The following is a 72,089-nucleotide window of genomic DNA, read 5'->3' on the forward strand; positions in this document are numbered from 1 at the left end:
ACTTGTCGTTTTCACGACAAAGCAGCTCGACGCGCGGCTGCATCCGGGCCAGGAGAACCCGAAGCTCATTGGTTAGCCTACCCTCCTGGTAGCTAGCCATGGCTTCCCCCAACGCACCACTGGGAGCTGCGTGACGAGCCCACTCCACGCACTCCACAGGTGTGCGAAGGGTTGTTCCTCGGCGGATGTTCCAGCGCGGAACATACACTTCATTGGAATCCGACACTGCAAAAAACAAAAAGCAGTTAGGAAAAGATGATATATAAAAAAAAAAAAATAGGCCAAAAGAACCCTACGCACCTGTAGGGTCAATAGCAGGCCGATAGCCGCCAAACCCATCACCTGAACCCAAGGGAAATCCGTCCAAGAGGTCAGGTAGATGGGAAGGAGGCAGAGGTTGGCGAGAAGCCCCATGCATACCTGAAGGATCGGCCGTCGTTGCCGATGACGGAGGAGGCATGGTGAAGGCCGCCGCGGCCGCCGCGGTCGCCGCTGCGGAATCCGCAACAAAAGTAACCGCCGGCTCAGTGAATGATGCGGTAAAAATGGCACTGATAGCCGGCGGTGATGTCATCACAGCTGGAACAGTTGGCTCAATGGATTGAGCAACTGATCCAGCGGAAGCAGGCGCAGCCGCCTGGGTCGTCGCCTCAGGTAGGCTGACCAAGCCTACCGTCATGGGCGGGGGGGTACTCTTCCCTGCTCCACCCTGTAATGCGTCAACATCCACGCCTGCACAAAGAAGATAAGTATTAATGATGGAAAACTATGAAGTTAAAAATAAAAAAGTTTGTACTTTCGGGTTTTCTTGAGCCTGAAAGTGCGGACAGGCGGGGATGAACCCGATGGAGCCGGCCTCTTTGCGCCGCTCACCGTTGTCATCCTGGGTTCTCCGGAGGTGACAGTCGTCACAGCCTCCGGAGCAGTGGTCTTCTCACCACCGGGGTTCCCCGCCACCTCCTCGCTCTCGGCCTCTGAGTCAGACCGAGGCACCGGATCGGCAGTGGAGGCCACCTTCTCCTTCCCCTTCCCGCCGGCGGCCTTCTTCTTCCGCACCAACGGAGGACCATCTGCGGATTCCTCATCAGAACATAAGATTAGAGGAATTCCGGCAGAGGTTTCAACATTGAGGGGTCGAGGGTTGAATAACGCCTTACCTGGCCGCCTGGCGCTCAGGATCTCGTGGCCTAGCGGGTAGACCTCCACGAACCGATCCGCCGTCTGTTCAAGGATGGGCAACTCGTTCTCGTCTAGAGCGCGAGTACCCATCCGAGCGGGACTGTCAGCCTCCCGCGGATACAGGAGCGACTGCAAGTCGTTCCCCTCTGAAATAAACAGGAAAGAAGTTAGAAGAGATTCTAAATCAACAAAAAGAAAAAGAGCATACCGTAAGGAACAGAGTTCAAACCGTGTTCGAGGACGATCGGGATCTTTTGCGCATCCGCATCCTTCCACACCCGGCTCATCCCGAGCATCACCATCCCGGACTCCGCAAACCGGTAAACCGGAGATTGGACTTGGGAGATCTTTGAAAACCATTCCGCCTCCTGGTAGTTGGAGGCGTGAAGGCTGGGAGAGCTTGCCCATTCTTAAACTTCATGGCAAGGGGGTTGGCACGGGCGGAGATGAAGAAGAACTCCCGCTTCCACGAGCGAAGACTGCGCTCGGTTGCGCAAATCTTCAAACCCTTTATACGGGTTATCAGAGTATACCACCCCTGGATGCACCTCAAAGTGTAGAAGGTCATCAGGCGGTCGACAAAGGGCTCAATGCCCAGAATCCGGCACACCCACTCGAAGTGGCGAATCTTCGCGATCGCCATTGGGTGCACCTCGGTCAGGTGTACACCGTGCCTCTCTAGGACACGGTACACAAACTTTGTCAACGGGAACCTAAGATTCCCGTAGACAAAGAATGCAGCATATACCCCGATCTTGCCTCTGGGGGCATCATACACCGTCTGATGAGGTTCAGGAAACTCAGGCTCGAGAGACTCGAGCATGAACTTCCTGACGATGTACTGATATAGATCGACAGGCAGAGCACACTGGCACTCGCCAGCAGTACTCTTGTCATCGGCGTGCACCCCAGCCTTCTGGGCTGTACCCTCAAGATCGTAAGCAGAAGACATCTTGCAGATGAAAGAAGAAAACGATTTCAATAGAATGCTCGACTGAAAAAGATGAGTATTCGCCGGAAATCGTTTTGAAGATGAAGAGAAAAGTGAAAGTGTGGATTACAAAGAACCCTCTCCCCCTTTATATACTAATCGCAATTAATGCGATGAATTTAATGCGGAAGAGAGAGAAATCGAAGATGCAATGAAACTATGACACGTGGCAAAAAGCAAGCTGGCAACAGCTGTTGAAAGGACGCGTACCATTAATTTCGCGGCCACGCGCCCGAAAAATCGCGCCGACGCGCCTGAAAAAGCGACTGGAATGACCAGGTACTGTCACGTCACCATAACTTCCTGCACGTCCTGACACAGTCAGAAGAAACCGTCGCACGACGTTTCAGAGGTTTGGACTGTTCTTATCCTTTCACCAACTCTTCGAATTTCAAAAAAAAATTCAAAAAGATTCAAAAGTATGCGGGAAAATACCCCTTACATTGGCAACCAAGTAACCATAAGACGGGTGCGGGTACAGTGTTAAGGCAAAACCCTTCACATACTTAGCACCTGCAGGGAATTGAAGCCAAGAATACCTCGGCAACCAAGTAACTATAAGACGGGTGCGGGTACAGTGTTAAGGCAAAACCCTTCACACACTTAGCACCTGCAGGGAATTGACGCCAGGAATACCTTGGCAACCAAGTAACCATAAGACGGGTGCGGGTACAGTGTTAAGGCAAAACCCTTCACATACCTAGCATCCGTAGGGAAATGACGCCAGGAATACCTTGGAAGTAAAGTAACCGTAAGACGAGCGCGGGTACAGTGTCAAGGCAAAACCCTTCACATACCTAGCGCTCCGCAGGGAATTGAAACCAAGAAGGATCTTCTGGGCAATGCTTACGGAAACGGAAATAACATCCCCGCATAGCGGGAACGTCGAGAACTACATTGTTTGAAGCTCCAGGATGGAATTGGTGGTTTTAACATAATTGATCACTATGTTCAAAACTACCAAAACCTCATGGAGAATCCACACAAGTAGGACTCAACGCTCCTGACTTGCGAGGAGGTTAAAGACCTACCCGCATCATACCCAAAGATCAAGCAGGAAAGTCGGGAATTTCAGCAAGTGACATAAGGACTTCCGCGGGAAGAATCCCCATGGAAAACCTTAAAACTATACCCTTTTCAAAACCCTTTGCTTAAGTCCAAAAGTTCACCTCACTTTATTAAACATTCATGAGAAGACCATTGGACTGGGGGGACTTGAAGAGGTAGGTCCCAGCAGAGCCCAGTTGGACCCGCAAGACTCACCTTGAAGAGAGACGTCTGCGCAGAAACCAACTGGACCCGCAGGACCCACCATGCTCAGAGACGTGACGTCCTTACGCGCAGTACGCAAGCTGTTCCCACAGGAAATGCCTCCCAATGGTGAAGTACTCTGCCTGTTCCCGCAGTTGCGGATACAAGCCATCAGGGAAGGCCACCCGCGCAGCAAGGCTACACGCACAAGGCACTTAGCTCTCAATAACTCAGCAGTCACCTGAGGGGATGAGCAAAGCCGGGAACAATCCCGCACAAAGGCGGGAGGGGGAATACTCCCGCCCAAATAAGCCAGTCCGTACGGTTGGGAAGATCTTCTGTACTGTACCTGACGAGGTATGGGCAAAAGATCTGACCAAAGATACGACAGCTCATTGACAACAGTATGGCGAGCAGCATGCTCTTGTACTGTATGTCACTATTAGCCGTTGCCTACTCACCAACTCCTGTCATACCACGTGCATAGCCGGCAGTTGGTGGAAAAGGAATAGTACACAGCAGGCCTGGTCACTGTCAGCCGCTGCCTACCCACCAACTACCAGCATGGCACGTGTGTAGGCCTCAGTTGGTAGAACAGGAATACTATTCAGCCGGCCACACCTCCTTGGAAACCTACCTTCGGCTATAAATACCCCAAATGGTATGATCTTATCATCATATACTATCTCGTATTACATATTATACCTGATATCTGCTCTAGCAATCTCTTAATATACATTTATATTTAAAGAGCAATCTAGTCTGATTCTCACGCCGGAGGGTGGTCACAAGGAGGAACCCCCCCTTCTCAGTGACGAGCTCACGGTGTCTGTTTTGCAGGTCATCAGAAGAACCATCTTTGCCGGGTCTAACCCCTCGTGGGAAACATCTATCTAACCCCCAGGTTATCCGTAATCTGCCCGGGGTCTGGTTAGTGTTTCTTCAAAGTCTTACAACTTTCAAATGATTTAACATTGACAATAGACGTCACTTTTCTTTTAAAATGTGATTACTGCAAAACAATTCCTATTTTTTAAACAGTAAGCTCTTAATGAAATGGGCAAACTAACAAGTCACCAAAGACGCAAAAGAAACATACAAATATCTAAAAGTAGAAAGTACACGAATATTTCTAAAGAAATGCTTTTAAAGTAGACATGCTTTTTTATTAAAAAAAACACAAAACAATGATTTAATATCATTTGTTACCTTTGGTATTGTAGTTCCTTTTTTTTTTGGGGAGGGGGGTAGTTTATTTTTTGCCTTTCGAATTTACAAATGTGTCGTCATAATAATGCCTTGTAAGTTGTAACACCTCTTTCTTATTGTTACAAATCAAGACTGGTTTTTTAACAGATCAGATATTTCAAATTGAGAAAACCAAAAGAAAAGAGGCTTAGCATAAAATATCTTTGTTTTTATAATGTAACTAGAAAATAAAGTAGATGATTTCTTTACTTTTATTAAGTTGTAACGGAGTTAAAGCTGCGCAATGCAGCGAGCGACAATTTCATCCAAGTTTCGCTGTTGATGGTCGCAGAGTGCTAAAAAGGTATTCACCCGTGTTTGGTTCGTTTTTTTATTTTTATTTTCAAGTTTGTAACTAAAAAGAATTTTGATGTTTTCTTTCTTTCATCTCGTAACTAAAATTCTATTATTATTAAATATCAGAGACCCGAAATATTACTCGATTCATATTTATATTTCTAACAACTTACTAAATATATTTTGAAATATTGTTTACATGGAGACAACATATAAGTGCCAAATTGATGTTTCTTTTAAGGGACGCAAATAATGAGAGACCACAAAAAAAGGGTAAAAGTCTAAAAGACTAAAGAGGGTCGCTTTTACAAAGGTTGCATCATGGCATTTTTTTCCTTCCATTAACTTTCCTTGATAAATACATTTAAATCTATAAATTTGAAATATAAACGTGTATGTTTTTACCCAAAAAATATTATACATTTATTTTAAAGTGTTGCGGATTCTTTATAACGAACATATCTTGTGTTAAAGTCGTGGTGATTTTATTTTTTCTATCTATCATACATTCAAAGTATTCGGTAAAAACTTGCGTATTTTGGGGCGATATATATGTGCATGTTGAATAAATGTCATATTTAACACACCTTTGTAATAGTGTAAAAATGTATTGTCATGTGATGTAATTGTTAGATAGACGTTATAATTATTTAGACGCAACTTGCAATCCTTTAAATACATTGTTGTACTTTTAACAAATTATTTACACCATTATAACTAGTTTATGTGTGCCACTATAATCCACAATGAACCAAAATTTATGAAGAAAAAATGCATTTTTTTAATATAACAATAGTAATCAAAATACATATGATAGCATATTTAATTTTATATCGTTGTAAGTTCACATATTTATAAATTACATTTTTTGATGTCTTCATTGATTTTATTAGTGGACACCCTTTTGTTATCAAATAGTACTTTATTCCTAATTTTTTAAATATACCAACATGTCATGATGATCAATGGTTGCATTGCTTTACTTTTGATCTTATGATATCCATCATTGAGATGGAGTTTCAAAAGATCACAAATTAAAAACACAAACACAAGAGGATACCATACCAACTACTAACATATTGTCGTATTACGAGGTAACATAACAAGATATTAGAATGTGATCTGCCAATTATTATCACTTTCACACAAGGGATTCTAAGATTAAATATATAATTATATATATATATTTGTATATGGCAATTATAATCATTTATATTATAATAGATCAAAATATTAACTATACCTTATTATATATTAGTTTGGTAATTGTTGATGGACCATATTACCTATAACTAACTAATAAAGGGTTCCCCCTTGAATGTATATAAAGAGAGATAAATATTAACATCATAACCTAATCACACACACATAACAATATTGTGTGTCTCCTCTGTCATAAACCGGGTTCCTATCAAGAACCCTAACACCATCCTTAACTATACCTTCTAAAAGGGAACTCGATCAAGCTGACAAACATGTCATCTACATCCTTCTCTATTGCGATTACTACTCTCCATGCTCTAACAGGTTCATAGATTTATTTTTTATTCATGTTATTTATTACTTACATGAAGAACTGATCTACAGAAACACCAACTTATTTCCTTTACAACCTTTCTTTTTATACAATGCATCCGATGTAACAATTCTTCTTATTTTCGCCTTCTAATCGAAAACGTTAATTGGATTAGACCGAAAATGTTAATTGAATTAAGCTTGTTATGAAAACTTGTAAGAAAGTTTATTGATATAAAACGTTACCTAGCAATAAAAAAGATTTTTAATGCTATTAATTGTTACTTTTATGGAACCACTAACTAAAATGAGAGAGAATTGAACACAAAATCATAAGGAGTTGATTCATACAAAATATATGCAATAAAGTCAAAGTTTTAATACTTTTCCTGATTAATAAATTTTAGCTCAACTATCATTAGAGGAAAGTAATGATTTAGAATGAAAGCTACAAGATTTCAAGTTCGAATTTATTTCTATTCGTAGCAGGCTTTCAAGATGTTGGTTTTCCTTATAACAAGAAATGGAGAGCTTGAGCTACCCAATGCTATCTACAATTACGGCCGTAGTATGGTGATCGTCTTTTGCCGTTGGGTTAGCCCAGAGCAGTCGGTCTTTATATGTTGGTCGTTCAAAAAAAAACTCACTTTGATTTTACTTTTCGGTAGTGTTTGGTATGCAGCATTAACACATGGAATTGAAGTGACCATTGTGAGAGAATGAAAAAAAATGATGTATCATTGTTTAGTGGAATTGAATCACCTATTCCATAAGAAATCTCATTCCCTTTAAACATCCTAAATCATTCCTCCACTCCCCCTTGATTTTTTTCATTACATTCCGTCTTTCACCACAACCATAGTCACCACCTCAACTGGCCACCACCTATGGTCAATGTCGTCGTCGTCAATACCACCATTGCCCAACACCAAGCCCACCAGCCACACCACCATCGACCACTACCCTGACCGACACCATCACCTTCGGCTGCCACCGCCACAACCACTAGTCGTCACCATACCATCGGTACCACCACCGACGGTCGCCACCACCACCACAACTTTTGTAGTCCAGTATTTCGTCTTATCCCCACTTCCAAACAACTCAAAATAATGGTTTATTCTAATCTCACATGGTAAACAATCTATGTAATTGAAATGATAACTATTCATTCCATTCCTTGTCCATACCATTATATTCAAACAAAAATCACATTTAAAAAGATTGATTGTACTAAAAAACAATCTATCATCCTTTATCCACGTGTGTTAGGACAAACGACAATGAAAATAACAAAAGATTAATCTCTACCTCTCAATACGTTGTTCATCACCATACGTCCCAACCATTACTATCACCATATCACGCCACCTTATTATGAACTCATTTAGTAACACTGCTGATTTCTATTTCAAAAATCATGTAACATCTTGCCCTCTCTTTCATCGTCTTCTCTGTAAAGAATGTTAATAGTCTGGTTTGACCTATTTTAACAAAAAATTTTTGATAGTCCGCTAGCTACGATGTTGAGAAAAGACAACGGTTAAATTAGTTAACTTTTTTTAATTAAGAGTTTGTATTAGTTTATTTTAGCTTACAATACATATAAAATGGTGTATTATAAAAAAGTTATATAAACAATAACAGTTAAATAATCGGGTTTAGCTTAAACGACCGATTTTTTTAACTACCAAGCTGTCAAAACCAAACAAACAATAATATATAGTCTTGTTAGTTATCTACTATTCTTAGATGTGGACAAACTCAATCCTCTTGAAAAGAAAGTAATAGCAACATCAATATACCTAAATACCGTGATATCCTGACCAAGGGCATATATAAGTATATAACACTAAACAACATGCTTTACCAAATGACCTCTTAAAATATCATAATAATTTGGTAACATTGTTTGTCAATTGACATAAATGGTTAATAAATGCATTTAAACTATAGGTACAGGACCAACAATACCATAAATACAATAACAATAACATATCAATAGTTATAATCCACTAATCGAGTAATAGTCGTCCATTGAATGAATACAGTCAGGGCCGTCCTTAAGAATTCATATGCCCTAACCAAGACTGAAAAAATATGCCCCTTAAGCCTTAATATAAAGAATAGTGTAATCGTATTTTTATATGCCGATAAAAGTTATGACAATAAACATAACAATTAGCAAAATCATGGTATTAAAATGAATATATGACATACTGAATATACTAATATCTAACCGAAAATTTGTAAAGCTCTCCTAATATTCTTGATAGCAAATTGGTGAATTAACTCTTCACATTTTATGTTCTTTAATATTCTGTTCTAGAAAGTTATCATCGCCAACCCACTAAGTCTTTATTGGGGCATTGTGGATCGTAAATAAGATATCAATAACTATAATTTCGAAAAGTTGCTTTTTTGCACATAATATGACTGCTGGTGTTCGAAGTCGACTTTGTTGTTATATCAAACTATTATATTTATGGTTGATAAATGGATTGTATATTATTATTATTATTATTATTATTATTATTATTATATCAAACTATTATGTTTATAGATATAATGTTAAAATGCATTTATCTACACTATATATAAAGCATGAGTTAGGGACCTCTTAAATTTTAAAAGGTACAAAACCCATTGCTTTATATACAACATATAATGCATCAAAAATTTAGAAATTAGGGGTAGTAAGGTCTTTACACACAAATATGTTACGTAACTTTCATTCTTTCAAAATATATTTAAAACTTTAGTTCCTCAACTTCACTACCTTTTTGTAAAGTTTAACAATAGTTACACATATGACCCCTAATTCAAAACTAACTACCTCACGACTTTTTTAACGGTCATAATTTTTTCACACGTTAATACTCTTTAAAAAAATACATCATAAAAACGAGCATTTTATTCTATTTAATTTGATTATGATACTGCTATAGTTTTTTTAGTTTTAAAAAGTTAGCATTTTACGCGCTTACCATTTAGAACCAGATAATAGGTCGAGTCAGGCGAGCTTGGGTCATTTGTAAAAGTACATTAGGGTTGGAATGAGTCGATACAAAAAAATGGTTAATTTGGTTCGGGTTCGAGTAGAAAGGGGCCATGTCAGAACGTTGTCGGATCGGAATGGGTTTGGGGCTAAAACGGGCTGGTTTAAAAAATGATTTATTCCAAATTACTGGATATTTCAGGTTTTCCTTGTTATTTTCGTTACAAGTTACACAGATACCGTTGTTTACATGTACTGGGGCAATGAAGTCCAGCACCTCGTAACGCACATAACCCAATCTTGGTAAACGATCAACCCAACACCCTTCACCGTTAATCGCCATGAGTTACACGTGCGGTGCTGGTTAAGCATGTTTTAATGTCGATAACGTGCATTCCCGTCTAGTTACGCGTGTTCAATCTTCGATTACACGCAACTGGCTTTGCACGAGTTACGCGCTCAATTTCAGGCTACGTGCGCACTGTCATCATGTGACGTATGTGCCGACATGGACTATTCGTTCAGTGTAAAGTTGCGCGGGCACCCAACTAGTCAACTATAACATAAAGGATATTTAATCGTTATTGTAATATTTTTTATTGCCAAACTGCTTTAAACTATAACAAAACCATAGGTTGTTTACAAAAAAAATATGAGGAAAAGAAAAACATTAATTCTCCTTTTTCAGTCTTTTAGACATGATGCTTCTTACAATATACTTTTCTATCATTTTTTCAAAATAATATAAAAAATATAACTCCTAAAGATTTTATGGCCGCCGTATCAACCAGAACCGTGTGTTATGCTTTAGTGGTAATAAACAAAAAGGGATATTGATAAAATTCTTTTGGATTTATAGGATTTTCTTTTTTTAACTTTAGGGTTTGAATAAACGACCAATTATTCCAATTTGAACAATAAATTAGTTGCCACAAACATGCTTGAGAGTATACGTGAATATAAAAAAAAGGGTGATATTATGTAGACGTCACATACATGAGAATGGTTTCATCCACTACATTTATACTGAGTGTTATGAGCGTCACACATGGAGTCATAAACGCCTAAACTAAAGGTTGATGGGACAAACCCATGTTCAATCCCTTGGGACGCTAGTGAGGCTCAAGGTGGTGGAAACCGTTAGCAAATCAATGAGAATAATTCTACACTAAACATGATTTGTGAGTTAGTTAGAGATACATGACAATGACTTAGTGTCATTGTTTGATTAACTAATCTCGTTCCATAAAACTCGTTATTACAAAAGTACGTTATGATCATATGAATGTGAGTAATTAAAATATTATTAGTTAATCATTGCCATTAATTATTTTTATACACATATTTAAAAAAAGCTATTTTAAAACTCATGCTTATCTATAAGAATAAACACAACATTAATTTCCCACAATTTAATTAAAAAATAATAATTAACCCACCAAACAATTTCATAATATTATTACATCTCATATTTGGCTGTTTGCCTTTAATTTCTTGTTTCACTTCTTGATGTCTTCACGATCTCGCATTCGAGTTCATTTGCTTTTCTCTCTTCAACTCGATGAAGTCCAACATACTCTTTGATATGAATAATATAAGGTGCACTTTTTATTTTCTTAAATAACATAGTATGAAAAAGTTATCTATGATCAAAAAATAAAAAAATTTAAGAAAAGTTAACTATTATGTTATTTTTTTATTTGCTCACACTTTTATGATCCTCCTTAGCTTTATCATGGGTGTGGTGATAACATCTATATTTGAGAATTTCTTGAAACTAACGGTTAAATTTAGAATTAAGGTGGTCAAAATAGTTATTCTAGTCATTTTCTCTGATAACTAATTTACCCTTGGTTGCTTGTCATACCCCCCTTAGAAAAACCAGCTTTCATATTAACCCTTGAAATCATATAATTACCAAATTAGCACAAAAGTAAGGATTTAATATTATTTTTTTTACAAGTGGCGTTTTCTTTTTATGATTTCGAGTTTAGGGTTTTGGGTTTCGGTTTTAGGGTTTAGGGTTCGGGTTTAGGGTTTAGGGTTTGGGTTTAGGGTTTAGTGTTCGGTTTCGGGTTTCGGTTTTAGAGTTTCGGTTTCGGGTTTAGGGTTTCGGGTTTAGCGTTTCGGGTTTAGTGTTTTGGGTTTTTTGTTTATTTTATAAAAGATAAAGTGGTAAAATAAGAATATTATAAATATATATACTATTAAAATTAAAAAAAGACATTATAAATATTTATACTATTAATATTAAAAATGTTAATATTAAAAAAATAAATTAATAGTAGTAATACTTGATAGTTTTTAATTTGATATATGTAGTGGAGGTTATCAAATGAATAAAATGTTGTAGGAACTAATATGTATATAAATAATGTTAAGAGCTAATTATAATTTATATAATAAGTTAAGGGGAGTACATTTAGTAAAAATGAAATAATTAGTTATGACCCCTTAAAAACCTCCAAACACTAAAAACCACCCCATTGTAGACCCCACAAAAGTAAATATTCCTCTTTATTTTCTTCTAATTTCCTTCATTCCTTCCTCCCTCCCTCCCTCTCTACATAAAATCACCTCCTCCCTTCTTCCACATCTCTTTCTTTCCTCCTTTCTTGATATTATTATTTGGTACACACGTACTCCCTCTACAAACCTTCTTTCTTCCATTCCATTCAATTCCACACTTTTATATATCACAACAAGAGAGATGGGTTAGCCTTAGTTGACTCTTTTCTCTCTATTTCCAAACAATTTTAATTTCTAGGGTTTGTTTATTCTTTTTTCTTTATATATAAATATATATTTTTTCACTTTAACTTTTTTTTATAGTTTTTGAGATGGGATTTGATTATATATATTATTATAGTTTGAAATATAAAGGTTGTTACTTGAATAAAAACAAAAACTTAAAACAACTTTGTAATTGTAATGTTATTTTGTTAAAGAGAAATTAAGCTGGAAGAAGAAGAGAATCACAAGGGTCTGATTCTGGATCCCCAGAGAGATCATCATCTTCATCTCTACAAACAACTCTTGGATTCAACCAAACAACAACAATTAGCTGCTGCTGGTGGTTTTCATGGACTCCATCAACATCATGACCAGCTTCAACAACCCCACGCCGGAGTAGCTGCTGCTGGTGCTGGTGCTAGTAGTACGGCACCACCTCACCCACCTCCGCCGCAGAATAATAATAACAAACGATCTTATTCATCTTCATTCGAATATCACCGGAAAAAATGGGTGAAAGTTATCAGTTTCATAATCAACAGCTACAACAGAACCAGCAACCAACTGGGTCGTCAAGATTAAGGAACACCGGCGGCGAGATTGTCGAGGTTCAAGGTGGTCACATTGTACGGTCCACCGGCCGGAAAGACAGACACAGTAAAGTCTGTACGGCGAAAGGTCCAAGGGACCGGCGTGTACGGTTGTCTGCGCATACTGCGATACAGTTTTACGATGTGCAAGACCGGCTTGGGTATGACCGCCCAAGTAAAGCTGTGGACTGGCTTATTAAGAAAGCTAAATCCGCCATTGATGAACTTGCTGAGCTTCCGGCGTGGAAACCCACTGCAACTCCGGTTCCAAGAAACGCAAACCCTAATTCTTCAATTGTGAATTTTGAGCAGAACCCGGAACAATTGGGTCAATTTGAGCAACACCCGGATGATAATATTGTTGATAATCAAATGGGTCGGTCTCAGAATTCAAGCTTTTTGCCTCCTTCACTTGATTCAGACTCGATTGCTGATACTATTAAGTCGTTTTTTCCGATGGGTGCTTCTTCAAATCCGGCGAATAATAATAATAATAACAATAGTTCTTCCGGTATGCAGTTTCATCAAAGTTTTCCACCCTCGGATTTGCTTTCTAGAGGTAGTAATTGTAATAGTAATAGTAATCGGAGTCAAGATTTACGGCTTTCACTTCAATCGTTTCAAGATCCAATTCTTCAAAACCATCAACAACACCAGCAAGCTGATAATAATCATAGTAATAATAATATGTATTTTGACGGGTCGGGTTGGCCCGATAACCCGTCTGGTGGGTTTCAAAGAATGGTGACATGGGGTGGAGACGCGGTGTCGTCAACTGGATTCGTGTTCAGTTCGCAGCCGACGACGCAGTTTCTACAACCGTTGTTTGCTCAAAATCAAACACAAACCAACAATCAATTGTTTAACAACAATTCTCAGAGGGGACCCCTTCAGTCCAGTACCGCGCCTTCGTTTCGTGCTTGGATCGACCCGCCGCCACCGTTCACAGGCGTTGCCATCGATCAACACCCGACCCTAGCGTTCCATCACCCGTCTTCCATGCCCGTGTTCGCCTCCGGGCTGGGCGGGTTCTCCGGGTTTCGGGTTCCTGCGCGAATTCAAGGTCAAGAGGAGGAACATGATGGCATATCCGATAGGCCGTCGTCTGCCTCCTCCGATTCTCACCATTGAGTCAGTGGGATACCACCTCAAACAGGTCAAAGTTGTTCCAAAGTTATTCATGTTTTGCATATTTTGTTCATGTTCATATTAATCTAATTGTTGTACTTTAATTTTCAGGAAAATTTGAAGCAATTTGGTAACTTTTATAAAGTGAAGAGGGGATAATTCAATGGTGGAAAAGCTGAGTTCATTCAGGTTTTCAAGATTTAGTTTTCATGTTTAATTTGAGCTCTTTGTTAAGCTCTAAACCAATGTTTTAAATTATCTGGATTTCATGTTTTTAGGCCATGTATGTGAGACTAAGTTAATTGCCTTTGTTTGAGAATTAAAATACTCTGCTTGCTAAAACAAGTGAAGTAACATGTTTGTGCTAAGTTCCATTTTCTTTACTTAACCTGGTAAGAAAAGAATATTTGATGATGATATAGAATTAGTTGAATCGAATCGGATATAGGATCGGATATAGGATCGAATATAGGCCAAACCGACACATTATTTGTTTCAATTTCGATTTTGGTTTCCAAATTGAAGCCATGAGAGGGGCAAATGGGATGTTTCATCATGTTTCCCTTTGTTTAGAAGTTTTTTATTTGGTGGTGATGTGGGGTTTAAAAGTTGTCTCTTTTTTCCCAAATCTTGCAATCTTGCTTTTCATTAGTGTGCCCTAATGGAACATGATGGGTGGTTTCGTTTTCTAACATCTCCATCGTTGGCGTTGGCTGGATGCTCGTATTTCTGGGAGCCACATCGTTGATACGTCGTTTTCAAACAATTTTTGGGTGGTGATTTACATTTCATATTGAAATATATATGTGTTTTTTGATCTTGAAAGTACCATGTGCCATTAATTTTTATGTTAAAGCTTTGTTTTATATTTTGGCAAGTTGAAATCTTGAAAAGGTTCTTCTAGTTGATGTTTGTTTTTAGAATTTGATTGTGCTTTTTGCCAAAATCCCATGTTGCTAGAAAAAAGGTTAGAATCCAATTCTTTTTTTGATAAAGCTAAATACCCTTATGTGGCTTTTTTCAGTCAAGTGTCTCTAGATTGTCATTTCTTGAATTTTAGTCTAAACTTCAAGAATTTGTTTAATGATTAAGGTAGAAGAGTAAGGATATGTACATGCATTATGAGTGGTACTTAATGGTACAACCAACTACCCAACCAAATTCAACAATGGAATTTGCAAGGCTTTAGTTATGGAGGGAACTCCCTTGCTCAATAAATAAAAATTTTGGTACTTATTCTGGCTTATGGTCCCCTACCCTGCAAATCTCTGTCAATTTTAAAACTAAAATCAATTTTTAGAACACACAAATATTGTCTCATATGGAGATGGTGACTTTTGCTTGTAGGTTGATGAAGACAACTCATAGAACAAAAGGCTATTAATTGTCTAGTATTTTCCATTTACAAATAAACTAAACCAAAAAAAAGTTTAAGCAAGATGATCAACCACAAAAATTTGGTTGCTTTTAAGTATTATTGTTGATAGTCTTAGGAGCTATCCACTTGAGAAAATTCTTTAATGTATAAAAAGTGGTTTTTTTGGATCTTGGGTAAATAAGGCTCTATGCTTGAGGTTGAATCTTGTTCCATAATTTGATGTAAAATGCACTAATTGCAATGATTGTCACAACTTAGTGATATGGACATCTAATAAATTAATATAGAACTAATAATATTCATAATTATATTTATATTATTTAGTTTATCATATTTATATCACAATTTATCAATAGTTTATGCAGATATAGTTTTTTTATAATTACATCATATTAAAAATGGAGATGGACCTTTTGAATAGGGTTCAGAAAGTTATGCATAGTAACGTATCGGCCCATAAGAATCGAAACTTTATTTTTAGTAGGATTGAGTTTGCTATCCAAAATGGGGTTGCGGCGCAGCTTGTTGCCCGCTTACCTGCCTTTTCATTGTAAATCGTTTGTATGTTTCTATGATATTAAAAGTGTCCATTTAAGACCCAAAAAAAATAGTATTTAGTCTATTAAAACATAACTCAGCATATATATTAATATGAAATGAAAACTAAATAGTATTATTTAGATATGAAAAATGGTGATTATTAATGAGTGAAGAATTAATGGCTTGCTAAGAAAAATCTTTGACATAGCCCATTTATAAGTATAACCATTGATGTAAAATGTAGTAATTGCTAATATTGTCATAATTTTATTGTTGTGCATGAATAATAAATCAATATAAATATACAAATAGCAATTTTAAAAAAACATTTTAAAGTTAAATTATTATACGGAAATATTTTTCTACACCCTTTTTTGAATCATATCCAAATTATTCAAATATAATATAAGCCACATCCAACTCATGAATGTGATGGATATTCTTTTTTAATACTTGGCTAATCATTTTTTAAAATTATAAATTGTTTGGTTGGGTCAGAGGGATGTTGTCCAAAAAGAACAACTGACCTTTTAGAATACTAAAGACCATTACGTGTAACAGTATCATGATTAATATTTTTTAATTAAGTAAAGACAACACTAATCATGGCGAGAAAGCTATTTTACTACAAAAATGGTTAAAAAATTAATATTAGTATAAAAATAATTCAATTGGCTACTATCAGAAAAGAAAATCCAAGCAAAGTGTTGCAACTATTTTTTAATCAACTTTATGAAATAAAACATTATAATATATTAACAATCATACCCCATGATGTTCAGGTGAAAAGGATATGTCATGTAACACCTTACAAACTTAATATAATGTATGTTTGTCACAATCCCATTCCCAATGGTAAAATATTTAAAAAATGAACCAACTAATATGCAATCAGGAACTTGTGCTATGTGCAGTAGAACTTGTACAATGAACAGGATGTCATCTTTCATGATGAAAAACTTGATTTCTAAGCTTTGGTAAATGTATCATGTATGAGTAACATGAGCTTAAGAAGTACTATGGCCTGCTTTGGTTGTACCTTTTTTTTTCAGTAACTTTCTGTTGTTTCACAGCAACAACCATCTTTGTTTTTGCATGCTTTATCTTTCTACCCGGTTGTGCTGCCCGGGTTGAGGCGATGGGCCGGGCAATGACTCGGGTCTCCCACGGGCAGACCGCGATCCATCTCTCCATCCAACTCCAACCCCAACTTTCTTTGCTTATATCATAATATGCTTGACCGAAATATCGGTTAGAACTCGCCCTCCACTTGACACCAAAAATCGACATATCAATATGTGTCGTTCTCAATATTTTGTTGTTATAAAGTTACTCAATTTTCATTAGGTGCTACAATATCGTGACATTCTTTATAAATGTATAGTTTATTATTATTATTATTATTATTTAAATTAAGCGAGTCATGGAACATTTATTAATATTTAATACTAGTTTTTATTAAGTGATTATGTTTTTCATTTTAACTTGAAGTACGTGTTAAGTGTTAACAGAAAAAATATTCAGTAAATAATAACCAAGTTTTATAATTCTTCAATTTAAGTCACATAGAAAAAGGATAATTACTAAATAGTAACCAAGATTCATATATGTATTATTTGCCTCACTTAATATTATAAAAATAAAACATTTATAAAAAGTTTTACAAGATTGTGACACCTAATAAAAGTTGAAAGTTGAGTGACTTTACATATTGGCCCGATTAATATTATAATATATAGTTAGAAGGCGGACATATCAAACAAGTTGAAAGTCACGCCCCTGCTTTTAATTATACATCACAAATCAAAAAATGACCAGTTTTAACCAAGACATGTTTTGACCCGTTAACTAACCCAATAAAAAAACACATACCTGGTGTGAGAAAGCGTACGCCATGGCCCGTTCACGTTTATTGGTGGCTTCCTCTCTCTGCTGTATCCTGGACACTATAACCTCCATTGACTCGGTTCCACCACACCATTCAGCCTATTGAAAGTCATCATAATATATATTTCAGGGCTCGACATAAATGTATGATAACCCGAGCATAAGGGACCATTTTACGACATTTAAAAGTCAAACGGGCTACCATTAGGTCATAGGGAAGGTGTGCACCAAATGCATTTACCGGACCACAGGAAGCATGGAAGTTTACCTTACAATAAGGGTAGTTGCAATGGATATATCCAACAATGTTTGAAATGAATGCTAATAAATTTTATTAGAAAATCTCCTTAATTTCGCAAGATTCCTTGACTTGTCAAGATCTCAACAATTAATTCCAGAACTCAAGCTGGTAGTATTAGTATTTAGTATACCTCTAGTTCGTGAATCTTGGACTCAGTTTTCAACTTATTTTGAAGACTCTTTTGCTTTAACCGGCTTTCTTTGACCATACAGAGACGACGCGTTCTTACTTCCAGCTGTATTTTGCTCCAAAAATGAATTCTATCAAGTGCACTTGAAGCTTGATTATTAAAAGCATTAGCCTCTATTAATGCCTTAGATTTTGAAGCCACTTGCAGAGAATTTCTCGACTTTTTCGCCTAAATTTGATTATATACAAAAATATATCATCAAGATTTCTCCTTTTTATATAAACGTTTTTCGCTCATTTAGCTTCTTGGCGCTCTAGTGTCTTATATGCCATCCAAATGAATATTAAGTGTTACAAGTTACAACTCCTAAATTATTTAACCGAAAAGAAAATGGATCGTTGTATTGATAATAGTGTTTATAGAACAAAAAAACAAAAAAAAAACGTGTCAACGGGTCAACCCGGATTTGAATAACACAACAAGATTTGGATCAAAAGTTATTTGGGTCATTTAGATTCTTGGAACACTGGTGTTGTGTTACTACTTTCAAATGTTTACCAAGAATGGTGGTTTGACTTATAAGGGATAACTAACTGCTTTCAGTTTGAAAGTTTGTACACATGGTACTGGTTTTGATGACATATATGATAACAGACAGTACAAACAGAAAATTTGTGATAATAATTTGAAAAGCAGTGAATTTGACTTTTCAATAGTCAAAAACATATATCTTGTCCTTTTTAACTCAGGGAACACAATAAAGAAGACAACACACAATGTATTAAAGAATCATAATGAAGGTTGCATAAGTAACTATACAGAAACAGTTTCATAAAACAGGTCCCCTACCCACTCTCCCAACCTAAATATCAAAGATCAGATGATGATGTGTCAGAATAAGCCACATATATGTGGTGTTATGTTACCTCCAGTTTTTTGGGTTTGTTACCCTTCTTTCTCTTGTTGCCAACTATCCTCTTGAGCCAAGCCCACCAGCCCATTTGTAGTTGATGAAACGGAGTCGAAAACTAGCACAAAAAGATCATTTTTTATAAGGAACTTGATGGAAAACATTTATAGCTAAAAGTTGCAGCCTTGTAGGTTCGTTTTGATGCATTGTAGTTAAAGTGTCCAATGTGGAGTTCATATGTGTGATCTTGATATGTTTTTAGATCTAACAATATGCTTAAACTGTAATCATATACTCAAAAGTATACATTTATAGTCGAACTTAGTAATCGGTTTCTTTAAAGAGTTTACCCACATCAACCTATTTGACACCCAAAAGTCAAATTTGACTCTATGTAGAAACAAGAAAGTAGTTGCTTATTTATTAACAACCCAAAGGTCAAACTTTTGACTTTAACAAGAAACTATTTGCTTGCACTTTCTATATAGTCAATGCACCAATAAGCTGGATTTGATTCTAAAACAACCTGCTGACCATCAAAAGTCAAAGCTTGACTTAATAATGCAATCCATTGCATAATGAACAATATTAAACTCAATATCAGTACACGAAAAATACCAACCAAAAAACAAGATTAAGAAAACAATTTGACGCACCTGCAACTGCAGTTGTGTAACAAGAAGCTGGAAATTGAAGATGCAGCAATGAAGTTATAAGCAAGATTTGAAAGAAAAAGGAAGGTCATTTTTAGGTGTTGAGGCATTATCGGACACTGACACTAAAACCAGAAATTGGTTGGGAGAATCCCATCTACAAACCATATTATATTACACAGAAAATGAAACCTTAACGATTCGGTTTGTATTGAAAAATACAAGCATAAGAAACTTTGGTCACGGCAGGGCTCGAACCCGAGACCTTCGGCTCATAAGACCAACGCTCTAACCAACTGAGCTACGGGACGTTGATGCATTAGTTTTGATATGAATTGATGTTTACATATGCAGAATACAGTTATTTTTTTTATTCTCTCCTTTTTATCTGTTTCGTGCAAAATAATAATATATACTGGTTTTCATTTTTTTATTGATTAAGTTTAATTCTTCTATTTCAAACATTCATCACGGTTTTGCTTTAAAAGTATTTAAGATAAATAATTGAACACGTAATGATTTTAAATAAAAGATGTAGAATATAGTAAAATGAGTTTTTATGAACTTTGATGATGTAGATAAAACTTATGGTCCACTTATTTTATCTTTCAAACAAGTAATTTACAATGAAGTTTGATGGTTCACGGGTTTAGTTTGTGAACGTTAGGTGTTATATTTTCATTCTATAAATGTTTGTTAATTAGTTGAAAGTTCTAATCACACGCATTTGTAAACGTTATTTTGGTTTTAGCTTACACACAATACTTCTAGAGTTCTAGAATATGTGTGCTTTAGCTTAGTTTAGTTTGTTTGTTTTTATAAATAACACATATATAATATTTAGTAATATTTAAATTTTAAATACACGGTTTTGTTTTATATTTATTTTCATTACGTTACAATATAAGTTTTATTGAAAAACAAGTTAACGTATTTTTGTTATTTCGAGAGAAAAAGAATGTTATTTTGAATACTACTCGGTTATCAATTATATCAAAATGTAGACAAAAGTATAAAACAAAATTGTTGTTTAAACTTTTTAAAAGTACTAAATAGTATATGATATTTTAGATGAGAACCAATTAAATGTGAAATCAAATTGAAAAGCGAAAAGATAAATGAAAAGTTGAAAAAAAGGCAGGGAGATGTCGCCATAAAAGTTTTAAGATAAGGGTCAAGTTATTATATAAAATATAACAAAAATAAGAAGTGTGAGAAGCCGTAAATACTTGACATGTGTTAAGTGGGGACTAAAAGAAAAATGGTATAGAGGTAATTGTACACATTTTCTCTCTCCACATACAAGACACATGTTAATACCCCCATCATTTTAGAACGTTTATAACTTTTTCGTATGATATTTTTTTTATAAAAAAAAATCATCATAATAACAAACGTTTTTTTATCTTTAATATGAGTATGATTTTTGTTATATAAAATTTAAAACAAAAATCACGCCATTGTGTCTTTCGCACACCATTGTGTCTTTTCGCTTATCATTGTGTCTTTTTCGTCATTGTGTCTTTTCGCACACCATTGTGTCTTTTTTCGTCATTGTGTCTTTCCGCACACCATTGTGTATTTTCACTTATCATTGTGTCTTTTCGCACACCATTGTGTCTTTTTTCGTCATTGTGTCTTTTCGCACACCATTGTGTATTTTCGCTTATCATTGTGTCTTTTTTCGTCATTGTGTCTTTTCGCACACCATTGTGTATTTTCGCTTATCATTGTGTCTTTTTTCGTCATTGTGTCTTTTCGAACACCATTGTGTATTTTCGCTTATCATTGTGTCTTTCTCACACCATTGTGTCTTTTCGCTTATCATTGTGTTTTGTTTCGTCATTGTGTCTTTTCGAACACCATTGTGTCTTTTCGCTTATCATTTTGTCTTTTTTCGTCATTGTGTCTTTTCGCACACCATTGTGTCTTTTCGCTTATCATTGTGTCTTTTCGCTTATCATTGTGTCTTTTTTCGTCATTATGTCTTTTCACTTATCATTGTGTCTTTTTTCGTCATTGTGTCTTTTCGCACACCATTGTGTCTTTTTTCGTCATTGTGTCTTTTCGCAAACCATTGTGTCTTTTTTCGTCATTGTGTCTTTTCTCACATCATTGTGTCTTTTTTCCTCATTGTGTCTTTTTTCGCCATTATGTCTTTTCGCACACCATTATGCCTTTTTATCTAATACATAAAACATAATGCTTAATACATGTTACACAATAACTTGAAACGTAAAACACAATGGTGAATACGTATAACATAATGACTTAAAACGTAAGACACAATGGTGAATACGTATAACACAATGACCTAAAACATAAGACATATTGGTGAATACGTATAACACAATGACTTGAAACGTAAAACACAATGGAAACAACATATTACACAATATATGAACAACAAAAAAACCCAATTAAAAAAACCTATTAATTTTTTTTTCATTTTTATTTAACAATATGATACTCATATTAAAGATAAAAAAAACGCTTATTATTATGGTGAATTTTTTTTTTAAAAAATAATGTCGTATGAAAAAGTTATGGACATTTTAAAATGATAGGGGAATTGACATGTGCCTTGCATGTGGAGATAGAAAGTCAACAAAGATGGGTTATTACCTTCATGCCCTTTTCATCAATTTTTATTTATTAAATTAATCTCAACCATTCAAATCTAAGATCAATGGACTGGATTCCTCCTCACCCTTCTCATTTTTATTGTCCTTTGTATTTTAACTTTACCCTTCCCTCATATAATTAAAACCCAACACTAGCTACCCATAATAAAAATGTTCTACTATGTCACAATACTTCTTGTACGAGGGATCAATCCAATTATCAATGTTTGGGTAACCAACTCATTATTACAACCGGTTGCCACGAACAACCTCCATCTCAACTCTAGTACCAATCAATGTTTGCACAACAACAAAGGTTTAATTGTACGTTGTTTTATTTTCTTAAAAACAACGTATATTAACATGTCAAATAAAAAGTTGTAATCAACAAATAAGTATATTAACATGTCAATTTTTTTTTCAAACATAGCACTTTTCAAATATTTTAAGTAGAAATTTTATATATTTGTATAAAAGACAAAAATGTTATATAAGGTGTTTGGTTTGTTAATAGAATTATGATACATGCACACTAGGAAATGATTTAAAAGTATTATAGTACATAATAAGCAGAGAGTGGTCAAGAGTTTGTGTGTGAGAAGGAATAATCACATTTAGAACTTGATGTTTTTAAACCAAAATTGTATTTGAGGTTTCATATCAATAAATATTTTTAACCACATAAGTTTATAAAAGAGGATTTTTTGTAGTCGTGAAAAAACCTGTATGCTAGACGGATAACGAGTAATCAGGTGTGTGATAAATATAAAACCGTGCATAAGATACAATTTTACAATTTAGAATAAGTGTGAGATTATTAAAACGGGTAGGAAACACATACTAATTTATAGAATCTTAGAAATATTTGATGGAGAAAAGAAGAATCCTGTTAGTAGATGGTTTAGTTGGGTTGTCAATTGGGATATCCAACAAAATCTTTTAACTTAAATCAATAGAAGAGGTGTTGTGATGCAAGCTTTGAAGTTGTGAACACTTTGATTTTGTTATTATCTACTTTTAAAGGTAGAGATGGTCATTGTGGGTCCATTTTGGAAAGCCGAATCCATCAACCTTGCATATATCAAGATTTGGTGATGCCCATTGAATGTTATCAATTTTCAATCTTATCTATGTTTATTTTATTAGCTTTTTTTTATTCTTATAAGATAGTGACATTTAACATTAACAACTTTTATAAAATACTGGTTCATACAATATGTTTTTATATCGATTTGTGTATTGTTAAAAAGTTTAAATTATTTTGGATGGAGGATAAATCAAAGTAGTTATAACTTATATGTTAATATTGTTAACGGTATTTTGAATTCAACTTTTGAAATGATAAATGTAACACGGAAATGAGGATTATCTTTCAAGAATGATATTAGCAAGACCAATATTTCTTCTAGGTAATGAACTCTACTAATCATATGTTATTGATTAACATTTGACAAAACTTAAATCAAATGATTATTCGTAAACTGATGTGCATGCAATAGTCATTATGATCGTTATGTATGTCTCTCAACTCCTCTTCAACATGTAAATGTATCAATTTCGTTAAATGATACTGTCGTAAAAGTTAACTAATCTTTATGAATCATCCAACGTCTTCTATAAAAGGTGATTCGGCTTATACATGTAAAGAGAAGATCATTACAAATCCATGTAACTAAAGTTTTTATTAAGGATTCATTAAAATTTTATATTTAATATACAATTGTGTATGTTACATATATAAAAAAACAATAAAACTAAGATGACCTTCAATTTTGTACCGTTTAATATACGTGTAATTTTATTATGTACATAAACTAATTTTAGGAAAGATGATTGAGAAACAATAATTACCATTGTATTTATGATCTTTCTTTTGTATATAACAATTTTTTAATATTGAAAATATTAATGTCATACTTTTGCTCGTATGATGTGTTGTGTTATGCGTGGGTAGATTGCTAACATCTATTGAAAAATTCACATACTATGATATTCTCTGTTTCTTGCTTAATGTTTTAGAATTAAAATCGAGTGTTAAATGTAATGATAGGTGAGATAATATGAAAACCTTGTCGCTAGTAATATTTGGATGCACTTGACATTTTAGTCTAATGGCATGGGGTGTTGGTTAATATATAGGATCTTATAGTCTCAGATTTGAACCCTGGTTAAAAAGGGTTTTCTCGCAGTGATGGGTCTTAATGGTGTTTCTAGATGAGTCAGGTCTGGATTTTCAAAATAAGTTCGGACGACTGACATCCCGTCTCAGGATGACTCACTCGGGTATTGGAGGTAGTTCCAAATTTCATTAAAAATGTATTGGATTGTTTATAGAAGAAATTAGTAATTACACAAGATACACGTTTTCTAAAAAGTACCGGTGCTAGACTTATCATTGGTTTTATGAAGTTTTTCTTGCAACTTGCAAGTTTGTTCAAATCAAATACAAGCGTTCAGACTAAAATTGTCTTGAACGACATGGTTTTCTTATACCATCAGGCACGGACCTAATCATAGGTGGGTTAAGATATTAACGGACTTTAAAATCACACACACACACAAAACAGTATAACAATTAATTTTACATTAAATAAAAAGAGTTATAGGGAGATTAACAATTTTCTTAGAGTGAGGTTGAGTGAAATGAGGTGAAGTAGGTGACGTGATGTCTACGTAAAGTTAAGGAGCATAAACGTGTACCCCATTATAATGTAACATAACATCAATGTTTTCAGACCCGGCCCGACGCGTCGACCCGGACGCCTTACCGGGTCAAAGGCCGGACCGACCCGGGAGGGCGGACCGGTGTTTGACCCGGATGACGTCATAAATAATTTAAATGTATATATATATATATATAATTCATATACATATAAAAATTAATAATAACAAAAAATAATAATAATAACAAACTTTAATTTTTATTTATGTTTAATACATTGTTTTTTGAATATATAGGATATATATTTTATCAATAAAGACATCAATAAATGTTGGTTGGTTAGCTTATGGGTAATTATTAAAGTTTATACTTAGGAAATGACCCAAGTTCGAATCCCACCATACACATTTCATTTTAGATTTAATAAAATATGGGTTTTACCGGTCGACCCGCCGGGTCACCGGGTCCGGGCCAACCGCCACCCACCAAACCCGGCCGGGTTTTTCAAAAACAGGTCAAATACCTCACCCGGCCCGGTTCTGAGACCGGGTCCCGGTCAGGCCGGGCCGGGTTTCAAAACAGTGCATAACATAACCAATAATAACTTAAGAGTTTACTTTTATCAAATGTTTAAATTCTAAGTAATTAACTCATAAAAAATTTTGAACGTCTAATCTACTCCTACTACTAAACTCCACCAATTAATATAAATTGGATGTGACTCAATGATAGAGCGCTCACTTTATAAATGAGAGGTACGGGGTTCAAACCTCACTATTACCAATTTATATGGGAGATATGAGGGATGACCCTGGCTTGCCAGGGTTCGAGTCCTGATCTCACCCGGTTTTATCGGCTCCTCGCTGTCGTGCCATTTGGCGGGCGTGGGGGTCGGGTTTTATCCGGTGAATCCCTCAATAGGTGGACCGCTAAGGGCTCCGTCCGGATTAATGACCGGCTCGAGCTATCTTTAGCCAATGGAGGCCGCGTACGGAATACCCGACGTTACTTAGTTGGTCGTTAAAAAAAAACTCCACCAATTAATATACCTCATGGTCTAGAATTTGAACCCTGATAGGCAAGAGCCTCTAGCATCCTACCAAGGTTGAATGACTCTATTTAAGTTAATATATTAAACACAACATGGAATAGACCAAGTTAATATACTAAGTACATTTAATGGGACGAGGGATTATCATTTCTTTAATTTTCTATATTTAACACAACATGGAATAGATCAATTACAATCTTTTCACGAACCAAAGTTATGGAATGAAATTTAGAATTCAATGTCATTGTATTCTTCCATTCTAAGAAATTTGAACCAAATTTCCATTTGTCATTTTGAAAAGAGTTAATGGCCATTTTCGTCCCTGTGGTTTGCTGTTTTCGCCACTTCAGTCCAAAGTTTGAAATTTTGTCAATTTCATCCTCACGGTTTTAAAAATTGGCCAATTACGTCCCACCGTCTAACGACATCCAAATATGTCGTTAGTTTAAGGGGTATTTTCGTCTATTACATTTTACTAAAAATTTTAATAAATAAGTAAAAAAACATATTTTCTTTTTCTCTTTCTTCTCCAACTCATCCTTCACCACCATCCCCAACCCACCACCACACCCACCTGTCCACCTGACCACCCCCACATCTCAAACCAAAACTTTACAATAAACCCATCTTCCATCTCCCTTAAATCAATACTGGGTTAACCCTTAATTTTCCCTCCTGTTCATTATCCGATGCCAAGATTCTGGTGGCCGGGATTTGGGGTTTGAATCGGTTTTTTCAATTTCCTGCACACACATTGTGCTTCGATCGACTTAACAACCCAAAATTTTGCTAAACAAATCCATATTTTACTTGATTAATAATAATAATAATAATACCTCCGATATAACTAAACTCAGCGCTCATGTTTAAAGCACTCGAAATCGGAGACCCAAAGCTTCCAATTCCAGTTTTAAACAATACTAAACGGATTGGACGCATCATTCGGACGATACACGACCTTCACGGATGGACCGAATTCGAAGAACGTAGCGAGGTTCAACGACAGCTCTTTTGATTCTCCGGCAACGGTGCCAGATTGGAACGGCAAGCCGAGAATGTTGACCGGCACTTTTGCTCTTAAAAGTGGCTTTTGATCCTCTCGAAACTTCATTGAAGCTTTCATGGCTGCCGGAAATATATTAAGAATGGACTTGGAGGTGCACAAATCTGGGTTATAAAAACCAACGGCACCGGAGAGGGGCACAAATCCGGTGCCGGTAGGCGGTCGTAAGCTTCAACACAGGCTTTCATTGTTTAGAGGTGCACAAATCTGGGTTATATATTAAATTTTAATTATTAAAATGTGTAATAGACGAAAATACCCCTTAAACTAACGACATATTTGGATGCCGTTAGACGGTGGGACGTAATTGGCCAATTTTGAAAACCGTGAGGACGAAATTGACAAAATTTCAAACTTTGGACTGAAGTGGCGAAAACAGCAAACCACAGGGACGAAAATGACCATTAACTCTTTTGAAAATGTTTAAGGGAAAAGCTAAAACTAAAAAGTATAAATTCTACGTACAAAGATTAAGTATCAAATATAATGAATATGAAACAAATATGTGAATTAATAGATATCACATGAGTTATAATCGTGTATAAAATTGCTCTATAATGACAATGACGATTGATGTTATTCTATAAAGTAAAACGGATATTAAGTGTTGCAGAATATTTGGCTTTAAGGTAGCATTAATGGGTAAAAAGTAGGTTGGCATTATAGAAACCCAATACAGTTTTTTTTAAATGCAATGTAAAATTCGCTCAACTTATTAGATATTTAAGTTCTTAAACATGTAAAATAATAACAAAACTTGCTCAATCCAATTTAGTTACACATATGCTTAAAATAAATTTAAAATAATGGCTCCTTACCCTTAAACTCGCCAAACTAAAATTATACAATTCTTTTGTGCTAAAAATTTAAACGCCACTTTATCAAAACTTGATAATATTAAGAGGCAACATGTAATTTTTTAATATATTTTCATGAGTATATGCATTAACAACTAAACAAGTGTGGCGACATTAATCAGGGATTGCAAACAAAATCCGAATACAGCTAGGTGAACCCGAAACAATAGGTTGAGCGGTTATGAGGTTATTTTTAAAATTTTAAGCGGTATAAAATGGATATGGTGTCACGTGATACACGACCCAATTGCACGAAACATGCATAACTTTATCTGAATCATATCCGTAAACATTTTTTATTTCTTTGTCCTTTGATAGTATAATAATCTACTAATTCACTGATTTTCAATTCTTATATTTTTATGTTTCACATGGGTTACAAACTAGTATAAAAATTAAAACAATGATAAATGTATTTGAAAATCTCAATAGATAATTTTTTATTTTAACGAAGTAACATGTATACTCGATATTCGATGGGTAATTTATATTTCTATTTTACATGGGTAATATAATAATTATTATTATTATTATCATTATAATAATAAATTAAGCATGGTATGGTTTGTATTTGTGGGCATGAAAGTTGTTGTCACCTTTACCTCTAAATATATATAACAAACAAGAACGAAAGAAAATAATAAAAAAAAAAGAGTACGAAATTCATGGCGAATTGTGAGAGAGAGTGTAGATCTCAACTGAGAGCTGGTCTATCATTTAGACCGATGATTTTGGCGACTTATTAGCTAACAAGCACTCTAGTTAGATTTTCCATATTCCTATATTATATTTATATTTATTTCTAAATAAATTCACATCCAAATTTATTTATTATTATTATTATTACTTTCTGTTTTCCAAGATCATCATTTTGTTGTAATCTGCTTTTATTTTATTAATGTTCCGTTACCCGATCATTTGAATTACTATTACTATTATTATTATTATTATTATTATTATTATTATTATTAGTATTCATTGTGATTTAGATGGCAGTGGTGATCAATGGCTCAAGACGAGCATACTTCCAAGTGTGGTAATAATATTAATAATAACAATACTGGTGGTGGTAGTAGTAGTCATCGATCGACGTCGAAAAAACCGAAGCATAAGAAGGTGCCACAGAGAGGAATGGGAGTGGCTCAGCTTGAGAAGATAATATCAGAAGAACACCAAAACCAAGATGCAACAGTCTCTTCAATTATTTCTCCTACCAACTCTTCAAATTTGAATAATATACACAAAATCCCAAATTTTAACGCGATTCCAGCGCCACCGCAGATGCCAGTTTCGAAAACGGAGGGTGGGAGCGTGTCGAAAACGAGTGGTGGTGTTGGTGGTGGGAACTGGTCTAGGATATGGAGTGATGGTGAGTTTAAGTTTGATGGGGACCACTCTAGATACACTGCATCATTTCCAGCAAATCTTGGTGGTTTGCCTTACGAATCCAATCCGCCGATTTGGGCGCCGAGTCCTAATCTAATGATGCAAAGATCACAATCATTGGTAAAGTTTTCATTGTTTGTTGTGTTATGTTTTTTGTCTATGGTTTTGGATAGTTGGATTATATTTATATTGTGTTGGATTATTTTTAGGTGAATGTTTCGACGAACACTGCATCGTCGGTTCTGAATTTTCAGATTGAGCCCCCTTCAAACCAAAGCTATTGCGGCAATAACTTCCAACCGTTGTGGCCCGAGGAAGAGAAGGTGTTGTTACTTGTTGCTATCTTTTACATGTTTTATGCATTTGTGATTGCTTTAATTTGTTGATGGTTTATGAATATTATGACAGATGGTTGGCATGAAAAGGCCGTACCCGTTTTCGTTGGAAAACATGCCAATTCCGTCTTTTCACTGCAAGTTTCCTTCTGCATATGTGTCAAGATCAGATGAATATGCTTCTTGTAGCATAGAGCCTACACATCCAGTTTTCAGGTGAACAGAATCTTAGATATAATTAGTTTTTAATCTTTTATATTGTTTGTTGTTTATGGTTTGTGACTTTGTAGTTTTGGATTTCATGTGCAGAGAAACTTGTTCAAGTTCAGGCGCTATATCCGATCCAATAACAAAGAAATTCATCGACGAAAACCACATTCTGACCCGGGATTTTCTCAAACTAGCACCTCCTCAAATAAACCATTCGCGTTCAAGTTCGAAAGAAAGTATACATCTTTCACCTTGTAGAGCGGAACAGCCCCATTTCGAGAGGTTAACACTTCAAAAGGTGAGATTTTTATAACAATTTTATTACTTCATACTTATTTTCCATTCATTTGGTTCGTTATGAATTTTTGTTTTTTTTTTGTTTAGGATCAATCGAAAGATCCAATGCATATGATTGGACGAAGCGTGTCAAACCCGCAGCCTTTTCTTAGTTTCTTTCCTGCTGCAAAAACACCCATGGGGCAGCCCGGAAACAGCAACGGTGATGCAGGGGAAAGTGTTGATTTAAATTTGAAGCTATAAAAGGTTTTATGTTTCTTGATGTCTTATTTATTTATGTAGCTTTTTATTCATGCTAGAAATGTGACCTTTAAAAGTAATAAAACCTCAATTAAGTACCCCTCAACCTTTATTTCTTGAATGCAAGTTTAAGTTGTGTAAAAAAAATATAAAACATAGTGTAGACACATTGTATTTGGTCCATTCGGGACCGTACTAGGTTTAGATCAGTGTGGCTTCTTGTTTCCTAATGTTATAACTTTTGGTTGTGGTCCGGTGCACACTTGTAGTTGTTGAGAGGTTAAGTGGTGTCAATAACTCGGTGAGAGGACGGAGGGCACCACCGTAACAAACTTATGCATGTGGGTTCATGGTGGTTTCGTCATACCGGTCTACATCATTCTTCTCTTTACATATGTGGATATTGAGATCTTATCTTCCACATTGTGATTCTAGATTGATGATGAAACTATTGACCCACCAACAATAACACAAACACAGGAATTATTGTATGATGACAGCAGGATATCTTGCCAATTGATTTGTTGTACACCCAAAACTGTGTTAACTTTTTGTTCTAAATTAGTATCAATGTGAAAATGGTAATTAACTTCATATGGTATGGTTATACATTTATAGAAAAAAATCAACAAACAAGACACTCCCATCTTATAAAAAAACCAAATCTTTATTATTTCATATGGATATAACTTAAATTAAATAATAACAGTAAGAACCAGTCTGGACCACACATGTGGTACAGATTAGTTCTTACTGTTTTACTTATGTTTTAAGTTTTTACTATAACTGAACACTGTGTTATTTCAAGCTAAAGTAACATAGAAAACCGTTGTCTATGACCAACCGTAAACATTGTCAAGAACGTATACGAGTATGAGGGAGAACGGGTATAGCAAGAAAGCCAAGAAGGAAGTCCATAGCGGAAAAGTGGTCTGACAACTTCCAAACACGCCCATAACAATGCAAACAATAAGAATCACCAAAACTTCTGATGAAAAATCCCATGTTAATCCTCTAACATATACAAGTGCTAAGAACACGGATAAGCACAACACGTTGTTCATCGTTACCGCTCCATATAACTTCACAGAAACAAAAGATTAACAAACATTAGTCTTTTGTTTAATTGTGAAAATGCATTAGCATCGACAATAAGAAACATAGAACAAACCTCGGAAAATGTCAGGGATGCAGATCTTTGTTTTTTACGCGTGGCAAAGATGATAGCCGACACTGCTTCGCTTGAGTTTGTTGCTAACGGTAACACAATGAATGAAATGAAGAAAGGCGCGATGTGTGTTGTAGCTGAAAAGTTGTCAACTGCATCTACCAACGGGTCTGCAAATACAGCTGCTGTAACGGTACCGAGTAATAATAATAGGACCGCCTTTATGGTGGTTGTACGAGGATCATCCACCCCTTCTTCTTCATCATCATCATGAGTTTGATCTCCCAAGAGATTGTGTTCTTTCATTGTCTCCTATAAAATCAATAAACTATTAATCATTAATGAAAAAAAAAACGTTTAACCCCTTTAATACCTTGCTAACCAATCGGACCAGTTAAAAATATACCTCATAATAATCATGAACATACTTCAATGAGTCCGGACCGGCAATAGAAGTACCTTTTTTAAAACCTTTGGCCTCATCAAGCCATCTTCCAATCCCATTAACAAATTCATCAAACTCAACCTCATTATTTTCAGATGTATCAAAATCCTTCATAACTTTAGTCACCGCGTCATCTTCATTTAAATTAATCTCATACAACTGCATCCCTACAACCAACGCCCTTAGTTCAGGAACCGAAAGGCTTCCGTCTTGATTAACATCAATCGAGTTAAACAGCCTGTCACGACCACCATACAAAATGGTTAAGAAATTAGACACATTATAATAACGTGTCGAATTAGGTTCAGGAATCAGAACTAACTTTAGTAAAACTTCTCGGTTCGGTTCACCATTGCTATCAACGAGTCTTCCTAGTGCACGTTTTTTCAAGTACTTGAGGATCCTAGACCGAACATGCTTGTGTTTTGCAAAATCAAGGTGTCGTTTTTGCAATGTCGGTTGATTAACCTACAAAACAGTTGTAACATGTTTATGATTTTGCATGCTCTCAAGAACATGTATGGTGTAGACGGCTAAAATGTTACCTGATAAAGGCAGTATGCGATTAGAAGAGAAACCGAGAGGATTAACGCTACTAAAACCGCAGTGTGTCGTCCTGAAGTCGAATGGAGGATTTGTGGGAATTGAACGACTATAAAAGGTAACACGGATATCGCCATTATCATCGCTGAATAGCTTGTCCAAATATCAGTACTCACACCAGACCCTGCATCACATTACAAAAATATATCAAAAATTTTATTTATTGATTTATTTACTACTTCGGCGCATATTTCATTTTATCAATATTGCTCCATATTTTGTTTTAAATTAGTTACATATTCATTTAAAAGTTTTAAACTATTTATAATGTCACCTGTTTTTGAAACTGATCTGACTAGTAAACCAATAAGACCGTTGGTTCAATGACCAGTCCAGTTATGAAAACATTGATTTATTTTACGATATGGAAAATACAATCTAGTGAGACAAGACCTATTAAGTTGAACCCTTTTGTATCTTTGTTATCTTGAGCCACCGAGTTTTGTAAATCACACTTGCCAACTACAATACATGTTCCCCATATGCTTGTAAGAAGCATGACTGTTGAACCCGCCAGCAACCCCATTCCGACTGAGACTTGGTCTTGGGCAGTTTTTGTGCTTCCTGATAGTCCAGATACTGCAAGCAAATGTAAGCAGTTAAAGCAGGTTTATGGTAAACAATGAGTCACTAAAACTAGGCTGCAATTCTGCAAATGAGCCGAGCCCAAATAGACACCACTAGAAAATTGGTTTCTGTTGGCTCAAAAAAAAAATTACAATAATTGATTTAAATTGAAAAAAAGTTATTGTAGATTTTGATTACAATGAGGCAATGAGCCAATGGAAGTTTTTTTTTATTTCTTTTTCATTTTTATTTTTTTGTTGGAATGTGTCATTTTCATCTTTCATATAAAATAACAACATTTTTAATAAATTATAGCTATCAAGGCGGAAAGAACTGTCCATGAGTATTCGTTGCCAATCTATCATATCCGCCGGTAAATAAGTTGTTAGTGATCCGTCTGCGAAGTAGGTCATTGGTTTGTCAGCAATGTGTGTACCCACACTCGGTTTACCATGCCGTGTTCATGGGTCAGTTTTGAGCGTAAACCAAATCAAAATTGAATTGAAGGTTTTTTTGTTTTCTAAAGCCATTAGGTTTAGTTTTTTCGGTTTTCATAACGATTTCAATACTAATTTACTTTTACGGACTTAGAACCTTTAGGCTGAAAAAATAGCCTAAATAATGAACTTCGACTTCAAACTTTGGGCTTAAAAATAGCCCAAAATGAATTTGAGCTTGAAACTTTGGGCTTACAAGCCCAAAATAATGAACTTGGCTTGAAACTTTGAGCCTCATCTCTTTCTAATCAAAAATTAAATGATTATTACATACACATGAGGATTTAAATTTTGACTAAGCCATTTATTAATTTCAAATAAATTACTTAATCGATTTTGGTTAGATTCATGTTTTTTGGTTGATAGCAAAACTGAAACGAATTGAAAGATCAGTTTTTCTAAACATAAAACCAAACTGTCGACAGGTTTTTACCCATGAATTACCGACGGGTACAACCTTTTCCTAGGATCATCCAAAACTAGATTGGACATCTGAGGATTAGACTAGAGACTAAATGAAGATTTAGCCGTTTACCTAGAATAAGCATAGCATCCGGAAGCGCGCCAAGGGCTGGAAGGCAGAGGCCTCCAACAAGACCAGGCCCCAGAATTTGCAATAACAACTCACTGCCAGCCGAGAGGTAAGTGGCAGCAAGGTACATTAGGTAACCATAAACAATAATAAGAAACAAGTTTCCATATGCTGTAGTGGTGCATGGCATGAACCCATACGTCTGTTCACACTCTTTCGGTGACGATATGTAAAAAGAGCTGATCACTCCCTCTCCATCGCTAAGACCGTTGGATAACGAAGGCGAAGGGGTGGTCATGAAGCGGCCCGAGGCCGCGGTTAAGAGGGAGAGGATGGTGATGAGAGTGAGGTATGAGTTGTTGTTAGCCATGTTTGGTTTGTGTTTAAAGTTTGAAAAACAAAGGTGTATTTATATGTTTGATTCATTGCTTGCATGTTGAATTGTTTAATATTGTTTTAGTGATATTCTCATTTTTGGCTTGCATACGCCCAAAATCCAAAAGATGGCATAATTCCAAATTTTTTAAACTTTAAATGAAACAAGTACATAGATAAATTACTTATTTTATACTTATCTAGTTATCTTCAGTCTATTCATAGACTTGACTTTTTCTCATATTTATAAAATAAAGTGATATTTTCGTTCTTTGATTTGACAAATAATGCGAATTTAGTTTAAAAAGTTTACTTTTTGCATATGGACCCTCCACGTTTCCCAATTCTTTCTAATTACATCAAAATCACTATCCCTGTTGAATTTAGTCGCTAATTCAGAGGTAGACATGTCTTCACTTTTTCTTTATTATAATACTTATTTCAGTGAACTACGATTTTTGTCCCTGTGTGTCAAATAGTTTCAAGTTTGCAATTTTCGTCCCTATCAATTTTGCGATTTTCGTCCTTGTAGTTTCATTTCACTTGCAATTGAACCCGAATTTATTAACTCCATTAATTCTGGTCGTTAAACCACCTGCGTACCCCTCACGTGACGACTAATTTTGTCCTTTTTCTCCCAAAATAAACCACAATCCTAATTCGCAAGCCCCCTCACATGAAGGGCCGAGGTGTATTTGGGATAAAATAAGGACAAAAATGCCCTTACGTGAAGGGTACACTGATGGATTTAACGATTAGACTTAACGAGATTAGTGAATTCGCGGGTTTAATTGCAAGTGAAATGAAACCATAGAGACCAAAATTGCAAATTTGAAACTACTGGAATAGAACCGCATATTTGGACAAACCACATGGACGAAAACCGCAGTTCACTGAAATAAATATTATAATAAAGAAAGCGTGAAAAGATATGTCTACCCTTGACTTAACGGTTAAATTTAACGAGGTTAGTGATTTGGATGTAATTGACAAGAATTTCGAAACTTGAAGGGTCGATATTAAAGTTTTTGGACTAAATTCACATTATTTGTCAAACCATAAAAACAAAAATGACACTTTGCTCTATAATATGTCATAAACATGATTATAAATGATTAAATAGTATAAACTATGTTACATTACACATAAAAATGATTATTAATAATTTGATAAAGTAAACAAGCTCGAGCTTATGTAAGTTAAATAAAATAATATCAGGCTAGGCTCGACTCGTTTACACCCCTTAACTCATATACCAATAAACAAGCTCAAGCCTTGTTGACCATTGCAAGATTTGACTTAACTCTAACTTTGAAACTTTCATCTTTGATCCTTAATTAAAATATATACCAATTTTCTTCTTGGTTCAAATTCAATCACTCATGACACATGGATGATGAAACTCAAAACAAAAGAAATGAAAGCTATTAACATTACACTTAACATTCAAATTACACAGAATTTAGACTCAAAAGGGGTGGGTGGCGGGTGGTCAACCAAACATGCCTATTAGTGGCAACACATGTGAAAATTTTCAAGTAAACAAACTACCTAGGCTTTGTTTATGAGTTCCAGTTGTTAAACCTATGACCAACCGAAAACATAGTCGAGAACATATACAAGAACAAGGGAGAACGGGTAGAGGATAAACGCGATGAAAGATGTCCAAAGAGGGAATGTGGTACGCAAACTGCCAAAAACGCCCATCACAACGCAAACAATCACAATAACAAGCACTTCTGATGAGAAATCCCATGTCAATCCTCGTACATAAACAAGTGCCAAGAACACCGATAAACAAAGTATGTTATTCATCGTTGCTGCCCCGTATAACTGCAAAAAGTAACCCGCTAATAAGATATATTGTTATATCATTATAATCTCCTAATCACTTTATCTAAAAATATTAATGAGTTAAAACGTTTATTTAATAAGCAGGTCATGTTCAGATTGACATGTTTAACCTATGCAATTAAACAGATTGACCCACCAACCCATTTTGACTAAAACCAGCAAGAAAGTCAAACCTCTGAAAAAGTTAAGAAGCGGATCTTTGCTTTTTGCGCGAGGCAAAGATGATTGCAGACACTGCTTCACTAGAGTTGGTTGCTAATGGCAAGGCGATGAACGCGATGAAGAAAGACGGGATACTTGTTGCAGCAGAGAAACCATCAACTGCATCCACTAAAGGATCCGCAAATGCAGCAGCAATAAGTGTGCCCAGTAACAATAATAACACTGCTTTAATTGTCGTCCTGCGTGGATTATCTACACCGCTCTCTTCATCATCAACACCCTCGTCTCCCAAAAGATAATGTTGTCTCTTTGTTTCCTGCATACACAAGAGGCGTTAAATGGATCAAACCCCACGAACCCGAAAACAATGTCAGTCTCATGAACCAATGATGACACAAAACCATACCTCATGATATTCATGAATATAGTCAGGACCAGCATTTGAACTTATTTTGGTCCTTTTGGCCTCCTCAAGCCAATTCGCTATTCCCGTTACAAACTCTGGAAAACCCACCTCTTCGTCTCCAGAAGTGTCAAATTCTTTCATGACTTTATCAATCGCGTCATCTTCCTTTAAATTTATATCGTTTAACTGCATTCCTACAACTAGAGCTCGTAGTTCCATCACTGAAAGCCGTCCATCTCCATTCACATCAACTGAGTTAAATAGTCTGTTAAAGATAACAATAAAGGTTATTTACTTGATCAAAATATTTACGAGAAATATAAATAGTGATGCAACTTACTTGTGCAAAACATCTTGATTAAGTTGACCTTGATCGTTTAAAAGTATTCCAAGCGCATTTGTTTTTAAAAACCGAAGAATTCCAGATCGAACGTGCTTATGCTTTGCAAAAGCAATGCGTCTTTTTTGTATATTCGGTTGATAAATCTGCAAAACAGTCCTAACCAATATCACTTAACCATCAAGTAATTTATTAATATGTACATTGTCACATATATATACCTGATAAACACAATATGCAATTAGAAGCAAAATGGATATTATAAGACCGATTAACACCGCCAAGTGTCGTCCAGACGATGAATGAAAGATTTGTGGGAGTTGAACAACTATAAAAGGAAGCACAGATGCAGCCATTATCATTGCTGAATAGCTTGTCCAAATATCAGTACTCACACCGGACCCTGTAGACCGTGTACAACATTTTTATAATTTTTTTTTAAACAAATTGGTTGTTTAAATAATGTGTACCTAATAAGTTGAATCCTTTGGTATCTTGGTTGTCTATAGCAACTGAATCTTGTAAATCACATTTGCCTATGATGATGCATGATCCCCATATGACAGTTAGAAGCATGACTGTTGAACCAGCTAATAAGCCCATGCCAACAGAGACTTGGTCTTGTGCTGTTTCTGGGCTTCCAGATAACCCGGATACCGTAAAAAATAGATAAGGTAAAAATATTATATTGCTATATATTTTTCTAATTTAGTATTGAGACCATCTCCAACGCTTTCTGGTTCAAACCAGCCATATCACTGCCACGTCAGCTTTCTTAAAAACCATCTTTTTTACTCCAACAGTACACATTCTCAAACCATATTTACATTTCCACATCATCACTTACTTTTACATTTATTTTAAATAAGAATTTCACAATACTATAAAATAATTTTTTACTTAAATAAATAGCAATATAATAAACAGATAAACAAAAAAAATAGATAATTTAAAATGACAATTACTCTAACAAAATGAAAGAGAGATAATTTGAAACTTTTGCTTAATAATAAAACTTGTGAATTATTATTCTTAACCGTCCACAAATGTTCCATTGAATCATTCCGAAGTGCATGATGAGCTTCATTGTTACGTAAATCCCTGAATCACTGTACGCTTGTTAAGTTTTTTTTATTCGAATTAAGAGTTGTAAAATAAATAATAAATTCGTTAAAAAAATAGCCATTAAAAAATTTAGCCGTTAAACTTGCCGTTGAGTAAAAAATAGACAAACAAAAAAATACATAATTTTTGAAATAAGTAAAAAAAATTTGTATATAAGTATAATATTTTAATATATTTTATATATATAAATATGGGTAAATATATATATATATGGATTGAATTATGTAGTGTTGGGACCCACAATTGGTTGTTTGAAAAACCAAACTTGAAATGTTGTTTTTGGTTTAAAATCAAGGCCTCCATTGGTTTCTTGGTTTTTAGGTTGGTTTAAACCACACAAAAACCATCCAATGGAGATGGTCTGAGTAATTTATATGGACCGTTAATCTGTGACATAAATTTTATAAATAACAGAGTTTGAATGTGATGGATATTATAAAAGTAATATGCTTGTGTCCTTTTTGTCTCTACAGCTCTACTATAAGATGAAGAAAAGTAGTTAACTTGAGTGATACTGAATTATTGATAACTCGAATTATGCAACAAGTCAACTTAGAGTATTATTGTCAAACTTGCTAATGTAAACTTGGTCTAATTAAGTGAATAGTATAACACCCCCCCCCCACCCCCACCCCCACACACAACTGCCCCATGTGTGTCACGATAGCCGGTGGGGGATCCAGAAATATTTTCCAATGGGTTCACTATTCGGGTTAGTTCAACGGTTTGGGTCGGTTTGAATGTTCAGGTTATTTTAACGGTTCAGATCAGTTAAGGTTTATCACATAATAAAAATACGATACAATAACAAAAATAAAATTCTGAATCAAAAGTCTAAACACCAATTAATTAACAAAAAAAAGCTTCAACAAATTTCAATTAACAAATCTCAACATGATCATTCATCCATTCTTTCATCCTAATTCTAAATTCAACAAATAAACAAAATAGTCGAATCAAAAGTCAAATCACCACATAAACAAAAAAAAATAAAAAAAATCATATGAACTAAACTCTGAATGGGTCAAGGGTGGCTCAGTTGGAGTTTGGACTTTGGAGAGTTAAAAGAGTTGAACGATGGGGCTGTGGCCTTAATTAGCCACTTAACACTTAAATAAAGTGAAAGAAAAATAAAAGGGCATTAGTTAACCACTTAAATAAAGTGAGAAAATAAAAGCAAGAGAAGAGATTCGAACATGGGTTTTCAAAAAGAGCAATCAAGATGTTTACCACCAAGCCACAAATACAAGTTGTTTGTGAGTTCACTCACTAAATATATATGGGTTCACTCTCATATTTTGTATAGATGTTTTATATAAAATCCGAAACTCAGTGGGTTCCCGTAAACCCGCACCACTCTACCTAGATCCGCCCCTGACGATAGCCTACTTGCCATATGCCACAATGGCCATCACCGCCACTATCTTATCTACCTCCATCGTCGCTGACACCTCTGTTGCTGACGTTGCTAATGTTGTCATCACCACCATTTTGATGTGTTTTTTTTCCTTTTAAAAAACGACTAATTTCAAGACGGACCCATATGGTTGGAACCGGTATTGACCCGAACCAAATTGACACTTTTTAAAACAACTCGTTTTGACTCGGTCTTATTCTGGTAAGCGCCCCTCTGACCAGTTACATGACACGACTATATCAATCAAGTAAAATATTCAGGAAATAAAGTAGTTAACTTACTAAACAAAAGAAAGGAAAAATAAAAATCAAATAATAAAGCCGAAAAGATAAAGCATAAATATAAACTATAAAGATCTAGGTACATGTTAAAAGATACCAAACGACACTTGTTCAAAATAAGGAATCCATTAATTATTGTGTAGGTTAGAAAAGTTGGGACAACCGAACATCATGATCTAAAGTAACCTAATATCACAACCGAAGTAAGGTATCGAATTCCCTAAGCATCTTAGTTTCTAACTCATTTCCAAAATCATGAACAGTTTAATTAAGGGTATAAGTTCAATCAATTAAGTTAACCCGTAACGATAAATAATAATACAAATTAACAATGATCCGAGAAATTGGTAGGGAAAACAAAACAAAGAAAATTATAAGAATGCGTGTAGGGGCTAACGTTCCATTTTACATCATCTTTTAAGAGCGTTAAACATCATCACGGGCTCAATATTGAAGGGCGCCATGATAGTGCGCGTGAGAGCAAGTTGGGGCCACACACAGGGTCAGCCTTAGAGGGTGGCAGCGTAGTCGGCAGCCACAGGCCAGACACACCGCTAGGCCTGAATTTTTTTTTAAACAAATTATATGTATTTTTATGAAAAAAATATGTATAGTTAATGTTTCAACATAATAACATAACCAGTAACTTGGTCTAGTGGCAAAGGATATGACATATAACCAAAAGATTGTGGATTATAGTCATATTTTAAACATTTTTAAGTTTATTTTTATACAAATTTTTTACACAACTCAAATCATAATCAAGTAAGCCCGTTAAAAATTTAATTGTTTAAACCCAACAAAATATTCCTTTTACTTAAGGCTAAAAAAACAATTTCGTCTTCTCGGAGTCGGCCCTGACCACACATTTTTCCAACTAGTCACATTTATCCACTCATGTATTAAAAAAAATACATTAATTTTATAGAAAAAATTATTGATAGTCCCATGTCTACGTGACATTGACATATGAGTCATTTATTCACTTTTTAGCTAATCCACTACACATAATCTAACATCAACGATTTTGCGTACGTACCGAGAATGAGCATAGCGTCGGGCAGAGCTCCAAGAATCGGAAGAAACAACCCGCCAACGATACCGGGGCCTAAAATCTCCAACATCAACTCACTACCCGAAGACAAGTAAGTAGCAGCAAGGAACATAAGGTAACCATAAACTAAAATGAGAAACAGATTGCCAAGAACCGTAGTGTTGCAAGGCATGAACCCGTAAGTCTGTTCGCATAACTCGGGTTCGTCCGTTGATAATAATAACGTATTAGAATGAAGTATAGTTTCGTGAACACCATCATTTACAAGTTTGGTGGATGAGGAGGTGACTGGTGGCTGTGACGGTTAAAGAAGTGAAGATAATGAAGAGGATGAAGATATTGTTAGCCATGTTGTCGGTAAAGGTTTGGTTAAAGTGTTTAGTGGTTTATAGTGAAGGTTGGTCTGGTGTCGTGGACGTGTGGGAAGCGCGTAACGACATAAATCAGTTTGTGAAGATGAAGAGTGTTCTTTTTATGATTTTATCAAGTAAAGACACGGGCAATCATAAATGAGTTATGGCAAGTTGAATATTATTCAACATCTACTTCTAGAAAAGTAATAAAATATTGTTACTAAATTATTGCGAGTAATAAAATAATAAATATATAATTTATTAGTTTTTTTTATCAATATAACTTTTTAAATCATGTGTAATGGAGGAGGTTAGTCAAACCTTAAGTTATGAAAATACGAAAATGAACCATAGGTGGCGTGAAGAGGGGGTGACATCGTCTTTCATTTGATCAAAATGGTGTTTGACGCCTAAAATGCTTGCGCAAAATGCCCGAGAAAGCTTCGTTTTAACTAAGCGTGGTCTAATGAGTTTACCCATCTCAACCTAATGGTCCGGTAATTATCTCTATAAAGTGGTATAGTTTAAATTCTTAAAATAAAAAATTAGGTGGTATTTATGTTTAAGAAAAGTTTGTTATTCACATATAGAGAGGTTAAGTATTTTCTTATACTTTAGTTTGTACCTCGTGATTTGGTAAAAATATGTGTTATGACTTATGTACAGAACCATCAAATATAATCACATCTTAAAAGATTATTATAATATTCAATATTTTAATTTTATTGTTTTGTTAATTTATTTTCGGTTTGATTCGAAATTAACAAAACTTTTTTAGTTCACAAAACAAGATGGATAATTGCAACTTGCAAATAGTGAAACACGTGACCGTGTCGTTGCTTTCCATGTCGACAAGATAAGAAGCATCCTTAAATCAATACAAAGATATTATGATTCTTTTGATTGAATTTGTCTTTGATTAGCTTCCATAATTATATAATTTTGTTATCTTGAACGACCAACCCGTAGTTAAATAATTGGGTTTTCTTTCTTCTATTAAAAAGATTAAGAAAATAAAAAGAGAAAAGTTATATTGAGTTAGGTAATTATGGGTGTTTATTGGGTTAGGTTCGGGTTCCATCGGTTTGATCAGGTACACTCAATGTTACAAAAATCTTGATTATGCACCGATTAATCCTCCCCCACTTCCTTGATTATATTTGGTCTAGTTGGCTAATCAACCGGTCAACGATCAAATCAGGCCATAATAGGCGGTTTTCAGTGAGATTCCGACCAAAATCAGTTGTTTTCAGTGAGATTCCGACCAAAATCAACTCTTTCCGGTGACATTATGACTACAATCAATGATTTCCGACGAGATATCAATAAAAACCAACGAGATTCCAACCACTTTCCGGCCAAAATATGTTTGTGTATGTATAAAACTGAAAATTACATATAAAAATGCGTGGGTGTATATATAAAACTGAAAAAATATACATTAAAGTCCGATACGATTAATCTCAATTAATCCCGATTAATCTCAATTAATCTCGATTAATCGTTAATCCTCACTTCCCCGTTCGACTACCGACTAGCGAGATAACCGACGCCATCACTTCGGTATTGACTATTGAGCTTTGGGTATCAATTTCAATTTCACCAAACTGAGTGAAAATGTGGTGGGGCTAGATATTTGTGGGGTTATGACAAATAACGAGACAGAGACATTTCTTTTTCATTTTTTCTTATTTTTTATTTCTTCTTATTTTTTATTTCTTCTTCTTTTTTTTTAATAAATTTTCATAGAGTAATTCAATATACTTTTAAAATTTGAGGTATCACTTCCTTGTTGATCAATTTCTCTTCACAATTCTTTATCATCCTCCATACACGCCTAATACTCTAAATTACTAAAAAGGTTGCAGCGAGTTAATCGAAGAAATACATATATAACTTAACTAATCAAATAAAAAAAATTAAAGGAAAACTAAACAGGTACTCGTTTGATACATCGGGTGTTTAAACATAGGCCTGGGCAATTATATAAAAATTACTGGTGTTCATGGTTCAGTTGGAAACCTTAAACCTGTTTAAACTGATTATCGGTTAGGTTTCACGGTTGAGTTTTTTCTTTAACTTTCGGTTTCAATTTTCAACGGTTTAGTTTCAGATTTTAAAGACAAAAAATCCCCACTAAGGTTTGGCTCACGGGTTTAACTTAAAAAACCGTCAAAATCGGACCGTAATCACCCGTACGTAACATGTTCTTTTTATTGAAAAAAACTAAAACAATATCATACTTATATTAAAGAGAATAAAATGTTTGTTTTCATGGTGCAACTTTTTAGAAAAAATATTAATGTATGAAAACATTATGGTTGTTTAAAAATCATAATATGAGAAGTTAGTTTAAAGTTAAAATAAAATGTAACATCATGAAAATATCAAGTTCAAAATGATAAATGACCAAAAATAACAAGTTTTAAACTCAAAAATAAAAAATGAAAATTCTGTCTACAGGCCTGATCGCGATACGCGACTACCATAGACCAAACTTATCGCGATGACGAGGTCTGACACGGTGACACATGTCCTGCCACGTGTCATAACGTGGCATAAAGCCATGACAATGTGACAAGTGTCATGCCACGTGTCACAATGTGGCATAAAGCTCGCCACGTGTCACCACGTCTGCCACATGGCGCCACATGCCAAACCCACCTTTGACTCACCATGCCTACATCGCGATACGCGATGGCATGATCAAGTGACCATCGCGTATCGCGATGGGTCCCAAGAAAAGTCTATAAATAGCCACTTTGGCCATTCCATTTCATACACTCTTTCTCTCTCTAACATCTCTCTAAAAATACCTCGATAAACGTGTACCGATCACCTCGTTTTCTGTGACCATAAAACCCCGACATTTTACCTCGTAATCCGTTCCATTAAACCGAAAATACCCTGAAATACCGACGACAATATCTCGAAGTACGTGCCGACCCAAGACGACCCGACATTTTTCCTCGAAGTATGTGCCGACCCAAGACGACCCGCCTCGAAGTGCGTGCCGACGAGACTTGAAGACCGGCGTACCACGATTTACGTGCCAAGGAGGTGTTGATCAAGATTTTCGATATACGTGCCAACGTCGAAGTGCTGCCCGTGAGTTTAGAAAATAATAAGCCAAACAAGGTAGGCATAATGCCTGAATAAAATAATAAAGGCTTAGACCTTAGTTAAGAGTATAATCAAAACCTCGAAAATAAACAAAAGAAATGCAAAGAAATTATATTAAAAGAAAAATATAAAGATAACTATTAGTTATAGATAAAGCGAAATTATTATTTAAATGATTTTAAAATAATAATAAATAAAAGAAATAAAAGAAAAGTAAATGAAATAATCTTTATTAATAAATAAAGATAGAAACATTATTTAGAAGTATTTTGAGTAAAAGAATATATATATATATATTGTTTATTATATATATATAGGTATTAGATCATTTCAAAAGTTTTTTTACAGCGAGAAGTGAAGGTGTAACTCTATTAATCTCTAATTTCACTCCATTTCTTATGTGTAGGTGTGTTGTGTAGGTGTGTAGGTACGTATGTTTGTATATGTGTATGTATGTTTGTATGTGTGTAGGTACGTAGATTTCAATGTGGCTCGATACATTTGTATGTGTATAAGTAGGTTTGAATATGTATTAAGACATAAATACAACCAACCTACATACATGTAGTTAACATCATAAGCAAGAGAGTGAAAAATTAGGGATTAATGGAGTTACATATTCACTTCTCGCTGTAATATCACTTCTCGCAAGATCCATCCTATATATATATGTATATGTATACGTTATGGAAATATAGATTTTAGAAAGAAAAACATATCGAACGAAAAGTTCAAATGTAAAGAATAATATGTGCATGATTTGGACTATAGGTTCAAACATGAACAGAAAAAGAAATACAAAATAAATATAGATGTGTTATGATAATATTATTTAAGTTTTATTATTATTAAGTAATAAGAAAAGAAAAGGATACGTTTCTTAATGAAGAAGAAATGTAGAGTTTAAGAAAAAGAAAAACAAGTTAAACTAGAGGTTTATGTTGTAAAAGAAAAAGAAAAGTAAAGAAGTTAAAAGAAAGTTTTAACTTAAAAAATAAAAGAAAGAAATAATATTTTAAACTAAAGGTTTAAAATAAAGAAAAGATGTTTTGAACTAAAGGTTCATAAAGAAATTAAAAATTGAGGTAAAGATTTTACAAATGAGACTAGAGGTTTTAAGCCGGATTGTATATCCGACTAACAAAAAGTTATACTCGTACTATAGGTGCGAGATAGCAAAGAAGAGGGAAAGACCCTCTGACAGTGTATTGAAGCTGATCCAAAAGAAAATGTTATACTCGTACTATAGGTGCGAGATAACAACGAGAAAGACCCTCGGACGATGTATTGAAGCCGATCCAAATCGAAAAGGTGAATACGCCCCAACTTTTACAAACTTGTTTTCAAACGAATCAAACGTGTTATATAAAAAAGTTTACATGAGACTAAGTGTCATAAAATATTAAAACATGCTCTACATAAAATTTCAGATTTATTGAAGATTAGAAACTTGTAAACGTGACTGATACACCATAAAAATGACTTTCTACACCACATGATACCATATGAACAATATTCTATACAACACATGGTACAATATCAATAATGTGTATGCTAAAAAGAACAAAAGAATAAGAGAATTTCCTTTCCCCTATTTCTAAGTTACAACTTATTAAAAATGTAAACGAATATCAAAGACAACGGATAGAGCGTATATGCTATGAACGAAGTCCAAATGGGTAACTTCGATCTAAAGCTAGTTGTCACACCCACGATGATACAAACAGTCAACACGGCAAGCACTTCACCCGAGAAATCCCATGTCAAACCTCGAAAATATATAACCGCCAAAAGAACAGAAAATCCAAGAACATTGTTCATGAACACACCGTTGTATAACTGCACATTATAAACAAAGAACTAATTATGTTAGGTTGACTCGCATATGTATATTTATGTATTAAATATGGTTACAAAAACGATATTACAAAGATATGAGGCATACCTCGGAGAAAGTCAAGGAAGTGGTTCGTTCTTTTCTTTGATTTGCGGTTTGGACGGCTGAGATCGCGGCTCTAGCATTAGTAGCCAAGGGAACTAGAATAAAAGATATGAAAAATGAAGGTATGCTTGCAGCACTAGACACATTCTGAACACTGTGAATCAATGGTTCAGCCAGAAGTGCTAACATGGCTATCCCAAGCACCAACAACATTATGGCCTGTGTCCAGGCCCAACAAGATCTATCTACTCCATCATCTGTCCATCTTTCCCATGGTTTCTGCATATGTTTTCAACTTTTGTGTCAAACTAGTTAATAACTGGATATAGAGCTGATTCAAGAGTAGCAGACTCATACTTAACCATCTAGACATACGCAAAAAGCGTACGTCTGGAGTTATGGGCCCCATAAGTAATGGACCGGATCATGCTGTCAGACCCGAATACCATCATCTGGAGCCCGATTACAGACTCAACGTTTCTTCCCCAATTTTACAAAAAATTTAATTTGTTTCCTTTATATGTAAAATCGCGTGAACATATCTAGGCATTGAATTTAGTCAATTTTTTCTTTAGATTGTTATATTGTATTCTTGCTTTCGCTCTTTGTCATTAACAAACTTAACATTTTATGTAGGGCTTTTGTTAAAATAAGATTTGGTTGTTAAGCACTATCTATGCTAAGAAAGTTAAGCTTACCAGGGATGAATCAGATTCAGAACCAGGTGAGCTGGCACTGATTTCGCCATTAGACGTGTGGAGCCAATTTTTAAATCCATCTATGAACTCTTGTTCATCAACTATCTGATCTCCACTTTTGTCAAGATCTTGCATTAATTGATCTGTTGCTTCATCTACATCCTATTGTATCTTTTGAGAACCGACTTCCATGATCAATCTCTTCAACTCAGACTGCGACAAACGATTATCCTTATCAAGATCAATCCTTTTAAACAACCTGAAATTTCCATAAATTCATAATCACAATCAAGATCCACCAATCCAAAAAAAAAGAAAAAAATTTATTGATTCTCACCCTTTTATAACGGATACGTTTGGTGTTCCGTTTTCGTTGTAGAAGTTTCCTAACGGAAGGCTTTGAACGTGTCGAATAATTTCAGATACCAGAATCTTCATTATTTCTTGTTCTTTCTTTTTGATCTGAACCCATGGTTGGACAATCTGTAAATAGATATATTTGGATAATTGGATAATTAATTTACATAGTTTATTCCAAATAATACTTGTTTGAAATGGCAAGTGTTTAAACTAATACTTGATATAAGTCCTTCCACGAGCTAATTGATCTATATGGTCGATTATCCACCGCACCCTTTGTCTCATCGAGCCATTTTGTGAATCTTTCGACAAATTCTTCCATCGAGACTTTACAATCAGAATCTTTATCAAATTCTTTCAATATTTCTTCCATTGTTTTCTCCTTGTTCCAAGTTAATTGACTGAACTTAATATCTTGGAGAAGCTCTTTGAGTTCAGAAAACGATATGTAACTGTCGCCATCTTGATCAATCTTTGTAAAGAATCTGCATGATAAAACTCATGTTTATCAAACCAAAATATAAAAAAAAAACTAAATTATAGTTTCGTCTTTAAACTACTGAAATTACATAAATAATTCTTTATGTTGATATGTTGTCACACTTTTCGTCGTTTCCTTGAACAGCGATTGATTTTGGTGTTAACTTCAGTGAGGGCATTTTGGTCATTTTACCTTTGTAATGAAAAAATAAAAGAAAAAAGTAAAACGAAACTGGAAAAACTTAAAAAGATAAGGGATAGAGAATGTTTCTATTAAAAGGTTAAATTCCATTTCACTATATTTTTTCCACTAAAAGGGTAAAATGACTAAATTGCCCTCAACCGAACTTAATACCAAAATCTAACGACCGTCAAAGGAATTGATTGTAAGTGTCACAACATAACATAAAGGATGATTTCTGTGATTTCCGTAGTTAAGGATGATTCGAGCAAATTGATATAAACTTACATGAAGAAAACTGTAATTTACTCTACTAAAAATTGAAAGGTGAAAAGAAAAAAAAGAAAAAAGAAACAAACCCTTTTATCGCGGATAGGTTTGCTGTACCGTCTTCATTGAGTAATTTTTCTGCAGTGTGTTCTTGCAGATGTTTTAGTATGTCTACAACTAAATGCTCGTGTTTAATGTATGACAATCTTCTTTTTTGGATCGAAGGCTCGAGCACCTACATTAGAAATATTCATGAATCTTGTTAAGAACCATGAAAAAAATTTATATATTCTATCAAGTATGTTATTACCTGATAAATGAAGTATGTGAGTAAGAGCATGACTGAAACAAGAAGAGCAATTATGAAGATGTATCCTTGATGAGATGAATCTACACCAAATAGTTCGGGAACTAGGAGAAGTGTGAACGGGAAAACCGAAAGAATCATAATTTTGGCTGCCCAACTTGTTTCTTGATCTGTAGTTACACCAGAACCTGTGAACAAACAAATAAACAAACACAAATTGTCATACTAACGAAAAAGTCTCGATGGGCTGCATGTGTGGCAACACTCGGGCGTACAAATTAAACTCTCCCAAAACTTTAAGATCTTTCTAAGTTCATTTTATTTTGTAATTTAATGTGAATAGTTAGAGGTTTTCTACAATCACACTTCTCTTAGTTAAGGGATTTTATTATTTATGGTATAACTTTTTTAAGGACTTTTGTTAAAATTTCATTGTATGGTTTAGAAGATACTAAAAGATATGCTAATTTTCTATTAGATATACCGGTTTTATCAATCGATTGTTGGAACCCAAAGACGAAAAAATCTTAAAGAAAGTAAAACTGATTTAGGAAGTTAAGAAGATCGGAGCTAACCGGTCAAAAGTGACAAAATCTTTTCATATGGATTTCGTTCAGGATTCATTGAAGAACTAGAACTTGATTCAGCATCAAACTTTTGACTGCCAATGATGACACATGTTCCCCATATTAAAGTTAGAAGGAGTATCGTTGATCCCGCTAGCAATCCAACTCCTGTTAGAACATACTCTTGAGCTACATCTTTACTGTTTGAAAGTCCAGATACTAAAGATAAACAACAAAACATCATATTATATAGATCGGTTCTGTAACAAATATAAGAAGAAACAAATTAGATATATGAGACATACCGAGAAGTATGAATGATTCAGGAAGGAAACCAAGGACATGAAAAGCACTTGCACCAAATATCCCGGGACCAAGAATCTTGAATATTCGTTTACCACCAGAAGCAACATATGATTCACCGTGATACAACAAGTATTCATAAATAAGAATAAGGAAAAGATGGCCTGAAAGAGTTTCTGAACATGGCAGAAAACCATACATTTGCTCACAATGCTGTTTAGGATAATCAATTTCATTGAGACGCAAGAATGATGGTCGGTTTTCTGGAATTAGTTCATTGGTGCCATCTGAAATTAACTCGGAATTACTGTTATGTAATAACCTGGCTGAAATCTTTGCGGATAACACAATAAGAAGAAATGAAAAATAATATGTGATGTTTGCAAAATTTACCATCTTTAAGAGTTAAATGATGTTGGTATCCTTAACTTGTGTCATTAAACTTTGGATTATATAGAGACATTATAATTGGTGGATTAAACTTCAAAGAAAATCTAAATAGATTTGAGGGAAACTTGTACTTCAGGTTATTTCAAGGTCAACACGGTGTAATTTACCAGATTTTGTTGTGTTGAAGTTTTAAATAACAATTTCAAGGTTCATTTCTGTTTGATCCGGTTATAAGATAGCTATTGAGTATTCCATGTTTTCTGAATCAGCAACTTCATCATAGCTATGAAAGATTAATTATCTTTTAATTTAATTCCACTTGCTAGATAGGTAAGGTTCTATAAATAGTTTAGTTGATCATCTGGTCGAGTGTCCTACATGTGAATCACGCTCATTTAAAACCACCCAGCCAGTAAAGTTTTCAGCATTTTCAAGATTCTTTCAACCATATATGAAATGTTACCTATACACGTTTTTTTATATGTTACTGCTATAATTTTCTATCCTCCCCAAAACCTACTAATAGATCGCTATGCATGGGATTTTATTGGACACGGTTGTTTGTTAGGTAATGCTATTAAGTTATTTTTAAAATTTTGAATTTGACACGTATTCTATTTACTTAAATAGAATACTTCTTCACAAAGGAATATTTTGTAACTTTGGGACTTACTAGTTATACCATAGTTGCTTTCTAGTTCAAATACTTTTGTAACTTGTGATTAACATCAGAAGCAATATAAGAAATATATTAAGGAACAACATATTACCTGGCAAAGATGGAAACAGCACATAAGGGAATAAAACTAATTAATTCACAATAAAATAAAACATGTTGCTAGAATTAAATCATCATCATCATTATAAGATGCTATTTTATTCTTATAACCTAAAGTCAAATGGTATGATGTCATTTGTACGTGAAGATGAAGAGGATAAAGATTACTTCTTTCAGGATATAATTTCTTGCAAGCTACCTACACACATCATCATTCTTGTATTATTCTAATTACAAAATAATAATATAAAAAGCGTTACCTGGCTGCGGGTCTTTTGGATGTCAAAATCACCTAAGTAGCTTCATCTTTAAAGGAATATACTTACACACGCTGACTACCAGGGGTATTAAAGAAATCCGAAATAACCAAAATCCGAACCGAAACTGATAAAACCTACAGGAATTCCTATTCGGATATTCAGATCGGATTTAGATACGAAAAATTTAAAAACTAGGATGAGTCGCATATTTGTTTAACACGAATAGGCATATGTAACATGTACCATATTTAGACATTTTTTTAGAATAGTGATTTTGTTTAACCCAGTTTATTGGATTATTCAGTTGAAATCAGGAATATTCTGACTTGAAGTGAATTCAATTCAGATAGATTTCGGATATGGTCCTAAATTTTTCAAATCCGAATGATCCGATTTGAATAAACCGAATAACCCGTTATTCGATTTAATGAACACCACTATTGACTACCAAACGACGATTTAGAGTAGATATTAATCTTTTTTTTTGGGTACTTCTGTTTATATATACTAAATATGCCATTTATGATGCATCGGTAAAATGAAAATGAAGATCAAAACACGTTGATTCTATGAATTCCCGTGATGAACTTCCAAACCCCCAAATTCCACCCAAAGGGCTAGGGAAAATGAAGAGAAAATATTTATTAACCAAATTCAAGTTTAACTTTCCAGATTACATTACTAGCATATAAAAAGACTTCCAAATACGAAATGGGCCCTAAAAAGGCCATGGCCAAACACAAACTCAAAATGAAAAATGCAAAAACTGACAAAAAAAAAAAAAAACATAAAAATGTCCATAACTTATTTAGGAAGCGTTTTTGGGCTTCGGACTTGGGCCAAACCACGGTCGGCGTTTGCCACAATGTGCTCCTCGTCTCAAGCTTCGATTTAACTGGTAATGGGCTTGAAACGAAGCTTCGTGGCCAAGTTCTGCTCATTTTGGTAGGCCACCTTTGGAAGCACGATCATGGGCCTCCAAATACAACATGACACGTTCTTCAATACTTGGTCCTCCATCAATTTATCATCAATTTGAGTTTCAGTTCTTATATTTTATCTGTATTAACATTATTTTAGTAATCAAAATACCCAAATTCGAATTTCAATAGTTCGTTTGTACGTGCCAAATATTATTTTCCATGGTGGCTTAGATTTGATAATTTATAACTCAAAAACTTATATTTCAAACATCAGAAAGCTAAAAATACATGCATGTATGTTTATAAGTTCATAACCAACATTCAACTTCGCTAATAAGGAAACTACAACCATTCAAGATTTACGGGCATTAGGAAATTGAAATGGTGGTGACTTTCCTCTAATCAATAATAATCGCTCCATGCTCTCTATCTTTTCAGCCATCTCTTTTTGAGCTTTTTCATAGTGAGAAACCGTCTTTGCTACCTGAGCTGCTACTTTAGTCTCTATAGGCATCTCGAGTTGAGATTGAACCATCATATTTATTTTGTTTAGAGACGCTTTATTTTTCAAAGACGAGCTTGCACAAAAATTATAACAAGCAGGCTGCCCTACACCAAAGGTCCTGACACATCCTTGTCCATTATCAGTGATAACTTGTTTGGACGTATCACTAATATTCTCTGATTGTGGTGCATGTATTATGTGGCTTGAAAGTGGAGCCCCATGCGAGGAGGAGAAAAATGAAACCGGGTAATGAGAAGGCCTATGCAAGTGTGTATCATGTTTTATGTAAGTGGAATCGTATGCGGTTTCTGGCACTCTGATGGCCTCATGTTTTAAGCTCCAAGAAGACGACGATGGTCTTTTATTTGAGTTGTGCGAAGTTTGATGAGCAGAATTACCAAATTTCTCTTCTAACCTTCGGGAAATTTCTAAATACATCTTCGTGGTTGCATCCTGCACATTCTCTACCTGAATATTGAAATTAAAATGTTCAAGATTTCATGCTTATTATATAAATAGAATATTGGATGAATTATGCAGATTAATATAAATACTTTCACACTAACCTGTCTTGAGACCCTTTCACTGCTCTTTGAAGCTTTTCTTTTACATGAGATCTCCTCGATGAACTTCATTATTTCAACAGTGGACCTCAGAAGCCTTTTGGACTTGGGATGTCCGTAAGTCTACATAGTGTGTTAGTGCTTGGTTACCATCTTATCTCATAATGGAAAAGTATAAACAGAAAGTTACACTTCAAAATATGAGTAGTGTAGTTTACCTTGTCAACTCGGTTTCTCCCATTTTTCCGTGGATATATTCGCTTTCTAACTGTCCACCCTTTCAAATTTTTTAGTAGTTCTTCGGAATCTAGAGTGATTCCATCTTTCTCTCTTTGTAAAATTATCTGTCAAACATATTTAGTTTTAGAGATAGTTTCATTAACGTACGTAAGCTGCATACTAATTACAATGTCTCGATATATAGCTACGTTGAACAAGAGGCTTTCTCAGATAATCCATCTTTCTATGCAAACAAAATACGTTATATTTACCTCATCGATGTTGTTTGAATATCTGTATATTTTCACAAGGCTGAACTCTTTTTCTTTTTCTATCTTTAATTCGGATCGTTTTCTCTTTCCGGTTGATCCATCTCCCTGCATGTGGTTTTGGGTTATGAAATATCAATGCAAATCTATAACATATCGATTACTTTTTCACTCAACCACCAATGCTACATAATATGTACTAAATATTTAAGGTCATGAAACACAGTTATGTCTTGGTTATTGTTAACTTGAGTTATATCCTCAAAAGATATAATACACCTGGAACACTATTTACTCTATCCAATCATGTTATTGTCTAATTAAATCCATGATCTGTAGTTGAAATCTATCAACTAGAACTATTATTACTTGAACACGCTTTCTATCTTGAGGAGATCGGGCGACTACTAACATATTGATTATGGACAATGATGCAGTAAGTCGTAGCATGTAAGGATATATTACCTCAGCTTCACCAAACACGTCTTCTGGTCTCCACCATGATATTGGCTCTGCTGCAATAACATTGCTTGTGCATTCTCTCAAGTTTTTCGTTTCCTGTACTTGCAACAACATCATAGTTAATTAATTGTTGAGGAACGTTCATATTTTAGAATCGGATTAAAATATACAGTAATAATCGTAACCATAATATAGTAAGCACAAGCATTTGGCGCTGTCCCAAAGTTAGAATCGAAAAGAATATAGAATTAAGATCAGCATAGATTGGAAGATCAAATTAGAGAGTTCCAAATACAATGGAACCCTTAAATGGATACCAAGTACTATGCTTGCTGTTATTTTGTTATAATAAAATAATCACAAAATATGTATATTGTTTTTCAAACGAAAAAATATCATTAAAATGGAAGCCTTAAACAAACGAGCCACCATTTGGTTTAGTTTTATTTGACAAAAAGATGATACATATTCAAAAGTCACCACAAAGAATTTTGAGGGGAAAGTATGATTACAGAAAAAACTAATGACACTTCTTATATCACCACGACGTAAAAGCATATTATCTTCCTCAGAGTTTCTTTGGTGCAGATTTCTTTAATCGATTTTTAGACTTTTATCAAAGTTTTCACTTTCTCAAATATACAGATATGAAACATATTCAACAAAAAATTATTACTCTAAAGTTATACCTGATCATTATGTAAAACAATCTCCATGCCAGTAGGAATGAAAGATAATTTGTTCTCAACGTTGTTGGCCATTTTTTTGAATGCTAGTGATTTAACAATAACAAGAAGATGATTAAGGGCAAACACTATAGAGAGGGAAATTGTGTATGACATTTTGGTTGATGATGCTTTCAATTTATACTCGTTAGTTTTGAACACATTTATTAGTACCAATACAACACAATATGTAGAATTCAATGTGTTTGTAACATTATGTTATCTCTTAATGGTGTTGTAAGTGAGTTTCCTTTTTTGTTATAAAGCTTTAGGAACAAAAATAAATGCAATGTGTATGGTAGAAATAAGTTTAACTTTTCCCTCCAACAACGTATTAAATATTTTTGAATTTTATATATGATAAAATTAGAAAGAATTTAATTCAAATTCAGCAATATAGAGGGAAAATAACTTATATTCTCATCAACAAAATATCATTTTTGATCAAAGAAGAAGGACCAGGAACCATCAAAACCAGACTGCGGTTACCGGTGAATGAAAATCGAGGGTAATTGAATCAGGGGCATATATGTCTTTTTACAATATACTTACGTTTTTACTCTGTTTTCATATGTTACACAAAGCAATAAAATTAAATTCCTTATGTCAAAATGAGGGGGTGATCTTTTTTGTTTTCTTTTTAATATTCAAGCAGGGTCATAATTGATTATGTTCATTTAGTAATTTTTTTAATTACTAATATTTTAATTAGTGTAGTTAATATTAATAGAAAAATCTACCAGAACTAGTTTCATAGATGAAAACGATTGATAAATGAAACCATAGACAATGATATGATCAGAAAATAGATTCGGTATTGAACTACTTAAAATGGCAAAAACAAATGGACGAAACTGATTTAACTCAAGCAATGATCATTAACGTTTCAAGGTGATTGTGGCATAATTTTATCTTTCATACTTTTGTTATGAAATTTCAGGAACAACTTGTAAGATAATGATGAATACAATTAACCAAGTGGCCGGAGTGGGAAGATATCCTCATTTTTTATGGCAAATATTATTTAATACTTTTCATTCATTTATCATTATTTATAAATTAAAAAAAATAGTATTTTGATTATTTCAGCTAAAATTAACAGAATAGATCTACCAAAGTTTGTGACAGAGACGAAAAAAATTATTGACAAAATGGCAAAAGACGTCCTTTTCGTTTGCACGGTTTTTCAATGGACGTCCTTTGACAAACTTAATGACAAAAGACATCCTTTATGTTCAAAAAAAGTTGCACGGTTCGTCCTTTTAACTAACGTGTTAGTTTTTCTCGTTAAATCCAGTCATGTGCACCTCATGTGAGGGCAATTTAGTCTTTTTACCTCATCAGGGGTTATTTGTGTAATTAAGTTAAAATATTGGGCTTTAAATAAACTCTCCCCCTCTCTCACATCAGATCATCTTCTTCATCACCATCCAACCCATCACCCACCATTCAACACCATCAACTTCGGCCACCACCCGACCACCTTTACCAACTCCGGGCACCACCACCATGTATATGCTTACAACAAATCATTCACACCCCATCACTCTCACAGTCCATGCCGCCACTACCGTCGTCGTTAACATCACCCACCTCTTATCCCCACCGTCGCCGTTAAAAATAAATACTCTCTATCTCTCTCTTTCTCACTCTCTCTCTCTCTAACCTTCAACTCCATCACCAGCCACCCGTTCCAACTCAGCAACACCTCTGGTGAACTCGAAACAAAAAAAAGATACCTCCACCACCGCTAACGACGACGCGTCTACTGAATCCGTCAAACGCCCACGTGGCCACCCACCCGGGTACAAAAACAAACCCAAACTACCCATTATCATCACCCCGAGAACCCGACCCGGCCATGGCTCCATACGTCCTCGAAATCCCAGCCGCCACTGACATCATAGACGCCGTTAACAACTACTGTCGGAAACGTTACACCGGGTTATGTATCTTAACCGGCTCCGGCACTGTCACAAACGTGTCACTCCGGCAACCCACCATCACCACCTCCGGCGGCACCGTCACCTTCCACGGCCGGTTCGACATCCTCTCAATCTCAGCCACCATGTTCCCTTCATCATCCACCATGGTTCCATTCGCCAACGGGTTTACAATATCATGTTTCTCATGTTTCAATAGATCTGATTTAATCCCACAAGTTCTTGTTTTAATAGCTAGGTTTATGGGTTGGAAACCCTAATTCGGAAATTGGTTGTGGAAATTTGGGGGTTTTAGCATCTGTTATGGTGTTGTTATGAGTGAGTACAGAGGAAGCTGTGGATAGTTTTCAATGGTTGACGGAGAGGTTGAGGGGTGGTGATGTGCGCCAGCGGTGGTGGTGGGGTTGTTGCATCGAAAGGTTGGTAGTGGTGTGGTCGTGTCCTTTGCAATGGATTGAATGGTGATGGTGAAACATATGGTAGCCAGAGATGGTGCTGATGGTTGGTGATGATGGTGGTGGGAGAGAGGGGATGAATATTTGGGAAGAAGATGAGGTTAAAAAGAAAAAAAACTTTTATTTATTTAAGACAGAATTACAGAAATTGTTCTTTATGTTTGTATCAAATTTCAGTAGTTGTCTTTTATCTTTAAAAGTAACATAATTTGTACTCTACGTTTCGAAATGTCACACCGTTTGTCCTTTTGGCCTAACTCAGTTAGTTTTTCTCGTTAAGTCTGATCATGTGACTTGCACATGAGGGTAAATTGGTCATTTTACCTATTAAATTAAAATCATTTTAATAAATATAAACAAATTAAATAACTTAACCCAACCCAACCCAACCCACCCCGTCTCCCCCTTCTTCCTGCCTGTGTCTTCTCCGGCGAGCCACCGCCGCCGCCTCCTTCTCTGCCGTTAAAAAAACCAGCTTATTCCCCCCTTCGGATCTGCCAAGATAATAAACACCTACCCACACCACCACTGCCACAAACCCATAATCACCGTGAAACAACCACCACAATCACTAAACGTTAAAACCGCTGGAAAAATAAGTTTGGTGCCCCGTCGTCGGAAAAATAAGTTTTTTAACCCAGGTTGGCACCTGGTTGATATTCTTCTTCGGCACCACCTGTTTAACTCGTCTGCAACCACAAAAACGGTGGAACACACCATAAGCGCCCACCGATCTAATCAAATCAAGTGCTGTAACCTTAGATTCGCGACTAACAACCACTGATATTAGCTTTGCCGTAAAACAAATCGTGATTAGCGTCGATGAGGGAAACTGGATCTGAGTGCTACGGTGATGACGACATGTGCTGTGGTGATGACGACTGGTTAGCGTCGACGATTTAGGCTTGTAAGGTGGTGATTGTGGCTATAGGGTTTAAATTTGGGGATGATTTTGGTGGGTGGTGGTGAACCAGTGAGGCTGGCGGTGGTGGCAGGTAGTGGTTGCCAGTGATTAAGACAAGTGTGGGTGGAGGTGCTGATGATAAGTGAGAGGGTGAGAGGGGGATGGAGAGAGAGTAGAGAGAGAGAGAGGGTGTGTATTTATATATATATATATATATAAATATCTATTAAGTTTTTTATATTTATTAAAATGATTTTAATTTAGTAGCTAAAATGACCAATTTACCCTCATGTGCAAGTCACATGATTAGACTTAACGAGAAAAACTAACTGAGTTAGGCCAAAAGGGCAAACGGTGTGACATTTCAAAACGTAAAGTACAAATTATGTTACTTTTAAAGATAAAGGACAACTACTGAAATTTGGTACAAACATAAAGGACAATTTTTGTAATTCTGCCTTTATAAGCCCAAGATTTTATGCCAATTACACAAATAACCCCTGAGAGGGTGAAAAGACTAAATTGCCCTCACATGAGGTGCACATGACTGGATTTAACGAAAAAAACTAACCCTCGTTAGTAAAAAGGACGAACCGTGCAACGTTTTTTGAACATAAAGGATGTTTTATGTCATTATGTTTGCCAAAAGACGTCCATTGAAAACCGTGCAAATATAAAGAACGACTTTTGCCATTTTGTCAAGATTATTAAAGGAACCATATACCATGATATTTCAAGAAAGGTAGACTTGGTACACTGACCTAGCTCAAATTTAAAAAAAAAAATTGGATGAATGAAAACTGAACTTAATTGATCATTAACGTTTTCACCTTTTCAGAGTGATTGCGACATACTTTTATCTAATCTTTCTTTCATATAAATTTGTTTGTATTTACATATATACGACAAAATATCACCCTAGGTATATCTACTTGTTAAAAGATGTTGTGCAAACTATAGAATCGATGGAGGCACGAAGAACGATACGACTGAGGAAGATGAAGTGAAACACGTGGTGAAAAAGAGTAACCGTTTTTATGATGTTATACGGCTGAGATCTAAAGTCGGTAAATTTAGAGGGTCAGGATTAAATAAAGAGTTGGTTACACTCTTCTGTACACTCGTCTGTAACCTATTAGTATAATTGAGGATGAAGGTTTTATAAGGGAGAGGTTTTGATGAAAGGGAATAGGGAGATAGCAGTTGGAGAAGAGGATAGACCAAGTAAACATATGATGAAAAGGAAATAACTATTGTTTTTTATGACATTATACGTTTGAGATAAAAGTTGATAAACGATCCACAATTTAGGACCCGTTGCTTCATGAGTACAAACAAGTTTATCTTGATTCTTACTTAAAAACCCTCATGTTAAGTCAACACCATATATACCAAATTTCACAAGATAAGCAAGATGTTGGATGATATATTTTGAATTTAATTCATTTAAGTACTGTTTAAAAATTAGCTGATATGATTGAAGTGACAAATGACTTAGGGACATTTCATAAATGTTTTGAGTAATAATTTTTAGTCAACTAGCGGATTGGTATTTAAATACTTATTTAAAAGTTCCAAATCGCTCCATTTCACACCTCACGATATGCACAAGAAAATTGGTTTGTTTGATCTTTACATTACCAAGATTAATCAATATACGATGATTAATCCCTATTGTGTTTGTTTATTCATAATCAAAATTATTGTGTTTGTTAAACTTATTTGCGATATTAACTTAATCTAAGACCTTTAACTGTAGACCTCAGTTATTCTCAGAGAACTTTCCATGGTGGCTTAGATTTGATAATTTATAAGTCAAAAACTTATATATCAAACACCAGAAAGCTAAAAATACATACATGCATGTATATAAAATATTCATAACTAACATTCAACTTCGCTAACAAGGAAACTAACAACCGTTCAAGATTTACGGGCATTAGGAAATTGAAATGGTGGTGACTTTCCTCTAACCAATAATAATCGCTCCATGCTCTCTATTTTTTCCGCCATCTCTTTTTGTGCTTTCTCATAGTGAGAAACCGTCTTTGTTACCTGAGCTGCTACTTTAGCCTCTATCTGCCTCTCAAGTTGAGATTGAACCATCATATTTATTTCGTTTAGAGACGCTTTATTTTTCGAAGATGTGCTTGCACCAAAATTATAACAAGCAGGTTGTCCTACAACAAATGTCCTAACACACCCTTGTTCATTATTAGTGATAACTCGTCTGGACGTATTACTAATATTCTCTGATTGTGGTACATGTATTGTGTGGCTTGAAAGTGGAGCCTTATGCGAGGAGGAGAAAAATGAAACTGGGTAATGAGAAGGCCTACGCAACTGTGGGCTGGTACCGTATGCAGTTTCTGGCACTCTAATGGCCTCACGTTTTTCGCTCCAAGAAGACGATGATGATCTTTTATTTGAGGAGTTGCTCAAAGTTTGGTGAGCAGCATTACCAAGTGTCTCTTGTAACCTTCGCGAAATTTCTAAATACATTTTCGTGGTTGCATCCGGCACATCCTGAATATTGAAATTCAAATATTCAAGATTTCATGCTTAATATATATAATTATGCAGATTAATATAAATACTTTCACAATAACCTGTCGTGAGACCCTTTCACTGCTCTTTGAAGCTTTTCTTTTACACGAGATCTCCTCGATGAACTTCATTATTTCAACAGTGGACCTCAGAAGCCTTGTGGACTTGGGATGTCCGTAAGTCTACGTAGTGTTTTAGTGTTTGGTTACCATCTTATCTCATAATGGAAAAGTATAAACAGAAAGTTACACTTCAAAAGATGTGTAGTGTAGTTTACCTTGTCAACTCGGTTTCTCCCATTTTTCCGTGGATATATTCGCTTTCTAACTGTCCACCCTTTCAAAATTTTTAGTAGTTCTTCGGAATCTAGAGTGATTCCATCTTTCTCTCTTTGTAAAATTATCTGTCAAACAAATTTAGTTTTAGAGATAGTAACATTAACGTACATAAGCTGCATACTAATTACAATGTCTCGATAGATAGCTACGTTGAACAACAGGCTTTCTCAGATAATCCATCTTTCTATGCAAACAAAATACATTATATTTACCTCATCGATGTTGTTTGAATAGTGGTATATTTCCACAAGGCTGAACTCTTTTTCTGTTTCTACCTCTAACTCGGATCGTTTTCTCTTTACGTTTGATCCATCTCCCTGCATGTGGTTTTGGGTTATGAAATATCAATGCAAATCTATAACATATCGATTACATTTTCATTCAACCGCCAATATTACATAATATGCTCTAAATATTTAAGGTCATTAAACACAGTTATGTCTTGGTCATTGTTAACTCGAGTTATATCCTCAAAGATATAATTAATTCCCCTGGAACACTATCTACTCTATCCATTCATGTTGTCATGTAATTAAATCCATGATCTTTAGTTGAAATTTGTCAACTAGAACTATTATTACTTGACACACTTTCTATCTTTAGGAGATCGGGCAACTACTAACATATTGATTATCAACAATGATGCAGTAACTCGTAGTATGTAATGATATATTACCTCAGCTTCACCAAACACGTCTTCTGGTCTCCACCATGATATTGGCTCTGCTGCAATAACATTGTTTGTGCATTCTCTCAAGTTTTTCGTTTCCTGTACTTGCAACAACATCAGAGTTAATTAATTGTTAAGGAGCATTCATATTTTAGAATTGGGATAAAATATACAGTAATAATCGTAACCATTATATAGTAAGCACAAGCATTTGGCGCTGTCCCAAATTTAGAATCGAAAAGAATATAAAATTAAGATCATAGATTGGAAGATCAAATTAGAGAGTTCCAAATACAGTGGAACCCTTAAATGGATACCAAGTACTATGCTTGCTGTTATTTTGTTATAATAATATAAACATAAAAGATATACATATGTATATTGTTTTTCAAACATAAAAATATCATTAAAATGGAAGCCTTAAACAAACGGGCCACCATTTTTTTTAGTTTCTTTTGAACAACGATGATGTATATTCAAAAGTCACAACAAAGAATTTTGAGAGGAAAGTATAATTACATAAAAAACTAAAGACACTTCGCAAAATTTCTTTGGTGCAGATTTCTTAAATCGATTTTTAGTTTATCAAAAGTTTTCACTTTCTCAAAGATATGGATATGAAAAATATTCAACAAAAATTATTATTCTTAATTTATACCTGATCATTATGCAAAACAATCTCCATGCCACTAGGAACGAATGATTTGTTCTCAACGTTGTTGGCCATTTTTCTGAATGCTGGTGATTTAACAATAACAAGAAGAAGAAGAAGAAGAAGAAGAAGATGATAAGGGCAGACAACGTACTATAGAGAGGGAAATTGTGTGTGACATTTTGGTTGATGATGCTTTCAATTTATACTCATTAGTTATAAACACATTTATTAGTGTACTAATACAATACAAGATGTAAAATTCAATGTGTTTGTAACATTATATTATCTCTTAATGGTGTTGTAAGTGAGTTACCTTTTTCGTTACAATACTTTAGGAACATAATTGAATACAGTGTGTATGGCAGCAATAAGTTTAACTTTCCCCCCAACAACGTATTAAATATTTTTGAATTTTATAGATGATAGAATTAGAAAGAATTTAATTCAAATTATATACCAAATTTCACAAGATAAACAGATGTTGGATGATTTTGAATTTAATTCATTCAAGTACTGTTTAAAAATTACTTGATATGATTGAAGTGGCAAATGACTTATATATGGACATTTCATAATGTTTGAGTAATAATTTTACAAGTGGATTGATATTTAAATACTTATTTAAAAGTTCCAAGTCGCTCCATTCCACACCTCACGATATGCACAAGAAGATTGGTTTGTTTGATCTTTACATTACCAAGATTAATCAATATACTACGATTAATCCGTATTGTGTTTGTTTATTCATAATCAAAATCACTATTGTGTTTGTTAAACTTATTTGCCATATCCAGTTATTCTAAGACCTTCAACTGTTGATGTAGACCTCAGAGTCCTTTTGTACTTTGGATGTCGATTACTCTACATAGTGTTTTTGTTTTTTATTACCATCGTATCTCATAATAGAAAAGTAAGTAAAAAGTTACAGCTAAAAAGATGAGTAGCTTTGCCATTCATCTGTTGATGTTTTTGTTTTTCCACAGTCCACCCTTTTAATTTCTTTAGTTGTTCTTGGGATCTAGAGTATGTTCATATTTCTCTAGGTAACAGCTCGTACACATGCTGCATACAAATGAAAAAATATAAATCGATCGCAAACTTGGTATCTCAATAGCTACGTTGAACAAGGCTTTCTCGGATAATCCATCTTTATATGCAAACAAAATAAATCAAATTTACTTCATTGATGTTGTTGGATTTATATAATTCCAGAAAGTTAACAATTTTTTTGTTTCCACCTCCAATTCAAAAATGCTGCATCTTTTTTTTCTTTCGCGTTGATCCATCGCCCTGCATTTGGTTTTTTGGTTATGAAATAACAATGCGGACATGTAACATATCTCCAATGGAGACATCCTTCAATCATCCGCCACTAAGCCCATCTCACCACCATAACCCCTTTCTCTGTCCTCTATTACTACTCACAAATTGTTCGTAATCATGGACAGTTTCTACTCTCTCTCTCTCTCTCTCCTTTTCATCAAGTTCGGACGATACCAAGGACATCCCCTTGGAGATGCTCTTACTAACAACGATGCAATGATGCAGTAACTCGTAGTATTTTATAAGAAAATGTTGGTATATATTATCTCCACCACACCAAACACTATTGTTGGTTTCCACCGTGATAACTCTGCCGATAACATTATAAGAGCAATCTCACGAGTTTTTTACATTTATTTTTCATTTATATTTACATACAATGTATCATTCATCATAAATTGAGTTTCAAGTTTTGTATTTATTATATTCATCAACATTATTTTAGCTTTTAGAATACCTCAATGTCGGTATATATATATATTTCAAATGTTCAAATAATTGTACGTGCCAAATATTATTTCCCACGGTTTTGGCTTAGAGCATGTATTGGATTGAGTTTCAAAACAACTTATTGACTTATTGGCTTTTTTAAAAAACTATTTTAGAAAACAACTTTTTAACACTTTCAAAAAAAACTAAAATAAAAATATTTTTGTGATTGTTTAACACTTTTTAACTTATTGCTTTTTGAAAAAACCAATAAGTCAATAAGTTGTTTTCAAACTCAGTCTTAGTTTCGATAACTTAAAAGTCAAAAAAAACATATAGTTCAAACATCAAAAAGCTAAACATAATTCTGCATGTACATAAATTTATAGTCTTCATTCAACTTCGCTAATAAGGAAAACACAACCATTAAAGATATGCACGGATTAGGAAATTGAAATGATGGTAACGTTCCTCCAAGCACTAATGAACATTCCTCAATTTTTCAGACGATACTTTTTGATCTTTCTCATAATGGGAAACCTACTCTGCCGCGGCTACTTTAACCTCTATGTGTGCCTGGGTCTTTTTTATTTCGTTCAAAGATGCTATATTCTTACACTCGAAATCGCCTCTACAAACTTCTTTACTTCTCTTGTGGACCTCAACTTGTTGGACCTTGGATGTTTGTAAGTCTACATAGTGTTTTTGTGTTTGGTTACCATCTTATCCCATAATGGAAAAAGTATGAAAAAAAAAGTTATAGTTCAAAAGATGAGTAATGTAGTTTACCTTGTCAGTTCTTTCTCTCCCATTCTCCAGTGGACGTGTTCGACTTTCTAGTTTCCAACCTTTTAAATTTTTCAGGAGTTCTTGCGGATCCAAGGTAATTCCATCTTCCTGTCTGTCTGAAATTATCTGTTTAACAAATAGATTTTTAGAAATGGTAACATGAACATGGATAAGCTACATGCAAACGAAAATAATATAAATTGCAAATTTTGTGTATCGATCGATAGCTAGGTTGAAGAAGAGGGTTCTCAGATAATCCATCTTTATCAGCAAACAAAATAAATTAAATTTACCTCATCGATGTTGTCGGAATATATGTATAGTTCCAGAAGGGTGAACTCCTTTTCTGTAGTTTCCACCTTCACTTTATCCTCCGTGCATCTTTTTTTCTTTCCCGTTGATCCATCGCCCTGCATATGGTTTTCGGTTTTGAAATAGCAATGCATATATATATATATATATATATATATATATACATAAATGTATATATACATATACATATATGTATATATATATGCATATATGTATATATATATATATGTATATATGTATATATGTATGTATATATATATATATATATACATGTATGTATATATATATGCATATATGTATATATATATATATATATGCATATATGTATATATATATATACATTTATGTATATATATACATTTATGTATATATATATGTATATATATATGTATATATGCATACATGTATATATATGCATATATATATACATTTATGTATATATATATGTATATATGCATACATGTATATATATGCATATATGTATATATATATATATATATATACATATACATATATGTATATATATATACATGTATGCATATATATATACATATATATATGCATATATGTATATATATATGCATACATGTATATATATATATATATCAGACTGATTATATTTTTACTCAAGTTGATCTAAAGGTTCCGTGCATGAAGAAACACTAACTGACCCCGGGCAGATTACGGATAATCTGGGGGTTAAGTAGATGTTTCCCACGAGGGGTTAGATCCGGCGGGTAGGACCGCTACTTCCACTGGATGACTTGCTTTATAAACGTTATATGACTTGCTCATGCATACTTTAGTTTAAATTAGCAACTTTCCAAGTGTTCTGAATAAGTTAACCTTTGAACGTGGTAGATAATAGGTTGAAGTTTTGCTTCCTCCTTCGTGATTGTGCGGGTAAGACCGTCACTTGCACTTGGTAGGATGGCTAAACTTTACCTATATCTGACCTGCGTGGAGGTTTTCCTTATCTTTTCCTTAGAAATTTTCTAAGTGTTTAGAATAAGTTAACCTTTGAACGTGGTAGATAATATGTTGAAGTTTTGCTTCCTCCTTCGTGATTGTGCGGGTAAGACCGTCACTTGCACTTAGTAGGATGGCTAAACTTTACCTATATCTGACCTGCGTGGAGGTTTTCCTCATCTTTTCCTTAGAAATTTTCTAAGTGTTTAGAATAAGTTAACCGTTCGACGCGCGGTTGTCAATAGGTTAGTTCGGTTTCCTCTATCATGATTTGTGCGGTTAGGACCGGCACTTTCATTTAGTGGGATCACCAAACTTTACCTATAACTTACCTGCGTGAAGGTTTTCCGTTTATTGTGTTTACGCGGGTTTTGCCGCCGTCCACACAACGATTTTCCACGTGATTATGCGGTGAATACCGGCATATCAGTGTTTTGAATAAGTTAACCATTCGACGCGCGGTTGTTAATAGGTTAGTGTTCAGTTTCCTCTATCATGATTTGTGCGGATAGGCCGGCACTTTCATTTAGTGGGATGACCAAACTTTACCTTTAACTGACCTGCGTGAAGGTTGTCGTTTTTTGTGTTTATGCGGGTTTTGCCGCCTTCCACATGCAACGATTTTCCACGTGATTATGCGGTGAATACCGGCATATCAGTGTTTTGAATAAGTTAACCGTTCGACGCGCGGTTGTTAATAGGTTAGTGTTCAGTTTCCTCTATCATGATTTGTGCGGATAGACCGGCACTTTCATTTAGTGGATGACCAAACTTTACCTTTAACTGACATGCGTGAAGGTTGTCGTTTTTTGTGTTTATGCGGGTTTTGCCGCCTTCCGCATGCAACGACTTCCCCACTTATGTATGCGGTGAAGACCGGCATATCAGTGTGAAAAGTTCATAAGCATAAATGTAAGACCATCAGCATCAATGTGAAGGAGAATCATTTCCATTAGAAGTGGCTCTGGGCCTTTTCTTTACAAGTTTGGAATTGATCTACATGCAAACTGTGTAATTGAGCTCCCTTCCATGTTGTTGGGATGGGAGTGCCATCGAGCCGATATGCGCTTGGTTCGGAATCTCGTTGTTTACGCAGTATGTAGTCTCCAACATTGAAGCTGCAGTTTTATTCGTGTTTTCCCCAACTGGGGTTCTACACGCATTAGCCTGCTCAGCGTTCGTTACGTCATGAGGTGCGCGAGCGTCCCATCTCTGACAAATGCTTCGACGATGTCCTTCAAGTCTGTGCATTCTTCAGTGGTGTGGCCTTTTGTTCTGTGGAAGTCACAGAATTTGCTCTGATCAGCGTTGTGACGCTCTCGGATTATTGGAGCCTTTGGCCATGGGAGCCTCTCGGTGTCGAATATCTCGGTGACACTTTTGGTGAATGGCGTCCATCTGGAGTTACGGTATGACGGCCGCATGTTATCCTTTCCGCCTACCCGAGGGTTTGAGCCGGATGAGGTGTCAAAGTTTACCCTTGACTGCCAAATGCCTAGCTTCCTCTTCTTGTTTAGTCGGGCGGTAAGGACATTGTTTTCTCTTGTTTTCTGGGTGTAGAGGTTTGTGCTCTGAGGAAGATCTCTACCCAGTTGCTTCTCCGTTTCCGCAAAGCGTTTAGCTGCTGTCATGATGGCATCCCATGTGGACGGCATGCCATCTTTACCTGTTAAGGTGCGGATGAGCTCTGGGTCTTTCGCGCCCTGGATGAAAGCAGCGCGAACAAGATCTTCGCTAATAGTACCCAGACTTAGCTTCTTTGAATTGAAGCGCGTGATGAAGTCTAGTAAAGACTCATCTTCCTCTCGGATGCAGTTGAGGATTGTCCATTGCTCTTCGGTATACTTTCTTTGTTGGCTGAAGTGTTGGCTGAACTTCTGCTGGAAGTCTGCCCAATCGTAGATGTGGTGGACCGGTAGACGGTCAAACCACGCTCTGGCTGCCCCAACAAGCGTCATTTGGAACATGTAACACCACGTAGGTTCCGTCCAATTACTGACGGTTGCCCCCGCTATGAATCTGTTCAAATGATCGTCTGGGTCAGATATACCATCGTAGGTGCCGATGTTGGACATCTGTTTGGCACTTTTCGGGGCGATTGCTTCCGCAATGTCCCTTGCAAATTTGGACGTTCCCGCATTTGCAGCAGTCGGTCTGAAGGTTTTGGAGAAGTCACGTGGGTTTCCACCCGCGTTTTTTGGTCTGAAGGTTTCTCCAAAATGCCTTCTCGGTGGGGAGTCCGTTTCCTTACGCTTCCCTTTCGCCCTATGACGAGGGTTTGCGTCACTATCGGATTCCTCCGAATCATCGTCCAAGTACTCGCCGAATTCATCAGCCTGTTGGAGTGAACGTAAGCGTTCATCCAACTCAGCTTGGAATTCTTTTTGACGTGCTTCCGCCCACGCTTTAACTTCGTCGAGTGTTTGGCGGGGGAGCCTCGTCCGTTGTCTCTCTAACTGGGTATCCCAGTGAAAGATTATTTACTGCACTTGCCCCAGCTTGGGTAACTGGGGTAGTGTTCGTAAAATTTACTGCACTTGCCCCGGCTTGGGTAACCGGGGTAGTGTTCGTAAAAACTGTGTAGTCGCCGGTATTCCCCCCAGTAGCTGGGGTTGTGGTTACCGGGGTTTCTTGGTCACTCGTTGGTTTTGGGACCGGAGTAACTTTTACCATCTTTCCAGAAGTTTGGAAAAACTGAAAAAGAAGTAGTTCTAGCTTTTATGCACGGATGGCGCCAATGAAGAAACACTAACTGACCCCGGGCAGATTACGGATAATCTGGGGGTTAAGTAGATGTTTCCCACGAGGGGTTAGATCCGGCGAAGATGGTTCTTCTGATAACCTGCAAAACAGACACCGTGAGCTCGTCACTGAGAAGGGGGGGTACCTCCTTGTGACCACCCTCCGGCGTGAGAATCAGACTAGATTGCTCTTGAATATAAGTGTATATTAAGAGAATGACTAGAGCAGATATCAGGTTATATGATGATCATACCATTCCAAGGTGTTGGAGTATTTATAGCCGAAGGTAGGTTTCCAAGAAGGTACAGCCGGCTGAATAGTGTTCCTGTTCTGCCAACTGTGGGCTACGCACATGCCATGCTGGTGGTTGGTGGGTAGGCAGCGGCTGATAGTGACCAGGCCGGCTGTGTACTATTCCTGTTCCACCAACTGCAGGCTATGCACGTCCTCCGACAGGTTGGTGAGTAGGCAGCGGCTAATAGTGACATACAGTACAAGAGCATGCTGCTCGCCATACTGTTGTCAGTGAGCTGTCGTATCCTTGGTCAGATCTTTTGTCCATACCTCGTCAGGTACAGTACAAAAGATCCTCCAGTATCGTACGGACTGGCCCATTTGGGCGGGAGTTTTCCCGGCTTTGTGCGGGAGTATTCCCGGCTTTGCTCATTCCTTCTTCAGGTGACATTACTGAATTATTATGAGAGTTAAGTGTCTTGTGCGTGTAGCCTTGCTGCGCGGGTTGCCTTACCTGATGGCTAGTATCCGCTACTGTGGGAACAGGCGGAGTACGTCGACCATTGGGAGGCGTTTCCTGCGGGAACAGCTTGCGTACTGCGCGTAAGGACGTCACGTCTTTGAGCATGGTGGGTCATGCGGATCCAGTTGGTCTCTGCGCAGACGTCCCTTTAAGTTAAGTCTTGCGGGTGTAACCGCGCAGACGTCCGTTAAGGAGTCCTGCGGGTCCAACTGCGCAGACGTCCCTTTTCAAGGTGAGTCTTGCGGGTCCAACTGGACTCTGCTGGGACCTACCTCTTCAGTGCACTGTATGTGCTAAATAATAATTGCTTTACTAATTAAGGTCATCAGATAAAGTTATGTCATGTTCATTGTTAACTTAAGTTATATCCTCAAAGATATAATAAACCTTGAACACTAAGTACTCCATCCATGATCCGTAGTTGAAATCTATCAACTTGAGCAATTATTATTATTACTTTTACGTGCTTTCTATATTGAGGAGAGCGCGAGTATTAACATATTTGTTATTAACAAGGATGCATCAACACTCATAGTATTTAAGCATATATTACCTGATCAACGGCACCAAACGCGTCTTCTGGTCTACACCATGATATTGGGTCCGCGTCAATAACATCATTTGCGCATTCTCTCCAGTTTTTGGTTTCCTGTAATTGTAAAAACATTGACGTTTAGAATAGGGAAAAAAACAAACAGTAAGAAGCATAGCCATAATATAGTAAGAACAAGAAGAAAGAAACATGATAACTGAGAATATATAGACAATACTGTAGCAAGCATTTTTAGTTTATTTTGTCACAAAGAAGATGTATATTAAAAAGACACCACAAAGAAGATGTATATTAAAAAGACACCACAAAGAATTTTAAGAGGAAAGTATTAATAAACTATCAACAAAATTTGAGTGGAAAATATAAGTAACATATGAAATCACTTATTATATATCACCACATCGTAATTCAAAGATCAGGAGATGTGATAAATCATTTTTTTGTGCGACCAATTTTTAGACTTTTATCAGAAGTTTTAATTCAAAGATTAGTTCAACAAGAAATAGTTACTCTTTATATATATATATATATAATATATGTAAGTATGTATATACCTCATCATCATATAAAACCATCTCCAAGCCTGTAGGAATGAATGATTCGTTCTCAAAGTTGTTGGCCATTTTTTCTGCAATGCTAGTGATCAAACAACTAATGGCAACAAGAAGGAATTAAAGGTCAGACCACTAAAGAACGAGAAGGAAATGAAATGGTGTGTGACATATTGGTTGATGATTTTAATTTATAATCATCAGTTATAAACAAATTCATTATAACAAATACAACAAAAGATGTAAAATTCAATTTATCTTGTAACATGATTATAAACTCCTAAATGTTGTAATTAAGTGATTTACCATTTTTGTTTAAAGCTTGATCTAGAACTTAATTGAATCAGTTTTTATGGTAGAAAGTAATTTAACTTTTTCCTCCAATAACTTATTAATTACTTTTGATATTTATAGATAATAAAGTTAGAAAAATATTAATTTAACTTATCATATTTATTTTTCTTATATATATTTTAGTTTTTACCCTCGTTTGTTTTTTAATGTTTTAAGCAATAGAATTAATTTCCATTAATTTCGTTCGTAACTTTTTTAGGTTGTTAAATATCAAATTAATTATTGTCCTGTCATGATTGTGGTTTTATATTTTAATTTCACTTATCCTTAATATGGTGTCGTCGGTCCTTTTTTTTCAATAGTGTAAATTTATTTATTTTCCTCCGAAAATTATAACCCCCTCTCTATGTGTCCAAGTTTTGTCACTATCCCTAGCATTGACTCTATTCAATTTTTTTAATCACTTACAGTTTTCGATGAATTGAATTTCAATTTTTGATTCCAAGATTTGTTTACGTATAAAGGAGGATCCCCAGGAGCCGGTTGAAGTTGCCCAGATCTGAGTTTCTTTTCAGCAATATGGCATTATAAAAAAATTTCAACGGATGGTGACGGATGATGTGCCGGCCGACTTCGTAAGTTAGTTTTGTGGGGGGTTTTGTACACGGGTTTCAAAATTATTACAAAAATGTGAAAACGTGAGTACTAACCGATCCAAAATTAACTTCGGATTGCTTGCCACTCTACAAGGAGTCAAAATGTGAAACTTAATAAAAAAATACAACAATAAAGTTTTTAACGAAACCATACCTCTTCGTAGAAACACGGCTTACCAGATTGAAACACCTTGGTTCAACGAGTTGGTCGATAGATCCAGCACACGAACACCAAAAATTGAACC

The 72,089-nt window shown here is 35.2% G+C and overlaps 3 protein-coding genes and 3 pseudogenes across 6 annotated transcripts; 2 read left to right on the top strand and 4 right to left on the bottom strand.

Moving 5' to 3' along the window:
* Positions 1-12,305: 12,305 nt before the first annotated feature.
* On the top strand, positions 12,306-14,318 carry LOC143587652 (transcription factor TCP4 pseudogene; annotated as a pseudogene). The gene is made up of 2 exons (XR_013144934.1): positions 12,306-13,958; positions 14,042-14,318. The product of XR_013144934.1 is annotated as a transcription factor TCP4 pseudogene (transcript).
* Positions 14,319-16,325: 2,007 nt separating this feature from the next.
* LOC143585655 (protein IQ-DOMAIN 10-like) lies at positions 16,326-19,213 on the bottom strand. The gene is made up of 4 exons (XM_077067404.1): positions 19,093-19,213; positions 18,167-18,394; positions 17,721-17,834; positions 16,326-17,117 (listed from the first exon to the last, which is right to left on the bottom strand). The coding sequence occupies exons 1-4, from the start codon at positions 19,165-19,167 to the stop codon at positions 16,866-16,868; spliced, it is 669 nt and encodes a 222-aa protein (XP_076923519.1). The 5' UTR covers positions 19,168-19,213; the 3' UTR covers positions 16,326-16,865.
* A 9,778-nt stretch (positions 19,214-28,991) lies between these two features.
* Positions 28,992-30,572, top strand: LOC143586499 (uncharacterized). Its single transcript, XM_077068043.1, has 3 exons — positions 28,992-29,492; positions 29,582-29,695; positions 29,781-30,572. Exons 1-3 carry the CDS (start codon positions 28,992-28,994, stop codon positions 29,925-29,927), a joined length of 762 nt encoding a protein of 253 aa, XP_076924158.1. The 3' UTR covers positions 29,928-30,572.
* Positions 30,573-31,215: 643 nt separating this feature from the next.
* On the bottom strand, positions 31,216-34,687 carry LOC143585663 (sodium/calcium exchanger NCL-like). The gene is made up of 7 exons (XM_077067410.1): positions 34,270-34,687; positions 33,064-33,249; positions 32,613-32,794; positions 32,390-32,535; positions 32,029-32,305; positions 31,626-31,934; positions 31,216-31,536 (listed from the first exon to the last, which is right to left on the bottom strand). The coding sequence occupies exons 1-7, from the start codon at positions 34,634-34,636 to the stop codon at positions 31,288-31,290; spliced, it is 1,716 nt and encodes a 571-aa protein (XP_076923525.1). The 5' UTR covers positions 34,637-34,687; the 3' UTR covers positions 31,216-31,287.
* A 1,365-nt stretch (positions 34,688-36,052) lies between these two features.
* LOC143587661 (sodium/calcium exchanger NCL-like) lies at positions 36,053-41,754 on the bottom strand (annotated as a pseudogene). The gene is made up of 7 exons (XR_013144936.1): positions 41,266-41,754; positions 37,874-38,059; positions 37,625-37,806; positions 37,404-37,549; positions 37,064-37,328; positions 36,669-36,973; positions 36,053-36,474 (listed from the first exon to the last, which is right to left on the bottom strand). The product of XR_013144936.1 is annotated as a sodium/calcium exchanger NCL-like (transcript).
* Positions 41,755-46,339: 4,585 nt separating this feature from the next.
* LOC143587681 (sodium/calcium exchanger NCL2-like) lies at positions 46,340-50,286 on the bottom strand (annotated as a pseudogene). The gene is made up of 9 exons (XR_013144940.1): positions 49,866-50,286; positions 49,570-49,779; positions 48,998-49,182; positions 48,777-48,922; positions 47,974-48,241; positions 47,734-47,879; positions 47,397-47,655; positions 46,702-46,977; positions 46,340-46,595 (listed from the first exon to the last, which is right to left on the bottom strand). The product of XR_013144940.1 is annotated as a sodium/calcium exchanger NCL2-like (transcript).
* Between the last annotated feature and the right edge of the window lie 21,803 nt (positions 50,287-72,089).

This window comes from Bidens hawaiensis, unplaced genomic scaffold (genome assembly GCF_021521415.1).
Source record: "Bidens hawaiensis isolate Kalapana, Puna unplaced genomic scaffold, B.hawaiensis_p1.1 tig00001575_1, whole genome shotgun sequence".
Classification (NCBI taxonomy): domain Eukaryota; kingdom Viridiplantae; phylum Streptophyta; class Magnoliopsida; order Asterales; family Asteraceae; genus Bidens; species Bidens hawaiensis.

Coding starts and splice junctions, on each gene's coding strand:
- LOC143585655 (XM_077067404.1), bottom strand. CDS start 19,167: ATGGGCTGGTGGGCTTGGCTCAAGAGGATAGTTGGCAACAAGAGAAAG. Junction 18,395..19,092: donor ACAAACCCAAAAAACTGGAG/GTAACATAACAC, acceptor AATCAAATTTAG/GCGAAAAAGTCGAGAAATTC. Junction 17,835..18,166: donor CCAAGATTCACGAACTAGAG/GTATACTAAATA, acceptor GACTTTCAATAG/GCTGAATGGTGTGGTGGAAC.
- LOC143586499 (XM_077068043.1), top strand. CDS start 28,992: ATGGCTCAAGACGAGCATACTTCCAAGTGTGGTAATAATATTAATAAT. Junction 29,493..29,581: donor TGCAAAGATCACAATCATTG/GTAAAGTTTTCA, acceptor GATTATTTTTAG/GTGAATGTTTCGACGAACAC. Junction 29,696..29,780: donor TGTGGCCCGAGGAAGAGAAG/GTGTTGTTACTT, acceptor ATATTATGACAG/ATGGTTGGCATGAAAAGGCC.
- LOC143585663 (XM_077067410.1), bottom strand. CDS start 34,636: ATGGCTAACAACAACTCATACCTCACTCTCATCACCATCCTCTCCCTC. Junction 32,536..32,612: donor TCGCATACTGCCTTTATCAG/GTAACATTTTAG, acceptor ACTGTTTTGTAG/GTTAATCAACCGACATTGCA. Junction 32,306..32,389: donor AACCGAGAAGTTTTACTAAA/GTTAGTTCTGAT, acceptor TGGTCGTGACAG/GCTGTTTAACTCGATTGATG.